General features: G+C 37.7%; 2 protein-coding genes across 2 annotated transcripts; one reads left to right on the top strand and one right to left on the bottom strand.

Moving 5' to 3' along the window:
* Window positions 1–33,179: 33,179 nt before the first annotated feature.
* On the top strand, window positions 33,180–34,255 carry LOC108655448 (uncharacterized). Its single transcript, XM_018107162.3, has 2 exons — window positions 33,180–33,786; window positions 33,871–34,255. Exons 1-2 carry the CDS (start codon window positions 33,382–33,384, stop codon window positions 34,123–34,125), a joined length of 660 nt encoding a protein of 219 aa, XP_017962651.1. The 5' UTR covers window positions 33,180–33,381; the 3' UTR covers window positions 34,126–34,255.
* Window positions 34,256–43,167: 8,912 nt separating this feature from the next.
* Myc (bHLH transcription factor Myc) lies at window positions 43,168–60,466 on the bottom strand. The gene is made up of 2 exons (XM_089263040.1): window positions 59,200–60,466; window positions 43,168–48,179 (listed from the first exon to the last, which is right to left on the bottom strand). The coding sequence occupies exons 1-2, from the start codon at window positions 60,380–60,382 to the stop codon at window positions 47,158–47,160; spliced, it is 2,205 nt and encodes a 734-aa protein (XP_089119166.1). The 5' UTR covers window positions 60,383–60,466; the 3' UTR covers window positions 43,168–47,157.
* Between the last annotated feature and the right edge of the window lie 11,623 nt (window positions 60,467–72,089).

The raw sequence follows: 72,089 nt of genomic DNA, 5'->3' as shown, positions 1-72,089 counted from the left end.
TTCCACAAATAAGTTCTCATAATATCGCCAACACTGCAGCGCAACCCAAGCTCAATGTATATACGTGTGTGTGTGCGTGTGCGTGTGTTTGTTTGTATGCGTGTGTGTGCGTGTGTATGTGCGAATTATTATTGAAATATCAGTTGCTCGAAGGGTTCAGGGGATCTCGTAGTCGAGCAGTCTCGACTAGAGCTTTCTTACTTGTTATTAATTGGTTTTATCTGTTTCTGTGAATTTTTTTGGGTTGTTTTGGGCCTGAGGAAATTGAAAGTTGCGTTCTGAATTTAATAAGCAACGCGCTATGCTTATAGCCATATTAATTGGCCCTTAAACATTGTTAACAATAAAATACTGTTGCCTACTCTTTGGGAGTAATTAGCTAATTGGATTGCTCATTTGATATTTGCAGTATTATAGGTATGGCACCATTGACCATATACTTAGCTCTTTCCAATATTTATGATATGAAATTTAATTGCTAAAATTGTTTTTAATCAAGTGAAAATAAGCAATATTATAGAAATCAACTAGCTTTACTTAATAACTTACAAATATATTGATTTTCAATACATGTCTATGTTAGGGATATAACGCAGGCTGGTGGAACGCTTTACAATTTATAAAAGTCATTTACTTTAAGCTCTGCTTAGGCAAAAATATCACTTTTCAACTATACTTGGGATCGAAAATACGATACAGACTCTGTGTATCTGTGGATAAGGAAAAAATCACATTAATTAAGGCCACAGAATCTACCCTCACTTGATGACATTTGTTTGTGGGCGTCCTCGTGTCTTCCTCGTGTGGCCAACAACTTTGGCAGTTTATTTAAAGCATGCGATTTCTGAACTCTCTTACAGTTAAGACTCTCGTTGGAATTTTGAACGAAGTTCAGTTCGTTAATTTGTTGTATTTTTTTATTTTTTTTTATACCCTGAACCCATTGAAAATGGGAAATCAGGGTATAATCTTTTTGTGTAAAAGTATGTAACAGGCAGAAGGAATCATCGCAGACCCCACAAAGTATATATATTCTTGATCAGCACGACGACCTGAGTCGATATAGCCCTGTCCGTCTGTCCGTCCGTTCGTCCGTCCGTCCGTCCGTCCGTATGAACGCCGAGATCTTAGAATATATAAAAGCTAGAGAGCTGAAATTTTGTGTGCATACTCGTGTATACCATACGCTTTATTTTTTCGATAACTCATCCGATAACTTTTTTATCGAGAATAATCGAAAAATTGAGTACTATAAGATGTAGAGACTTCAGATTTACTGTGTATATATATATGATGAATACAAACATTTTTTAATCAACAGATTTTGGATACCACGCCCCCTTCGCCCCCAATTTGTAAAAAACGTATTTAAAGTACTAGAGACTTGTGCTTTGGAATGTACACACATTTTGACCATATAATTACTCCCTGAAAATTTCATTAAGATCGTATGTTTACAAAAGAAGTTATTCACCAAGTAAATTCTCATACAATTGTCCACACTGCAGCGCAGCCCAAGCGCAGTCGCTGCTTACTGCGCAGTTAGCAGAGCGCGGGCGCATAAGGGTGGATGTATGTAAATGTATGTGTGCGTGCATAAAAGAAGTGCAGAATGATAAGAATATCAGCTTGGAGGGTTCAGGGTATCTCCTAGTCGAGCAGTCTCGACTAGAGTCTTTTTACTTGTTTTTGGCTGGTTTTCTCAATGCAAAGTGCTCTTCATTCACAGAAGTCCACACTTAGCTTCGCTCATGTTAAGCTTTATGTTAAGGTGGATGTTCAGGTTGGAGATTGGGGCCTTTCCCAGAGCCGGCATGCGGCAACCGGCAACAGTCGACCCGAACATCATCAGCAGCAGCAGCAGCAACAACATCAATATCAACGGCTCTTCGCATCAGCATTCGCCGTTGCCATCTTCGTATTATTTAGCGAATTAATAACCATAAAAATCTTAATGCCAGCGTTAAGAAACGAAATCTTAAGTTTGCCTGCTGAATTTCTTATGAAAAACGTTCGCGCAACCAGCAAACAGTGAACAACAGCAACAACAAACAGACCAACACAAAACAACTGAGAAGGTTGAAAGACGAACAAAAAATCAAAATAAATACAGCAAAAAAAAAAACAACGAAAAAGAGGAAGAAACAGCACAAGCAGTGGTTAAAAAAAAGAGATTAGCAGAAGAAGTGCCGCCATTTAAATTTATTTACTTACGAGTGTGAACTTTATGCCCATGGCGTTCGACTGACCCTCGGCCAACTGCTGAGCCCCCTCTCACGGCCATGGAGCGACGCCACAGTTGTCAATGCCAAATGTATGACGATCCCCAACCATGTCCGCGCTCCGAACCCAAAACCAAATTCAAACCCAAGCCCAAGTCGAAATCCCGGGCTGTTTCCTGTCCACACCGTGCGTGAGCTAAACCTTTTCTCACATCAGCAGCCAAGTGCAGTAACTCCATGTGTATATCTACAGAAAAGTCTCAGGTACACTAGAAATCGGCAACTATTGGCAGCAACCGAAAAACTTGAGCGCAAGCCATTAGGCAGAAGGCTTTAAGAGCAGAAAAAAAACTATATTCGTTTTTGAAAAGATTTCTGAAATATTTGTCAGGTAACAGTCTTCTTCAAACGGGCCAGGTCCGAAAACTCATACACAATTCGTTTCCAGCTCCCGATCTGAAGTATATGAAAACAACTTGGCTACTCCTCATGAGCATCAGCATCAGTATCGTCGTTTCGTAATTTGATTCCAGTTAAATCGAAATGAAATCTCGCTGCCCTAAAGAGCATAAAAAAAAACTGGCGCTCCTTTTGAACTACTTGATGACAGAGCCTTTAAGTCTTTTACTGACTTAGAGCCGCCTTTTCTCACAGTTTCGTAGTTGAGCATATGAATATATTTATATTTATTTATTATTCAATATTTTTACATCTTTTTATGAGATGGAATTCTGGACTTATGCTTATGCAAAATTTGACTCTCGAAATGACCTGATTTATATCCATGAAACATGCATGAAATTCGAATTTCATTAATTCTATCAGTTATTTTAATGACAAAAACAATTAGTAGCCATAAACCAGCCTATATTATTCGAGATTTTTCGAGATTTTTCGAGATTGAATACCAATGGAGTAAGGGCAATTTAGTCTTTTTCGCTGGCAAATTTGTAATTCAGACCATGTAATAAACCATATAAAGTCTTATAAACGAGTTGAATGTCTCTTGAATGACATATTATGTTGTTTCAAAACTCTTTCTTATTTTTGCAAACAGTGTGTTTCTTTGGATAGAGCAACAACTACAGATTAGTTTGATAGTTGATAATATTTTACTTGGATAAGCGTTTTGCTTTATAATTGCGGTGTGACTTAGTCGTGGTCCAATCAAATTTCAAATTGTATAAAATACTCATAAAACTGAATACCTTAACTACAAGAGAAAATCAAACTAAGATCTGCTTTATAAAGAATGAAATTCAATGAATTTCATTAAGATATTTTGTTTTTGGTACGACTAGAAATTATATTGGAAGTGTTCATTAAATCGATGTAATATTGATTGCATTAGGATAACAAAGTGAGGGATCTGATTCGATCTGAAATTCCTCAGCGAATAATTTGTTAAATGGAAACAAATTGTCGCCAATCAAAAATTAAGTATGCGAGCCTACATTCTATACGTACGCGGAGTTAATAGATTATTTTGTGATGGGCTCTACGAAAGAAACTTTAAGATGCAAACCGGCTTGTGCATTAGCCTCTGCACACATGGAGGCCTGCCTTAGGCACATACATTCGCCTGTTGAGCCACACCTACCTGGTGGACGCACGTGCTGCGATGTCTGCGATTGTGCAGTGCTTGGTCGATTCGGTTTTTGTCGATCGTTGTTGTTGCATTATATTGTTGTTGCCTGCAGAAAGATATTAAGTTGTCTTTTGTTGGGCTGTGGTGAGACAAATTATTTGTATACGAAATGTTTGGAGTGGCATTGATTTGACAACGCGCTATGCAAACGAAAAGAAGAATAAGAAGAAGAAGAAATAAACAAGGAAAATAAGACCCACTGCAAAAGTAACACACGCCCAACCGGATCGGACCAATACATACTTACATACATATATAAATGAGACGTATCTTTGTTGCTGAGCCAACTAATTAATGAAATCTATATCAATATCTAATCCGTGCGATCATTGTTTATTGTTCATTAGAATCAGCTGCGTGCTTCATGCAAATTACTTCTGAATACCCTGTACTAAGTTAGCTGTAGCGGAGTGTACTTCCAACTATCTGTACAACTTGGCATATTCTCAATATGTAGAGTATGGCAAGAATTAGCTTAACTCTATTATCTGTGCTTTCCTCTTTTTCTTCTGCTTGGGGCTTTTTAGAGGTGACCAGACGGAGGTGTGGGGTAGGTCGATACGCAAAATTATCTAATGAGTGTGAGATGTTGCGAACCAGCTTAATAAAGATTTGCCGACTGACAGGCATACGGACGGTCGGACGGACGGTCGGCTGCTTGGCTGGCAACCTGTTGCTTTGTATATGCTAAGCGTTTGCATTGATATTCCTTAATTTGCTTAATAATCACCGTCGCTGGTCGACTGGCCTGGCAACAGAAAACAGAAAACAGAGCCCAAGCAGCAGCAAATACCGAAATACCCAATATATGATATGAGAATTGGCCAAACAAGATGAAAACCTAAAAAGTTGCCACATTAATGCCAAAAACACCAATCGAAATGCGTCTCCGACCATATTATTTCATTCATTTTTTCTTTTTGTTATATTTGTTTATTTATTTATTTTATTTTTTGATTGGGGCTGCTGCGACTATCTCTGGGAGATTCTGCGCACAGCAATCCCATTGGCCACGCTTGACAATCAGCTCGATGTCAGAAAGTTGGCCGGCTTGGCTTAGCTTTGGCCCGGCCACTTTGGCCATGAACAATTTGTTTCCATTGCCGCAGCGCAGGGGCGTGCAGTACATAAGGGGAGGAAGCGGGGCAGTGTCAACAATCGGCCAACTAATTGTCGCAATACGCTGGCCACGTTCGTCTTTAGCCATGGCGAATCGCATCAAGACTGAAAAGAACCACTTTCAGGCATACATTCTACAATACTACATTGTACATAGCTACAGCCATCGAGCCGCACGTATATCAAGAGTGTTAAAAGCGATTTCCTTCCCGGCTGCCGCCTTTCCCGCCTGTTCCATATTTGATTGATTAATAGACCATTCGAGCAACGACCATTTTTTGGACCTTAACAGCCGCCAAAAGACTAAGAGACTAAATATATGTAAGTGTATATGCGCGTGTGCGTGTGTGTGCCACAGATATGTGCACCGCCGAGCCATCAAGTACTCTATGGACCACCTGAATATTATTTTATACAATTGAGTTTTTTTATACCAAATAATTTACTTTAACAAACCAGAAATCAACTGAAATAAATACTAAACTAAATACTAAATACTTGACTTCCAAATGCACTCATCTATTCATAACATATTTACAAACCGAAAATATATTAGCAATAATAATTGATTCTCGACTTGTTTCAGCAATAGATAGTTGTATTCACTTTAACACCTTGAATTAATACTCAAATGACTAAACCTTAATAGATTAAAGTCAATAGTTTTGTAGAACATTCAAATAGGGTTGGTGATCCCTTGATAAATATTTGATAGGCTTCTGAATATATGTATATAATCATATTTACTAAAGTTGATGGATCGTATACAAATTTCGGCAAACTTGTAAAGTAAGAACTTGCAACAAAACTTATAATATTCATAGTCAATTGTTAGTACCAAAAAATAATGAAATATTAACATACGTATATACCAATGGCATAGCAACTATCAATCGAACCTAATAAACGCTGCTGAATGATCATCTTACTTTCGGTTGCATGAGAACTTGATTATTGAGTATTCGCCATTGAATTGATTTGAATTTAAATTTGAAAAACGGATCGTTTTATATGTATTTGTGTTTCAATTCAAGATCTCATTCAATTAATTCACACCTTGTGCGCTCACTTTTGTAAAACTTGCAATATGAAATAGGGCAAGGGGAAATCGATTGGAATTTCATTAGGCGCATATATATATATATATTCCAATCGATTTCCCCTATATATATATATATATATATATATATATATATATATATTAGGCGCATGTATCTATATATATATATATATATATAGCTTTTCGTGGTAACTCTTTTATGTGAGCGGTTCTGTGTATAAGTGAATCTGTTTTTGTTGTTGACTGCGCTCTAAGTGGTTTTCTTCGAAGGATGCGCAGGAATCTCACTTCCAAGAACTGAGATCACCAGCAACAAAGCAATAACAAAAACGGCTCTCTTAATATGCTGTCAGAGGAAGCAAATGATGAAAAGGAAAGGAAACCCGCAGACGAAGAGCGAATTTTGAGTCAATGACTCCATTAAATGCGGTTTGCTGAATACATTATGAGTTTGCCAGGCATCGTTGGGCAACAGGTTGTGCCATGCGTCGCCCACTTACCACTTGCCACTTGCCACAGCCATAGCATGCAGCAAATGCCGAAATACCTTAAACCGGAAAGCAGTTTATTAACAGACAGCAAATGTATTAGTAAGCGAGTATCTCTCTCTGTCTCTTTCTCCCTCTCTCTTTCTCACTCTCTATTTCAGTTTGTCTTTTTCTCTGGCTCTCCCACTCTCTCTCTGTCTTTGTCCCTCGCAACTGCAACCCATTAACGACTGCAGCTAATACTGCTTCTAACAGGACTTGCACTGCAACCCATCGCAACTTTTCCTTTAGTGCAGAATGACACCTCGCCTCTATTATGTTAGAGAGCCACGCCCACTTTGGATCTGTTTCTTTATGGTCATGGGTCAATTTGATGTCGGTAAACTTGGTTCGGTGTGGGCTGCAGGCAGCCAAAACAATCAATGGAATTCCATCTGAAATTTAGAAATCATTTTATTTAACCAAAATGTAAATAAATAAATATTAATTCATGATTATTATAAATTCATTTTCTCTAACTGAAATATTTAGTATGTAAGCTCTTTCATAATAACAATTCTTCTTCCCCATAGAATTCTATTAAATAATTGAGCTGTGAATCATTTGCGGAGCCCATCTCACACACTCAGAGACACAAATTCATGTATGTATGTATGTATATGTAAAGAATACAATATAGTATATCAACTTTTATTCATTTTTATCATGCACAATTACTGCAATTGAAAGATGAGCTTTTGCTGATGGAATTCAACTGAAGGAGGGCGTAAGCGACTTTTAGATAACCTAATAAAGAACTCTACAGTTATTCTATTCATATCAGATCTGCTTTATGATATTTTAAAAAAAAAAAACGTTTGAGTGGTATTTCGTGTATCTTTGCATAGGTTCTCAGAACAAATTGAATTCTTGCCAGCAACAGAATTGAGTAACTATTCTAGTTAATACTACACTAACTAACCTGATGTCTCGGTGTACATAATTGTTTACAATAGGCGCCATAATTCACGTCTAGCCCGTTTGCTAATATAACAAATTAACGCTTAAGTTACTGACCCATGACCCATGCTCGCCTGTCGCGAGTCGCAACCTACCCAAAGCCAACAGGCACACATCTGTCCACATACAAGCACATACATACATATATAGGTAAGTATTTATTCAGTCTATCCGAGAAAAAAAAAGTAAGAAGGCTCTACTCAAGACTGCTCGACTAGGAGATACCCTGAACACTCCAATCTAATATTCTAATCATTCTGTACTTGTTTTATGCACAGACACATAGAAATACATCCGCACGCATGTATAAGAACGCGCTCTGCTAACTGCGCAGTAAGCAGCGACTGCGCTTGGGCTGCGCTGCAGTTTGGGCAATGTTATGAGAATTTATTTGTGGTTTAAATCTTTTGTAGACAGACAATCTTAATGAGACTTTCAGAGCGTAATTATATGGCGAAAATTTGTGTACATTTCAAAGCACAAATTGGGGGCGTGGTATTCAAAATCTGTAAATTACAAAATGTTTGTATTCATCATATATATATACACAGTAAATTTAAAGTCTCCAAGTCTAATAGCAATCAAATGAGGCTGAAAAACCATAATCAAATTTTTGATTATTCCCGATAAAAAGTTATCGGATGAGTTATCGAAAATATAAGACAAATTTGTACTGCGTATCGTATACACGAGTTTATATAACGTCTGAGATCGACGCACTCATACGGACGGACGGACAGACGGACAGGACTGTATCCACTCGTATCAGCTCGTCGTCCTGATCAAGAATATATATACTTTATGGGTCTGCCACGCCTCCTTTTGTCCGTTACATACATTTCAACAAAACCATTATACCCTGATTTCCCATTTTTAATGGGTTCAGGGTATAAAAAGTGAAATTACCAAGTGGGAAAACGGAACAAATTTTATGCAAAATTTACTGTGTCAACATTCGTTGTCGCTCTGTGTCTCTCGTTTGTATTTGTTTGTGTGTTTGGCGACACTGTGTGACTGGCTGGGGGTGGGGCTGGTGGGGGCAGACAGTGTTACGATTGCAGCATACACAGACAGTGAGAGCGTGTGTGAGAGAGACACTCACGGATACTAGAGCTGGGAGCTCCGTCGAGAGCTATATCGATAGTATCGGTTGAACTAATGAATGCGATAGATCGATGGAAAGTTTTCGATTTTGATGTATCGAACTTTTTGTGAGCGTGGTGGCATGTATCAGCAAGTTCAGCCGGATCAGAAAGAACGTTTAGCATATTAGGAAAGTAGGACCGAAGGTCGATTTTAAAGCCAACTATAGTCACCGCATTGGCATTTATGAACAAAATCCAATGGCTTATTAATTAATAGAAATATTTTTTAAATAGCATGTCAATATCCACTAAGTAAAGTTATCAAAATGATGCTATTATGATTCTCATAGATATATATAATCATGTTGAAGTTATATGTTTTTAACATATTTTTGTTTGCACGAAAATCTTTTGTTTTCTTTGTAAAGTTAAAAAATAACTTTAAAAACAAATTTAATGTGCGGCTTAAAAAATGTTTAAAGCCTTAAACCAATTAAAAAAAAAAAGGCTAAATAAATTACCGATGAAAATAACGATAATATCGATTGTGCTCTCCATTGAAGGATAGTGTTAATAATCGATAGTATCGATGGTTTTTTCCATCGCTGAAAAATCCATCGAGTGGTGCCAACAACGATGGATTCCCAACTCTAACGCAGACAACACGCGCCTGGCTTGGGTGCCATGCAAGTCATGGACATAGAAGGAAGCCGTGTTCTCCGTAGCCCGCGGGTTACACAACCACTCCCCCCACGTAAGCCGTCTCGATCGTTTTATTGTTGGTTCATTGAACGCCGAAATTTTTGAAGGTCATGAGTTTTGAGTTTTTGTTGTTGTATTTTTTTGCGCTTTCTGTTTAGCTTCTTCTGCACGTTGCTTTTGTGTTTATTGTTGTCGTTGTCGTCGTCGTTTTTGTTGTTGTCGCAGTTGTTGTTTCACGTTTTCCCTTTCTGGTAATATACATATGCATGTATGTATGTATGTATACTTGCCGGCGTACGGCTAGAGGTGTGTGTGAGTGTGTGTGATTGGGGTTGAGGCGGAGGGGTCTGAGAGGCGTCCAGAAGCTTAACATGCTTGCGTTAGCCTTAGCTGCGTAGCTACTCTACAATACGAAACACTCAAACACATCTGTATCTGTTTGTTTGCGAGTGTGAGTGTTTGTTCGAGTATCTTATTATCTGATCTGTGAAAGACTATATCTGTATCTGTATCACGTCTTAGCTCTGTCGACGCAATTTACGCACTTCTTTTTATTAATTTGATGTGTGTATACCCTGTACATGTAGCGGAGAATGGAGAACAAAAAATGAAAAGATTATGGAATACAGGCATACGCACTAAAGCACATGCCCTATATAAAGGTGTAACTATTTGCGTCAATTTGCATTGTTTTTCTTTTAGTGCAGTATATATCATAGCATGGAGTCCATTTTCGACTGATCCATGTTTTGTTGTCCGTATGAACACAGTTTATGTCGGCTATTGAAACCAGAGACTTGAAATTTGGAACTCCGATTTATAAATTGCTAAAATTTTCCCGATCCGCCCACCAGGGGCGTGGCAAATCGGAAAAACCATTGTCCGATGTACCAGAAATCATCAAATTCGGAATGTAGATCCGCGTCGACCACCCAAGATCATAGGCTATGGCGAATATATCTAGGCCAATTGGGGGCGTGGCAAATCAGATAAAACTGTATTTCCTAGAGTTTTAAAGCTTAAACTTTAAAATTTTGCACCTGAGCTAATGTTATGTATGATTCTATTAAGATTATTGAACAAATGTATGTCTATTCTGCTATATTTTGAGCAGTATTGATGCTAGAGACCTGAAATAAGATATATATACTCGGGCAGACCACCCAATATCAAAGAGCTGAGGCGTATGTCCGCCTACAGGGGGCGTGGCAAACCGCAAAATACAGATACAGATACAGATACAGATACAGATACAGATACAGATACAGATACAGATACAGATACAGATACAGATACAGATACAGATACAGATACAAATACAGATACAGATACAGATACAGATATAGATACAGATACAGATACAGATACAGATACAGATACAGATACAGATACAGATGGGTATAATGGCTTTCTTCATATGTATGTAACAGACATGGTGGGGCACCTCATATTCATATCCGTAAGTATGAACGCGTCGATCTCAGAAGATAAAGGAGCTAGGGAATTCAAATTTTTTTTTAAATGTTCCATATGTACATATAGCGCACATATCGAGTTTATTTTAAAAAATCGCTAACTGATCCCGTTATTTTGTTAAATACATGATCGAAAATGAGTTTTAAATTATATCTGCTACACCTTTGAAGCTAGAGTCGCCATAGACTCATAAGTACTTTATAGAACTTCGATTTGGGCTATTTCCCACCTCCCATTCTTATAAATCTACCCACTTACCAATCAATTTGTAAAAGGTGTATTTCAAATACAAGTTACTAGACTTGTGCTTTGGCAAATGCACGCATTTTAGTGTTATAATCACTATCTACAATTTTTATGAAGATAGTCTATCCACAAGGAAATTTATTAAACTATGAAGCTCCCAAGGTAAACCCACACTGCAGTGTGGGTGCGTATATGAATATGTTGTTTCTATTGTAAGCCTTCAGGGAATTTCGTAGTCGAATTTTATATCAAAATATGATATGCACCTAAATGATTGAAATTCTAGAATGCCGTAATAATATTATACAGTTACAGTCTTAAGCTATATTATTAAAACATCTTTATTTGAACTTTATCGTTCATTCGGCGTACAGGGTATATCTCAGTCGGCAGCTTTTATATTTACTGGCATTTTTCAGTCGCCGTTGTAGTTCTCAGAATCCGTCTATATGCGTGCGGTTTATTTTATATTTATGATTTTTTTTTTTTTTTTTTTTTTTTTTTTGGTTCAAGAATTTCAGCTTAGGCAGTCACACACACACACAGAGAGCGAAACACACACGCACATAGTGCGAGTTGAGCGGAGTGAATGGGACTCTTTGCTGGATGCCTGTTAAAATGGAAACTACTTGGACTTCGAGGCCCACTTGAAAAAACGGCATAAGTTTTGCCATTTTGCTGATTTAGCAGAAATCAACGAAACCTCAAATCATCGATCGAAAGACAAACTACCATGTGAAAGATCAGTTAATAGAGCTGATAAATGATAGATACAATTTTGGCAGCGGAACAACAATGGTGGAAATAATCGAGTGTAACCGGCTAAAAGATACTTAACACATAGATAATTAATTCAAAATCTCTTTCACGTATAAAGATGTGTGTTCATTAAGAATAAATACTAATTGATGTTGATCAGATAATTCATTACTCCTTCTTTAATAAACACAGGGTATAAAAAATCCCATAAAAAGAAACTTTACAACGCAGTCGATTCGCGCTATGAGCGGAGTTCAGAGTCAAGAAAATTTGAAGTGTATATACACATACATATGTATATATACATGTGTGTGTGTCTAATTATATGGTAATACAGGCATACGAATGTACATATAAATTACTCTTATTAGAGAGCGACGCCAACACTGTCATGCGATTGAGCGAGCGACCCTAGCATAGATATATTACGCCATCCCAACACTACGTATAAGTAATGTTAATGAGTTAGTCATGGTATATTGGCTAGGCCTATAGATTAAGCTGCACGAATTCAAAGAATTGCGAACATGGGTCAATATACTCGTATACTCGAATCTAACAAATTGAATATGCCAAAATCAATATATAATCAATCAAGTGTATGTATGTTAGTATACACATGGCACTCGAGTACCAACTCAATGCAGCCATTGATCTCATCTCGGCCTGTCTTTGAGGCAATTGAACGATAGGGGTGTACGCACACAGACAAAAACACGGACGCACACATTTTGCTGCCATATGCTTGTGTGTATGTTTGCATATGAACCAATTAAACAATCAACGATCGCTATACGCTGATTCGTCATCAACGAGATGAATCAATTTTTAACTTAAGCCTGACAAATTTGAAATATATCTAGATTTATGGCCGTCCAGCCTCTGCGTTTTTTTAGGTCTAACATTTCGATTGATGGAGCTAACATTGCCACTTGTTAATCAGAGATGATATGATACTTGTTTATGTGTTTTTATACTCTCACGAATTGCCTTTTAATCTAATAGATTATTTATTAATCTTATCAAAATCTTTATGTGCGCGAACAAGGTGATCTCTCGCTTTTTTTATTTATCTTTTAAAACCATGTTGATGGAAACCTGGTACAGATGATTCAATTTGTCAAAGTCAAAGCAGAACACTCTATCATACATCGCTTGCCTCAAAACCAGACCTCTAACTTTTAACGATCACTGCAGTCAATATATGTATTTAGCTATGTGATACCACCTACTGATGATCTATAAAAAAGCAATTTTTAGCTTGAAAAGAAACTAAACAAAATACATACAATAATCAGCCGGGCAAGTGCTCAGAAACGAAAAGGCATCAATTCATTGAAACCATAACTTCCATTTCTAATCACATTCTTTTTTGATTTCCATGAATAATTATATGAATTCGAAATGAAATAATGCCCATCATATGTGTACTTAGAATGTGGCCTGTGGCCCCAACATGTACGGCTCTATCTATTTAGGTCCAATCTCAATCGAGCTCAGTGCTCGGGTCCATTCATAAAAATTTGAAGCACGCACAAACACAACCAGACCCGTCTTCATATTGTGGATCATCTAAACCTCAAATCATTGTCATAATCGTCATCGCTTAGCTGAGCTTACGTAAATTGATCTGTCGCTGATAGCACATTATCAGGCAGGCACCCGTACGGCCTCATGGCTTCTGCTGTTAGCCAAAGAATTGTCCAGCTGCGCCTCAAACTTGGGCGACTCAGCAGCTATGCGTGCGGTCCCCATAAATCGCGCATGTTAACTATGTCTACCCCACGGCCACCCGCCATAGCCAGGCAACCAGCTAACAGCTCCCAGGTTTTCCAGTCTTCGCGTCGATCGCGCCCCTCAACATATTCATTCATCTCGCCAGCGATTATTTTGATTTCAATTTCGGATTTTAGCTGATCGTCCCCCGTCATCCGTCACCCGTTTCCCGTGTTTCATTACTTGTTGCTCATTGTCGGTTGTCAGTGGCGGCCTCTTAGCAACGACAAGCGTCGAAAAACTGCGGCAACTTGTTTCTTTTTATAATTTATACGCATTTTAGTTTGATTTGTGCGTTTGGCCTTCTTGAAGCGCACACACACTCAGAGGCACACACGCAACCACACGTGTTGGAAGCTTTTAATACCACGTAATTATTTATAGATGCGGAGGATAGTAACATTAACACATATAGTAAAACACCATGCAAATAAAGAAACAATCAATCACAATACTCACAATAATAATACCCTATACATGCTATAACGATACAAATGATTCTTTATATAAAAATATTTATTATTTATATATTCATTTATTTAAATTTCTTTTTTCTGAGTTGACTATTTTAAGGAATATAAAATTAAAATTGGTAAATAAAATAAAAAAAAACTCAATATTTATGTTTTAAATTTTTTTTTTTTTTTTTTTTAGAAATTAATAGTTTTGGATTATCTTACGAACTTTTTTTTTTTTTTTTAGAAATTATAGATTTGGATTATCTTACAAACTTTACACGGTAACTTTTTGATTAATCAAAAAAATAAATAAATATATATATATATATATATATATATATATATATATATATATATATATATATATATATATATATATATATATATATATATATATATATATATATATATATATATATATATGAGATTTGATAATTTTACTTTGATATTTATCATTTTATTTGTGTTATTTTGATCTAGATTCCTATTATCATCTTTAATTCTGAGTGTGAAATTCATACAGAGCGTTTTCGCAATTCTCCAGAGGATATCTATAAGTCAGGTGTTTTTTGGCCTTTGGTGTCCAATATTTGCTTATTATGAGTATTGCCTAACTCCGAGGTGATTTTCCATACCCAAACAGTTAATGTGCTTTTCCCTTTTATTCTCAATTTTTTGTTTACGATTCTCACTTTTACTTTGGTTTTTGATGTTTGAGCTGCGCTGGTCTGGGTTGCGTTTGTGTTTTGGGTCTTGGGATCTGGGTCTTGGATATTGTCTGGCCCTGCTTATTACCTTTTTTATTATTTTTTTTTTTTTTATTGAGGTTTTGAATGTTAGGTCAATGGGACAATTAAAATGAGAATAGTTATGACTAGAAGTGTGTAAATGCGTGTGTGTATGTTTAAGTATGTGTGTTGTCATACACACAGTCAAAAACTTGGCTGGCCCTCATAGAGTTGAGCTCTACAATTAAACGACGCTGGACAACGCATTGGAACGCGACTTGCTTTTGTATTGTATGCGCTCTGTTTTAATTCAGTTCAGTCAGTCAGTCAGTCAGTCAAACGGTCCTCCAATCATGTTCACAGCAGCGCATCAGAATTGTTGGTGTTGTGGGTGATTTCGTTTAATTATAAAACAACAACAAAAAATAATAAAAAAAAGACCAAATCTAGCGTCCACCACGACGTGCGTCGCTGCCTATGCGGATCATTAACTCGGCTGCGGCCTTTCGAAAGATTTGTTGTTCGTGGCGGCCCCGCATAGTAAACATTGACAGCAAACAGTTTACTGCTGCAGCCGATGCAGCAGTTTGTGGTTTCATTCAAATGAAAAACTCCATGCATATTCGAGAGCAGCTGCCATATGAAAACTTCAACAAAACACACAGAGACGCAGCCCAGTTGCAGCGAATAATTTGTCAATTGAATTTGACGTGCTCTTCTGTATGATTAACTTAACAATCAATATCGTCGAGAGAGCATTATGTATGCGTGGCTTCGTCTGGCTGAGTCTTGGATTTGGTGTTGGTCTTGGTCTTGCCGAATTCCATTCATTAAACTCGAAGCCAAGTCTGTGCTGGCAATTCAAATGCTTCAACATTTGCCAGTTTAGGAACGTTCGATGGCGTTATTTAAATGCTGCGCACGAGGCGCAGACGCAGTTTCCACTGACAATTTCAGGTACATTGGCCCCTCCCGAGCACAACGATGACGACGACGGCGACAGCGACAGCGTCGGATGCCAATTGAAAGGCCTACTTGCCATCTATGCTGCCTCAAATGGCCAACAACTTAATGCTGGGCCGGCAGTCGATCCGCATTTGGGGCTAGCTTTTTGGCCTTTCCGTTCTGCGTTTATTGTGTGTAGTTGGTGCCAAATTGCTTGCCCCCACAATAGTAGCACATCAGCTGTATTTGTGTGTGTGCACCCACAACAAACCACTGCGCATATGTACATATGTATGTATATGTATTATATGTATATATTTTGTGTATGGCCAAATAATTGGCCATTCCCAATGTGGGCGATGCAGAGCGGCGCCTATCATCTGAGCATGGTGTTAAACCCGGATGAATGTTAGAGTAGGCCGCATAGTTATACATGTACATACATATATTTACTTCCCATCATAAAAATTGTTTAATCGACTTTTGGGCAACTTTTGAGAACATTAAGCCAAGTTGTTAAATGAAAGCATAATCAGTTTTCAGTTATTTTAAACTGAAAATACATTTACTAAAATATATTTATTTGTACATTTAATTGAATTAAAACTGAGTTCCATATTTGAATTTTGTAATTCTTGCAAACTAAAGTGACTCATCATAGTACCTATTCTGGTTAAAAGTCTATCAAACAATAAATGTAATAGTTAAATAATTATTTTTAGAGATTGGTAAAAACTTTATCGTTTCATGCGCCTTCACTTCATAATTGGTTTATATAAATCAGAGTTCTTAATGATATTTGAGCTCCCCCAAATTGCGACAGTTGAACTTAGAAAGGGAATGAATTTCAGGGTGTCTGCAGGTAGGACACTTCTCAGCACCGTTGCTTGTTCGTGAATTACCGCTAATCAAGTGATGTAATACGAATGTATATATATATATATATATATATATATACAATTTGTTGGTTTTGAATGGGCCAAGATCGTAAATATTGTGACTGCTGATTATTGCGAACGGTCTGAAAGCCTAGCAGCGCTTACTTACCACATTTACTCTAACCATCTGTCCATTTTCATAATTATATTGACAGACATAGACGCAGATGTATTTGCCGTGGAGCAGTTATTGTTGTTGATTTTTTTTTTGAATGCGTTTCACACACACGATAGAATGTCGCCCAGAACTTGGCTAAAAGCTTGTTGGCGGTTTGTAACCATGTATGTAGATAATGCATAAACACATATGTGTGTATTCATATGCTAAAGTAAAATGACTTATTTTTATTGCGTCTTTGGAATGTGAGGTTTGTAAAAAAAAAGCGGCAGATAGCTAAGAAATGAAAAGCCGTGCTTGAAATTCCAAAGCCATGCGTGGAATGCAGTTGGCAAATGATCGGAAATACCTTAAAAGTCGACTGGTTCATATGAGTCCTCCGCGTCTCACGACTAGTTAAAATAAAACATATTTAGTTGATTAGCCGGCTGTTTTAGCTACCTAGACTTGACGATTCCAAATATAAATATAAAATTGAGTAATTCTATCAATTGCAAATTTATAATCATACTCTGAACCCATTCGAAAGTGGAAAATCAGGGCATAATGGTTTTGTTAAACGTATTTAACGGGCAGAAGGAGGCGAGACTGACCCCATAAAGTATATTTTGAAAAACCAGGCCCCAAATAAGATCACACAGTAGTTGTTATACTTTGTATTATGACTTATATTTTGATTTAAGCAGGGCACAGCACATCGATCTACACAGCTCAAGAATCGCAACAAGACAGATCGAGACGCAGCAACATTCAATTTGTGCTAGTCAAATTCGTCAGACACATAATGCTTCTAGACTAGCGTCGCGACAGTCAACATGACGATCGATGTTGCTTTTGCATGAAAATGAATTTCAGAATGTTGCAAACTATTGCTATACGTTGCAACATGAGTGTTTCTAAACATGGTGATGAAATTCAATATTCAACAGTATATATTATTGATTAAGGAGATGAGCTGAATCGAATTAGCCCCGTCTGTTCGTATGCTTAAACGAATCGATCTCAGAAGATTTCTGAGCTAGAGACTCCCTGTATATCACGCGCATATCGAGTGTTTTTCCAAAGAGCGATGACTACTCCCAATATTTGAATTATATCTCTAATATCTTTAGAGCTTGAGTTGCCAAATTTTAAATGATAATGTTTTATAAAGACGGTCCATCCACTAAAAAACTTATTATGCAATTAAGTAAGTATATATTTGCGCGAGCATGTATTGTTTCATGTGTGAGCGAAAAGGCGAAGAATTATGAAAAAAGAAGTTGCCCGAAGGGTTTAGTGTATCTCGTATGTCGTCTCGACTAGAGTTATAAGTTCCTGTTATTGTTCAATCAAATCTGAAGTTGGATTTAGCTGTGGCATTCAGAAATGCGTATGTACAGATGCCTGAGCCAATGGATGATCTATTTGGTTTTTTAAAACGAAGATACGTATATCAAACTTGTCGATAAGAAGCCATCAAAACAGTCGGGCTCGAATAGTTTGGTTTAATAGTGGACTAACTGTCGACACAACTCGCATACCCAATTGATCAACCGAGTTCATCAATAAAAGTCGAGTGATAGCTAAGCGAGTTAGTTAAATTAGTTGTCCAACTGAGTTATAAAGTACGATTGCGTATCTGGGAATTTCCCATAGCCAACAAATTCAAGGCTCAGAAACTCTCCACCCAAAAATACGCCGTAGTAAACTATATACATGTTTATAAAAACATGTAAGCTACTTATATAGTTTTTAATTAACAGTCAACAAAAAAACAATTAAGAACGTTGCAGTCGGGCGTTCCCAACTGCAGAATTCTTTTTCACATACCATCAGCGGTTGAGTAGTTCAGTTTTGAGATTTTGCCACGACCCTACTAGGCGTGGGATTGGGTTACGCTGCAGTGTTGGCAATAATATGAGAATTTATTTATTGAATAATTTAAATTCTAGACGTACGATCTTAATGAAACTTTCAGAACGTAATCATATTGTTTAAATGTATATCAAGTCTCTAGCATTTGAAATACGCCTTTTACAAATATGATGGTGAGGGGGTGGATATAGAAGTGAGAGGCAATTTTAAATTAAAACCGAAATTGTATAAATTGCATCTTAATATACATTTTAAATTTAAAGATTCTAGCTTTAAAGATGTGGGAGATATAATTTTATAACAGATCTTCGATAAAGTTTTTATCGATAAAAATATCGAAATGAGTTATCGTTTTTTAGTGATAAGCTCGATATGCGCGCGATATATACGGACATTTCAATACAAAATTGAAGTCTCTAGCTCTTATATCTTCTGAGATCGACGCGTTCAAGCATACGGACGGACGGACGGACAGACAGACGGACAGGGCTAAATGGACTCAGCTCGTCGTGCTGATCAAGAATATTTATACTTTGTGGGGTCTGCCACGCCTCCTTCTGCCTGTTACATACATTTTAACAAAACCATTATACCCTGATTTCCCATTTTCAATGGGTTCAGGGTATAATAATATAAACAATAGTGGAAAATTGCGTTCTAGTTGCTCCGGCTTTAAATGCGCTTTTCAATAATCATCTGCGTTCCGACTGTGCGGTAGACACCTGTTGACCCCCTAGGGCCTAAATGGTTTTTAAGCTACTAGCCGGTGAGTGCAGCAGCAGCCGGTTCTCGTGGTGACCGATGGTCAATTTCATGCGCTCGTACCTCTATTGTGGACACGCGCCGTTGACCGGGCCACGGGCCACGAGCCACGCATATTGAACAACTTCCGTTTCGTGTTTGAATCGACGGTCTACCACTGGGGGCCTTTATTACCGAGTTAACCTAATGCACATAACACTTTGGCTAATTACCAATAACCGGACACACATACACACAGGTGCACTCCCACTTACATAAGTATGTTATATGATAGACAATGATAAACAATGATTCATCGATCGATGCGCTTCTGCATAACGATTAGTCAATTAAGAGACATCAAGAGAGGGAAAAAGAGAGATAGAATTACTGAGAAGGTCGATTACATATGTACATATATCTGAATTTATTGAGATGTTCCATAAATGTTAAAGGACCTACCTGACCATATTAGACAACCCAAATTTTTAGCATTAGCAACTTCAACTTTAGCTTTTCCCTGCTCGAATTCAAACTGTGGAATAAACGCATTAAATACACATTTCATATTTTCATTTTTGTTTTCCTTTTTATTTAGTTTTCATTGTTTGTCATTCAATTTGAATAATTATATTAATAGTTAAAAGTGTAATGCGTCGTAAAGAATATCACTATAGAACATGATCATGATTATGATTATCAAATAATTTAAATTTAGTTTGAGGCTATTTATTAAATATTAAACATAATTTGCATAGTATTCTCTTCAGCTAATGGGCCTAAAGTAAAAATAACAATTTTAACTTTGTAGCACACTGTGATGAGTGTCTCGTTCGTACTAAGTATGATTTTATTATTGTTCCTTGCACTCATACATCGCTTATATAATCTTCAATGTCATTTACCATTCGGAGATAGATGTTCCTTAAAAGTTGGTTCTATGATTTTCTTTTGCATAATTATTCCAGTAATCAATACCAGAAATTCGATTGACCTGGTTGACTGCTGTTCTTCTATTTGTCATCTATATACTATGTGCGATTGCAAGATGGCAGAAATACCTACCTAAATTGATCGTTCGGTTATACGACTTTGCTCTGCTCTTGCTGTGACATTTTGTCAATGTCATGCCGCATAATTGTTCTCACTCATCCCATTCCACCTACCTGAACCATTTGTATTTTATTCCGAAACTCGTTCCCACACATATATGCACGTATGTATGCATGTATGTAAAACCATTCATCTGGTCGCAAAGTGAAGAGTTTAGCACATAGTTCCAAGAATCTTTGGTAAGTAGCCAGCTTTTCAGCTACCTGCCAATCCTTTGCCATTTCACGGTGTTCCGCTTTATCTGCATCATCGAGTGCCTGAGTGCCTGAAGTATCTTATCAACTGCCATTGCCAGTGTCAATTAACTGCTCCACTGCGATTTAGCTCCATTGAGCAAATAAAAAGCACACACACAGAGCGTGAACAAGACGAAACATAAATCTCTTCTTTCATTTATTTTCGGCAAAATATGTATCTTTCGCTGTCTTCCTGCTTCTAACTTACTCATCCGTTAGATGGCGCCTGTTGTTATCAGCGGGCGCGTACATGCCAGTGCCACCCTCTCAGTCCCCTGCTCTGGGCGAATGTGCCGTTTAGTTGAGCGTGCGTAATAGACGTCCACGGACAGAGGCATAAAACATTCATTTAATAGCAGAAAACGAAAACCCAAAAATAATATTAGTAAATTCGAAAGAAAAATTAATCCAGGAAACATATGAAACGAATACTAAACCAAACAAAAATTGTTGCAAAGAATTCAATGAAACTGCGATTTGAACATTTATAACGCCAATTTTACTGACCTTGCCGAAAGCTTAAATGTGTTCATACGTTATGAAGGTACTACACAACGGGCATGCTCTACTTTTGAAATGTTTTGACAACAACAGTCTATCTTTGCTTATATGTATATGTATATTTAAATATGTACATATAAAAATCTTTAAAATACACTTACATGTGTATGTAGTCTATGTGCTGATGTTCTTTATAAACTTTTGATCTACCTGGGTAAACGGCATTTGCTTATATAATTTAATAAATATTTTAATAAACTACATATTCTGATTTAGTCTTCAATCTATCGATTGATTCAACTGTGAATCTCACAATATTCATCTATCTATAAATACAGTTGGGAACTTGTAATAGCTTGAGGCTTTACTAAAGTCGTAACTGCTAGTCGATCACTCTTGAAATGGTTTTTTACGCAAATCGCTCAAAAGTTGCAGAGTCTGAAATTGAATTAGATAAGCAGAATACTACAATTTTCGAGATTTCGCTCAAGGAAGAGGGGGCACAAGGCGGCGCATAGATCGCTAACCGGGAATGGCCATGGACGTGGGGCGCTAAGGGACTAGTTTCTATACCCTGAACCTATTGAAAATGGGAAATCAGGGTATAATGGTTTTTGTTAAAAGTATGTAACGGGCAGAAGGAGGCGTGGCAGACCCCATAAAGTATATATATTCTTGATCAGGGCGACAAGCTGAGTCGATTTGGCCTTGTCCGTCTGTCTGTTCGTCCGTCCGTATGTATGAACGCGTCGATCTCAGAAGATATAAGAGCTAGAGACTTCAAATTTTTTTTACTATAGCGCGCGCATATCGAGTTTATCACTAAAAAACGATAACTCAATCCGATATTTTTTTAACGAAAAAAACCTTATCGAAAATCAGTTAAAAAATTATATGTTAAAATTTACCCCCCCGCCCCTAAATCCAGCCCAAAGCCCCCATATTTGTAAAAGTCGCACACACATACATTTAAACATTATGATTACGTTCTGAAAGTTTCATTACGATCGTACGTCTAGAAATTAAATTATTCAACAAATAAGTTCTCATTATATTGCCAACACTGCAGCGCAACCCAAGCGCAATCGCCTGTTATGCGTGTGTGTGTGTGTGTGTGTGTGTGCGTGCGTGTGTTTTTTTGTATGTGTGTGTTCGAATTATTATTGAAATATCAGTTGCTTGTAGGGTTCAGGGGATCTCGTAGTCGAGCAGTCTCGACTAGAGCTTTCTTACTTGTTTTTTATGCCCGAGCTGTATATGTATGCTATGTGTGTGAGTAAGCGTGGCTAGGTGTTTGATGTTGCCAAGGCGTCATTGTAGCGTCACATCGTCAGTGTTGCCTCGATGCGCCAGCGCCGAGCTTATCAAACACGGAAGCTTTGCTATACACACACACACACACACATACACATAAAACACACACACGAGCTCACACACGCTCACACGTACATGCGGAATACGTTAATGGTCGCGAAGCCGCTATTTGCTTTTTATACCCTGAACCCATTGAAAATGGGAAATCAGGGTATAATGGTTTTGTTAAAATGTATGTAACAGGCAGAAGGAGGCGTGGCAGACCCCACAAAGTATATATATTCTTGATCAGGGCGACGAGCTAGGTCGATTTAGCCCTGTCCGTCTGTCTGTCCGTCCGTCCGTCCGTCCGTCCGTCCGTCCGTCCGTCCGTCTGTCCGTATGTTTGAACGCGTCGATTTCAGAAGATACAAGAGCTAGAGACTTCAACTTTTTTTTAAAATGTCCGTATATATCACGCGGATATCGAGTTTATCACTAAAAAACGATAACTCATTCCGATACTTTTTTATCGATAAAAAACCTTATCGAAGATCACTAAAAAAATTTTATCTCCTACATCTTTCAAGCTAGAGTCTCCAAATTTAAAATGTATATTAAGACGCATGTCATACAATTTCGGTTTTTGTTAAAATTTACCCCCCACCCCCAAATCCACCCCCTCACCCTAATCTTTGTAAAAGTCGTATATCAAATACTAGAGACTTGTGCTTCGGTATACACATACATTTAAACAATATGAATACGTTCTGAAAGTTTCATTACGATCGTACGTCTAGAAATTAAATTATTCAACAAATAAGTTCTGATTATATTGCTACCACTGCAGCGCAACCCAAGCGCAATCGCCTGTATATGTGAGTGTGTGTGTGTGCGCGTATTTGTTTGCATGAGTGCGTGTGTGGGTACTAATTATTATTGAAATATCAGTTGCTTATAGGGTTCAGGGGATCTCGTAGTCGAGCAGTCTCGACTAGAGCTTTCTTACTTGTTATTTCTTATTATAATATTGCCTATGCCTTTATGTTTGATGATCTTGAAATCTTTCACAGATTCGACATGATGATGTATGTATGTATATGTTCACATAGAGATGACAGACTACATATTGTAGGGCTAAATGTAACGGAGCCATAGCTATCTGTCGAACAGATTGTTCTATGGAAAATCTTGTTTAAAGAAATCCTCATAATCAGATAAGATCAGATAGATATAAATATAATAGGCCTTATATATTTCTTTTTATTTTCTACTCAATAATATCAATAGGCATCATAGTGAAGAAACAACATTTGTCTCAAATATGTTTAGGGAAAAATTACAATTTGCATCATTTTCTATTGTAAATATGTACCTACATACATGTACATATGTATATCAAAGCTTCCCCAACACAGAAATTTCTAAATTTCTAGTTTTAAATTAATCAAACTGCCGTGCCACATGTAAATTAACGTTAATATGCATATAAAGTTAACTGTATGTTCACATGTATGAATATGTTTATCTGGGCAAACATGGCCGCTGATAGATACATTTGGTATATGTATCATTTTCGGATAACCTGTCGCAACAAGATAGTGTCTTTTGAAAAGTGGAGCACATACCTCAACTGCCAGAGATATAGTTAGCTACATGCACGAGGCCTACATGTGTGTGTGTGTGTGTGTCGCTAATGGGCCTATCTAACTGTTTAGAAAGTTATGACTAACGCAGTCGAGCCATAAATTAATTGCCTAAATTTTGCTGAGATGCTTGTTCAGATACGCACAAACATGGATTCTGCGTACTTTTTGCCCGAAAAATCAACGGGTTGATGGCTGTTCTTGTTGGTTTTCAGTTGTTTTTTTTTTTTTGTTTGGTTAACAAACTCAAGAATATATATACCATAAATCAGCCTATGTGAACTGAACTGCGGTGTATCTAATGCTCATAAATCAGATCTAAATTCGCATTTTAAAGCACTTTTTAAGTGATTACAATTACTTCATATAACTTATTCACATGATCTTAGGACACAATGAGTAAGATGAAGAAGAAGAAAAATGAATTCAAATATCCTCAAACTATGTGTATTAATATATATATATCTATTAGACTTTTGCATTCTTATGTTACAATGTCCATAAGTCTGACGTATCTTGTGGGAATACAATGCAATTACACTTTTAAATATCTATAAAGCTTACCGATATATATACGTATATCGAAACTCAGTTGAAGACTTTAAAGGTATTTTTAGTTCGCTGGCATTCCTTCACTAATTTCTTTCCCATAGCTTAGACGATCTCGATTCCCATTCTCCTATTCGGGCTGCGTGAATGTCGCCTCTTGTTCAGGCTGTTATTCCAAATGATTACTTTATAGCCTTTTAGTTTAGTTCTTCTTTATTAATAAGTGATTATCAAACCTAATTTCCAAAGTTTCTCCATGTTTTGTATATATTATAGTTTTGTTGGCAGCAACCCAAGCGGCTTAGCGCATTAATTTCGAAAGATTTATCAGCTGTGATAAGGTTCCGACGAAATACTTTTGATTTACCTAACTCCTTCTCAATCTTTGAAATTTGTCCGCAAAATTTATTTCGGGAATCTTAATAAAACTGAAATCGTTGAAACGCGTCAAGGGCAACAGTGAGAGGGCTTACTTTATTAGCATTTGATACACTTTCAGGAGAGTCTTATAAACTAGTAAAAAAGTGTGTGATGCGTTGCGTAATGAAAACTGTGACTCATGTCCGTAAAATATAGATAGATATGCCTGTATATAAATCCATCTCCCGTTCTCTCTCTGAGCACATCGACATCGTTGTTTATATCATCGATTCATACATATTTTACTACTATACTAGCCCTCTGGTAGTCTCACTACGAAAATCAGTTGCTTGGCTGAAACTTTAGAGTATCCCAAAGTCACCAACTCCAGTCAGACTCCCTCGCGTTTTCCCATATCAAATATATGTATGTATACTTGTGGCGTGATCTCTCGTACTGCGTATTTTGCAGATTGCGTATGCTCGACTATTGCAAAGCGGCTCGAGCATTGATAATTCGACGACTGTCAACAGACAGAAGAGAAGAGACAATAATGAGCTGAGTCGGCTTAGTTGATTCGGTGGCGCCTATCCGCGGCCACAGATCCATTGGCATATGCCTATCAAAGGATCATATTAACTGATCTGCAGCAAAACATCAAGTTATTAGATAACTTCCAATGCCCAACACACATTCTACATACATATAACGACATTTGAAATCTCTTTCCCAAGCTGCGCGTTTCTAATTCATAATGAATTCAGGTAGCACCTGGGCTGTCTGATTTTGGTCAATCTCAATCAATACTTGTTTATGAAATAAACAATCTGCTATTGCAGATGAAACTTGATTTTTATAATATATATTTTATTATAAATTTAATATAGTATATTTAATATAATAACTACTTGCGAAGACAAGCTCCGACTAAAGGCAATAGAAGTTGACAAAACTGTGCGGCAATACACAACAGCTCTTGAACTAAGGTGCCAAGTAAGAGCCTTTCTCAAGACGTACAACCGTTGTGTATATGCATGCCCACTAAGGCAGAGCCATATCTACCTGCAACTAGCGTATTTTCATTTCTTGGAGAAGCATTAAGCAGTCGATTGCACCCGGGAACAAAGCTCTTATTTGTTTTACGGCTAGGCATTTGTCATTGGTCCGAAATCTAACCACAGCAACCGCCACGAACAGGGAGAAACCATTAAATGTGTCAACGCATGCTCGTAAATTTGATGAATGTATCTCTGCATCGTACTATCTGTATCTGAACAGCTGGGAGCCTTTCGATAGATTGATTGATATATGACTGTATGCGCGTACAGCATTAGGCCAACTGTCGCACTCTACGTAGTCAAATGTCCGGCCGGAGAGCAACAGGCGGTAGCAAACTGTGCTGGCGTGTGTGGGCCAAAAAGTACATAGATGCGCCGGCTAATGAGGCTGGCAAATGGGTTTTTCATCTGTTTTGTTATTTTTATATAATAGGCACAAATCCAATAACAGTTGAAAGGTGATTTGCCATGCATCTGCCTGCCTCAGCTGGCTTTACAATATGATGCGAGGGCACAGTAGCCAAACAATTATGCACGGCAAAGCGAGCTCCCAGCTGGACGCGCGTATGTGAGTGCGTAGTATGTATCTTATAGATACATTAGAGGCAACGATTTGCTGCGCTATAAATACAATTCGTTTGCTATTTTCGCGCGTCTATACAAAACGGCATATATTTAGTGCTTCTGTCTGCCTGTATGTATGTTTGTATATATCTGCCGATTTACTTGTGTGCCATTTGCATATCTACATATATTCGCATCTGCGTATCTAAAATCTATATCTGTTTGATTTCGCATTTGTTGTGATTGTTGCGCTATTTCTGTATCCTCAGCCGATGCATATAAAGCCAAATGCGACAGCACAGACATTTGCATACGAGCGAACTTTTTTGTGTTTTTTCGAAAGTCAATTAGAGTCGACTTAAGTGTGCCCTACAGAAACCAACCCTCACACAGACGAGCTCCGTAAAAGTATTGATGAATCTGATATATACATAAATAATTTCAATGCCTAAGCGAACTCAGCACAAAAATATGCATTGATCAAAAAATACTTTAGAATATTTTCAAAGAAAATGTTGATAAATATATACATATATATACATACATATGTTTATCTCTAAGTATACTACAGTTTGTTTATTTATGATATCTTCGTATTTTAATACGCCCATTAAAAAATATATGCGAAAGGCGCAACAACAACGCGCGATTTGAGTAGAAGGCCTAAGGCCGGGTGAAACGTGGCGGAGCAAAAGGAAGTAAAAATCAAAAGGAATGAAACGTGCGTAGCTTTTTAGAAAATAGGTCAATCTATTTCGGGCTGCCCATAAAAATACAAAAAAGAAGAAGAAAAAAAAACAATAAAAATAATGAAAAACAGCAATCTCTTTCTTTCCTGTTTTACTATTCTGACTCCTCCCTCTCTCTCTCTCGCTCTCTCTCTCTCTCTCTCTCTCTCTCTCTCTCTCTCTCTCTCTCTCTTTCTCTTTTCTTTTGTGTATTTATTTAGTTTTTTGGCTCCTGAGTTTCGCGTTTTTTGGGCACCTTTCTTGTGGAAAATTTTTTGGCGCGCTGATCTCATGGCAGCATCGGAACATCTGAGCATATAAATAGCGTTGTTGCTAGGTCGCCGCCGCTGATGTATCCAAAATGTTTCTCATTCTTTCCAAACTGTCCCAGATGCAGCAGCCCACACTAAGCTAAGCTAAGGCAGGCGATGGCAAGCAACGTCAGCCCTGCTCAGCTCATAATCACGGAGCACACACTAACTCTTGCCCCGCTTTCACTCTCGTTCTATCGCTGCCTGGGTGAGCATTGGTTAATCCCACATCGAACCCAAACTCAACTGAAATTTAAATTGCGAAACGCTTTCAATTTGCTTCCACAACAAATCCAAAAAAAAATCATCTTTTATATCTTTTATTTGCATTTCTATCTAGCAATGATTTCGACTCATTTTCCGCATTAAATGCCCCTGGCTTTCTGTCGATATGATTAATGATTCGTTGAACCAATATCTATATGGCACAAATAATACCGGAAGAACAAACCTAATTGAATATTTGGAATTATATTCATACCGAAAAAGTCTAATTCCCAATTTCGATTAATCATTTAAAAAAATGTAATATTTTAGTGAATCTGAAATATCTTAAGACCGGTCATATAAACGCACTCTCCATTAATGAAGTCTATGCTAGTCCACTTTTGTCAGCGACTGAAGTTGCATACCTAACTTCATTGAACTTTTTTTAGGACAGCAATAATATATAATACATATGTACAATTATATAGACATTCTAGTTCGATATGTAATTTTAAATTATTTTTTAATTCAATTTTTACTTAAATTTTTAGCATCTGTGATGTTATCTGATTCAGTTGCAGAGCTTCCCATATGTTCTCATATACATATATATGTATGTATGTATGTTTAGGTACAAACATTAATAGGTAAACTTTGCATAGCAACAGAGAATTTGAAACTTGAGCATTGCTATATAATCGGAATATTTATTGCCTTCGCCGTTAGGCAAGTCATGTGAAAATTTTAAGGTATTACAACCATGTTACAAAAAGGCTTGAACAAGCTGTAACTTAAGAATCGGGTGCAACTGACTACATAATTCTTGTTCACTTATAAAGGTACATCCATAAAACATGTAGTTGTTCTTCATTTTATTATATAATAATATGAATATATATGTATGTACATAACTATATGAATATGAATTCAAATACCTGAGCTTCAAAAGCACCGTAAATATAAATGTAATGCAAATTATAATTACAAAACAATGCAGGCCTAAAACGAATATACTCCACTTGCTTTGCGAGCGAGTATGAAGAGAAAGCATAGACATAGTTGAACATCTTAAGTTGTTCCTGCTAATTGTTCCGCTTTTCACCAAATGTATATTTCATAAGTTTATACACATGCGCTTATACACATTATTGCGAAAGCGGAAGAAACATGTTTGCTCGAAATATGACCTAAGACATCGCTCAAATTCAGCCACTACTTTGACCTAGATACCTATACCTAATACCTAATCTTAAAAATCGAGTCAAGGGCTAACTGTGGTGATCTACAATTGCTACAATATGTATATGTATATGTATATGTATGTCGTATAATAACAATCAATTTAAACACATAACAAGAGCAAAGAAAATCTGGTATAACTTTTTATAACCTGAGCCCATTGAAAATGAGAAATCAGGGTATAATGGTTTTGTTAAAATGTATGTAACAGGTAAAAGGAGGCGTGGCGGGCCCCACAAAGCAAATATTTATTCTTGGTCAGGGCGATGAGCTGAGTCGTATGTATGAAAGCGTCGATCTCAGAAGATATAGGAGCTAGAGGAGCTTCAAATTTTTGATTCAAATGTCCGTATATATAGCGCGGATATCGATATCACTAAAAATCGATATCTCATCCCGTTATTTTGTTATCGATAAAAACCCCTTATCGAAAATCAGTTAATTGTATCTCCATCTTTATCTCCATCTCAACATCTTTGGAGCTAGAGTCTCCAAATTTTAAAGTATGTTAAGATGCATTTTATACTATCTTAACAAATAATAATATACGGATCTGAGTTCTGACACGGCACTTTCTGCCTGCCTAATGCATTCGCATAAAACCATTCAGCCCTGAATTCCCATATCCAATTTGTTAAGCGCATACAAAGCAAGTGAGTGCAAGTGCTGGATTTGAGGCTTCTAAATCTCGCACGGCCAAATTGTAATGTCCTGAATAGCTATTTACACTATCACCTAGATAAGGCTGCCCCGCACTGCATGATGGCTGAGTTTTTGTTTGAGTTTGGCTTTGTCTCCAGCTCAAGTTGACGAACTGCTGGCCACATGCACTGCAATTGGCCAAGTTGACTTATATTAATGTTCGAGCAAAACAATTGAAAACGAGCGATTGCACTCGCCGGCTTCCTTCAGTGCCCTGAGGCAGAGACAGGATATGCTTTCAAGGCGAATTCCACTTGTCATGCTGTCTACTCTGTGGGCTGACAAATGCTTCGTCACAATTGAAATAGAGTTTGACACAGACCATGATATATGTATGTACTCTGTACGTGTACATACACATGTTTACCCATACATATGCATTTGGACTCTGCCTGTCAACAGCACCTGTGACTCGTCCTGTTCCATTTATGCCACTCATGTGACAAATCGCAGCAGAAAGAACTCAAAGTAGAGCCGAGTCGACTGCAGTTAGATCCATTCCAACGTTTTTCCGATTTCTATTTAATTTTCCATCAATTCACTGTTGACTAATTTGTATCATTAGTCGCACTATTGTACCGATACTCCATTTGGTATCCTCAATTTATGAAAAAAAAAAAAAGCAAAAACCAAACAAACAATGCAAGTTTTTTGAGACAGTTATTTATTTGTGAGAGCACTCAGAGTCGTCTTTAAAGGAAAATACCGAGAGAACAATTGATGAATACTCTCCTCGGTAATCATCTCAGATCTCATTATCTATCTTTACCGCAAGAAAATCGAAATACCGAAACATATACATGTATGTACATGTGTTAATTAATTAAGTTCTATGTTGATGTTGATCGACTTTAAAAAGCAATTATTGTTGATTATAGAAAAAATAAAAGAGTATACTTAATGGGGATAACTTTGATTAAATTAATTTTAATGTATAATAAATAATATTAGAAAGAGACAAAAGTCGCTGTACTTTTTAGATATACCTCTCAAATTGCTACCAATATTTGAGAACCACTCTTAATCCAAAGTACTTGTTATGGACTGCCTTTTGTCTATAGCTTTTAAGGGAAATGTAAAATTATGTTCATTATTTTTTGTAATAGAATACTACAAAATATTTGATTGCTTTTAAAATATATACCAATTAATATAAACAAGCCAGGTTAACAATTCTACTAAACAGAAGCATATCATCCCTATGCACAGGCCTGCCCTCTCTTGCATCCTGTTGTTCTTTGTATATTTGATGTTATCTCCACTTTCTTGGATGCATTTATCAGAAGTTGCTGCTGCAATTGCTGCTGCAGTTGCAGTTGCAAGCAATTGCTTCTCTTCCAAGAAATAAAAAGAATGTTTGGCTGTGGCTTATCGCTTTTTGGGTTTTATGACCAGCAATTGTGAGGTGAAAGTGCCATAAAAAATGCATCCATAAAAATGCAACGCTGTAGCGTGAAACTGAATACGGAATACTACAGGATTTAAGATTGTAATGCAGCTACACTGCCAGAAAAATAAAGAACGTAATAGAAAATCGAAAGGTATAATATAATATTATTGTGCATAGCCAACTGTTCGCTCAATGTAAACACTGTGCTAAGGAGTCAGTAACTCAAACAAAAAATTCTAAATATTTTTAAAGTGTTATTAAACAAAGTTCATTTGTTACAGTTGAGCTTTTCGCTCCGTGCATATATGTTTTTATCTCTCATATATTCATATTCTTATCTTTTGCTTATATTAGGTTATTGATGTTTGTATGAGTAAATAAAAGAGAATTCAGTACGCTCTAGTTTTACTTACCCTACCATAGACACACTCTAGTTTTCCCTTAGTGTAGCTATGCTGCCAAAGGTCGCACAATTGTCTGCTTGCCGGCCATAAAACTTATGCACATAGAATGATATATTCAACTAGTCTTGTCTGCTATTGTCCAGAGAATATGCCGACATTTAACGAGCTCTGACATCTTGCTCAATGTCATTTGGCACCTACATAAGTACCTATCTGGCTGGCGCCTACCTGCGCTCGCGACCTCTGCACCTGTCCTACTCAGATCTCTACCCATACACACACATGCATTAAGTTATTCATCCGCTTCTTGCTGGTGCTGTGAATCAGCATCGCAATTATTGCACTATTATTACTATATGTACATATACATAGAGCCGAATATATAGAAATGCGCCTACTTTCTCACATGTGTGTGTAGAGTTAATTACACAAGTTGTTTGTGTTGTAGCTGCCGGGAAATTACCAAACGTATCGTAATGCGGTTGACTCATTTAATGCTCCCTCCGCTCTTCCTCGCTCCGCCGTTAGCCCCTACACCTCTGCCGCTTATCGTACCTGAGCCACTCAGGTGAGTTTCTTGTTTACACTCCCTCTGGCCAGCTAGCCCTTAGCACTTATATTTGCCCATTTGCATTGAGTTTTTGCTTCCGACGTTTTAAAGCTACTTCTCCTCCACTCAGTTATGTTTATTAACTTTTTCCTCCTCGAATTGTTATTGTTTGCTATCGACTGGATTCCAGTTATTTACAAAATGCGGGCTCCCTCGGATCTTATTAATTCGAGCATATCTTTTATTGAAAGCAAATCGAGAAGCAAACATATTACCATATGTATATATATATATATATATATATATTATCTCAGCACAATTTTAGCTGTAGCTAGCTCTATAATCTGCTTTATCTACAAAAGAACATATTTCGAGCTCATGTATCTTATTTAGGATTCTACATACTAAATTTGATACTTATCGCTTTTATAGTCCACTTATGCAAATCTCATGCGAAATATAAGGAGAAGATATTTGACCATGGTACTTAGACAAAATTGTATATAACATAATGTAAAACACAAAACAGAGATTTTGGTCAGATAAAGCTATCGAACTTATAGATCGACATGGTGCCATTAAATGAAATCTTAATCAACCAGACTTTTGTTAGCTATTCTCGGTTCGTAAAGTAAATTCCCTCTTCTATAAAGGCATTTGGTTGTAATAATAATGATGGTAGCATTAATCATTTTTCAGTCCTTATAATATGCGGTGGATATGCAAGTCGTGCTATTTTTATTTCTACCTCTTTTATAGGCTTCTCTCTATATTTTAAAGCCAGTAAAGTAATACTAATGAAATTTAGACAATTTAATTTCATTTCTATGTTCTGGCTAAAAAAAATAAAATAAAATAACAAGAATAGTTTCTTCGAGAAAAGTTATTCACATGGTGCTATTTTATATTCCGCAAGAGAAGTTTTCAATTTCAAGTCAAACAAAGCAACAGTTTCTCAGCAAGAAACATAAGAAATATTTTTGTTATATTTGTAAATTTGTTCACACTTGTTTACGAATGACAATTTGTAGGTATTTCATTTATTTATTTGACTGTAGTATTTGCTATAAATTATACGTGGAAAATTGCAATCTAAAAAAAAAAACAAATTGCTTGGACTTTGTATTTGTGCGCGGCTTAACGGGTTGTCTGCGTATGTGTATGCATGTCTCCAAACGCATCTGCACACATATATAGTGAGTGGAAAATGTTCAAAGTGCGAAAATTTCAATTTCACACGGGCGAAAGCCAATGTCGCTCCTTCTCCATATGGAACTTCTGCCCAAGCAGACGCTGGGAGCAGCTGTGGGAGCTCATCGACAGCTGTACGCCCTGCCGTTACGAGTTCTTCCCCTACATCTTCTGGTTGGTCCTGCTTATCAGCGTGACGGGAGCCTATCGAAGCCTCGGCGAATGCGTCCACATCTATTGCATCTCCAATCAATCACTGGACATGTGGCGACCCCGCAAGTTTTACGTAATCAACATGGACGTTCTGCGCATGAGCCGAATGGTAGGCGCCATTATCAACAGCTATGCCTGGCTGCTAATGATTTATGCGCTTATCAATGTGAGTATTATTCAAATATCTGACATCGTACAGACATACTGCCTACGCTCAGTCATATACTAATTCGTGCCTGATCCTATTTAGACTAAGCCAGATTTCATGATGCCATGGCTAATATTGAATACCATCATGCTGGGTCTGGACTTTTTGTTCTGGGTGTTAGAGGTGCTAACAGGGCGATTGACACTGCATTTGAGCTCTATTTTGTCCATGCTTTTATTGCTCTGCACCCTGGCTCTAGTCAACTGCGTCAAGACGGTGTTTCAGAATGCGATTAAATACAATATGGTGGAAACCCTAAGATTATTAGGGCCGGAATTGATATCACTCTTTTTTTAGGCCATGTCAGATTGGGAACAACTCAACTTCAACTTCAAAACGCAGCGCGAACCCCAAGTGGCAGCTCAGTACAAAGTACAAGCTGTAGCACCTTTTGGGTCTCATTAAATTGAATGGTTATCATTAAAAAGGTGGAGCACCTCCTAATTGTATCAAAAACTGAGTTTCCTCCCCACAGCTGCCTCAACTGGCCGCCTGGCCGGCTGGCCGGCTGCATTAAGCTCAATTAACCGGCACGCACACTGACTGCGCGACTGACTGACAGACTGACGGACTGACGTGCTGGTTGGCAACATCGTGCAGACCTTAATCAGTACCCGTGTGGCAGGTACAGCCTCAGTTTTAAGTATAGCTACAGCTGGGGCCCGTGCCTAGCAAACACCTTGCGAAAGCTAAACCAAACCCAACCAAACCTTCGCCCTACCCTCACTTAAGTAGCCTGTTTATATACAGATCTGCATCGAGGCACTTTAGCTTTTGCGTACGCCTTGTCCGTTAGAGCAAGTTTTTTCAAGTGAACCTATTCACTGATCACTGTAGATCATTAGCTTTCGATAAATAAATACTTCGGATGGTAAGATATTCGAATCATAAAGTGAAGTGTGAAGTGGGAACTCTTGCTATAGAGTAACATAGATGGCACTCAAAGATATTTTTCTTTCAAATATATTAATTTTGAAATTATTATACGTATTATATTGTACATATATTATTTATCTACTTCATATCTAAATTCTTCATTTAAGGGAATACAAAAGTCGCTGAGAGCTTTCCTTTTTGCTTTGCCTGGCGCTGGCGATTTTAGGAATTGCACCTGTTCTGCTCAAGCTGCAAGCTGCAGGCACCGAAATCTATACTCAATTAAAAATAAAAAGAAAATAATAAACAAAAAACAAGAAACAGAAAAATTGAAACACAGCCTGAACGCTTAACAAGAGGGTTAAAAACATACGAAAAGAGAAGAGCAAAAAGCCGCTGGGCCAGTTATGTGACAGTCGCAGATAGCCTCAAAATGCGGGGCAGTCGAGGACATTGCAGCCAAAGGTTACAGCTGGCTCCTCGAGTGCCGTCCGAAGCTGAAGTTGCCTTCTGATTCTGTTTCAGCTGAGATAAGCAATTTTACTGAGATAAGATCAATAGATTCAGCTCTATCTATATGATTGATAACAATTGGCAAAACTCAGGGAACTGCCACACCTTGACGGGGGACCATCCAAGTACAAGAATATTTTATAGAGATATAGATATAATCCACAATGCAAAACTAGGTAGATATCGCCTCTATTACTCTGAAAGATTTCGCTTCAGTACATATGTGCTGACTGACAAACAAACGATTGATTTAAGTGAATATACATATGTATATAAGCATTAACTAACTCGAGTTTAAGGCAAGAATCAAGCAATATTGCTCATCGGTATTGGTTAAATAAAATAAAATATCTTCGGGCTGCTTTTGATTGTGATCTTATAATGACATTGCGATAATGTATTTCGCATAGCAGATATATATTTATAATAAAGTTAGGTTAAACATTATTATTTAAAAAAAAAAAAAAAAAAAAAAAAAAAAAAAAAAAAAAAAAAACAATTTTTTGTTATAGTTCTAAAGTATGTCTATAAGTTGAATTTTTAAGTTATATAAAAAAAAAAAATAGCAGCTATTAATTTGTCCAAGAGTGTATATAAACACAAGGAATAAATTCCATCTTCATGAATATTTCTATTATTATAAATAATGATTCTATACAGTCTTACAAATACTGTCTTATAAAATATGAAACAACTAGTTTTCAAGTTTAATAGTTGATTTACTAAAACCTACATACTTATGTATAAGTTCTCCTTGAAAACTGAACAATTTTGTAAGTGTTGCATTAGAACTGTGGAAGGTACAATGCAAAGATTTTTCCAAGATATTACCAGACGAAGAGAACAAAACACTCGTCTCCCTGTCCATCCGGCCGTCTGTGCAGCCATCTATCCGTCAGTCCGTCAGATTGTGAAATAAAACGAAAGTGAAACGCCGAATGCGCTTTCGCATCAGGGACAATGCAATTTTTTGTGACTCGCCCTCTCTATGCAATTCTGTCAGGATGAATGACGGCCGTTGAAACTCTTCTTATGTTCTGGAGACTCCGCAGAGACTTCAGCTACCGGAAATTGACAAGACGTCGCACAGTGGGGACTTTGCTCATTTTGCTTTGCAAAAATCATAACTTTTGAACCAAACAAGATATTTCAAACATTTAAAAAGCATTCGACAGAGAATTCTTCAAGCTATAAATAAGTCAAAATACAGGGTGATGCGTTAACAGGGTGCTTCACAGTTTTACCTCAAACCTGAAAAATGTGATTTTTGTCCTAAAATGTATGTTTTTGTGTGAAAAACTACAAATTTTTTTGTTGAAATTGATTTTATTTAAATTATATGCAATAAATATAACGAAACAAATAAAAAAATAGAAAAAATAAATTTAAAAAAAATTTTTTTTTTTTTAATTTTCTGTTTTGTCGTTGGCATTTCTACCTGCATGCAGATTTGACCTTTTTTATGCCGACTTTGGGTTAGTTTTTTGCTATAGAAAACCTGGGGGCAGCAATAGTTTTATTTATATTAAAGAGGACATATTCAGAAACACGTGTGTATAAATCGATGCTCGGAACTCGGCGGAACTCAAAAGATATAGACTACTTTAAGTAAACAAAAATGGTCAAATTTAGAGGTTTAGTAAATTTAAACCAGCTCTGCAATGAAAAGTCGTATTAACTTAATTTTTTTTTATTCTATTAGTAATAATCCATTTTTTGAATCGCAACCAACACTGAAAAAATTGGTGAAAGATTTTTCCTACAATTCTATTGACAAGTGGGATATTTTTCACAAAAACTCGCTGCTTTTCACAACTTTGCCACTTTTCCAAATTTTGAAGGGCTATAACTACCCTTAAAATTGACCGATTTTCAAAAATCTTTCGGCTACAAACCTGTAGATCGATTTATTTTCATATGACATCAACTTTTTTAAAATCGCTTAAAGTACCTTTTTTGATTTTTGCCACGCTCTGCCGGCAGAGGGCCCACTGTGCGTCGGCCAGCGATGTATTGTGGGAATAGCGTAAGGGAAGGAAAATCAATAACAGGCTGATGAGAGCAAAGACTGGGGAATGATTTGGTAACCCAACGAGCTCCATTCGATTCGCAGATCTGCTGTAACTCGAGTTACAAACAGTCCAGAGTTATGGATTTGACGAGATGTTGCCAGGGATGTGATATATCTGTTATTAGAGCATATCTTGGGTATACAAAAGTACTTCCCTTTTTTGCATTGCTTTCCTACCTGCATTTAAAAAAAAAATACCCGTTAGTAAAAAAAAAAAACACTTGTTTGCGTTTGGCTTCGGTTTTCTTTTATTTAATTAACTCTTCTGCTCCTCTCTTATCTTGGAATTATGCATAAAGCCCTCTAAAGAAAACATTGCAAATCCAGCAACAATTTCGATACATACAATAGAGTGTGTTTTTTTAGATGATGGCAGAAAAGACCGCCTACAATTTGTTAGTTGCTATTAAATATATCAATTATTGTATATATGTCATTATTATACACATATTCATTTTTATATAGTGCTAAGTGGTAAGTGTACGTATTTAGATGTGTATGTAAATACTCTATATATAACTTATGGTAATACTTGAGGGATTGTTAAAGCATGGTTAAATATTTTATTATTTCTCGATTGGTAATATTTTTTTATATATACCTACATCATTTTCTTTTCTTTATCGAAAAATGTACAAAAGAACTTCATGTTGTTTCAGTTTTATTCATATATTTTTATGTTATATACAAATATATATATATATATATATATATATATATATATATCTTCTCATTAATATTTGCATATTTGCATATTGAAATTCCTGTGCCTGCTTATTCCTGTATGCATTTGCCTAAAATTTGTTATCATGTATACTAGTTAATTTTGTACTTTCGGCTTTACAGCGTTTCCGCCCAAAAACCCGAAAAACTCAGCCGAAAACTCGGTTAAAAATAGAAAAAGCAATTCGGAACACGCTGCTTCAACATTTCGTATAATATATTTTGTACTTTTGCATTGCCTTTAGTGTTTGGTGTATGAATCTGAGTGTATGTCTGTGTGTTTGTGCTAACTTGGTTAGTGGTCAAGGTCGGAGACTAGACAAAATCTTCAGTTCTGTGATCCCCTCAACCAACTGGAAATCAAATTTAGGTCATAAATTAAGCAAAAATGTATATTTGTGACAGCCAAAGTATCTGCACAAAGCAACGAATCTCGCTGAAGACAGAGGCGTTAAAATGTATGAATTTTAAAATGATATTCGCGCAGGGAATTAAGTGACATGAAATGAAATTAAATAAAAACCAGACGGCGATTCCATAAAACCAAAACGAGTCAAATAACAGATGAGACAAAGCGAAGCTAAATCAAATAAATGACTGCAGCGCTTCAGTGCTGAGCCAGTCACGGTGACTGTGTGTGAACGTGTCACAGCTACTGCTCGAATCGGAAAGTGAATCGACTCTCAAACTGTACCTGTATATGAGTGGTCATCGAATACAGTGCGATATCTCGGTATGCACCTGAATCAAAGGGCCTATCTCTATCTGCATTTGAAAATACATATGCATGAGTTTCAAGTTGATAAAGTGATTTCTTTTCCACATCGGAACTCTTTTATAAGAACATGAATTTTAATATGTAATGAATGCGTCTATGCATACATTTCAATGTCTATCCGAATTTAATCTTTTTACTGCAATTGTATATGATGTATCCAGATGTAAGCAATGGGATCTCTACTATATCGGCCCGCATCCAAATGGCAAACGGCATCCCTGGGGCTCATGTTGTCAAAGCAGTGAGCACTAGAAGTCGCCGGCAAATGAAACAGAACAGAGACAATAAAATTGAAACAAAACACAAACAACAAAAAACAAAAAATAAACAAAATACAAAAGCGCAACATGACCTTCACCCAATAAAGCGATCACTGATCGCGGTCAGAGGTACAAAAATTTGCAGTCAAACACAATTGCGCAATTTGGTGTCTGTCTGACTGCCTCTGTATGTGGGTGAGTGTGTGAGTTAGACTTTTGTTCTATCCATGTCAGTGTGCATGTGTATGCGTATGTGTGCATACTAATCGCAAAGATTGCCAATGCATTGGCAATGGGAGTTGAGTGTATACATTCATATACACATGCACCACTCTTTCAATAAAGTAGATCTTTAGGTATACCGTTAACTGGGAGCTTTTTTCGTAGTTCCCATTCACATCCAATTGATATATGTATATGACCGTATTTGGATGAAAAGGTCAGGCGCTTGCCTCGGACACGAACTCGAGTTATTTATATTGAAGCGAAGAGTTGAAGGTGTAAATTGAATACCGTCAAGCTCGAACCGATACTAATAGACACACATACATTACTCTCACCCAATCCATATAAAAGTATAATATACGAATGATATATATGTATATATACAAAAAAAAAAAAATAATGTGTCATTATGATGTCAACGCTTGTGTATCGCAGAATTCGCAGAATTGCTTCGCAAAATAATCTTGATTTGCAAAAATTGACTAAATTTTAGAACACCCAACCAGTGTGCAATAAGAGTTCGAATTGTCTCTCAATCCATTGATAAATCAACTGATCAATAATTAACCCAATCAAATAAATTCGATCAATCAAACAGTGGGAGAATCATTCAATCACTCATTCAGTTATACAGTCTATGTATGAGCTAGTTATTCAAGTATCAATCCGACAATTCAACAGTCATCAATCGACCAGTCAGTTCAGTCAGTTTAGTAATTCAATCAAGCTAAGCGTCAATCAATGAATCATTCAGTCAGCCAGCTGATCCATAAGCCAATCAGTCAGTCAAACGTTAATCAATCACTCAATAAACTACGCAATCATTCAGTTATATTAGTAAGTTAATTAGTTGGTCCAGTTTCGAATCAATTATGCTAGGTACAGGGTATGTTGTAGTCTATTACACTTGTTCCTTTCAACAGTTTTTTTTGGTGATATTTTACTTGATTTTTTCGCAATCCACTGACCCATCGTCTCATTTTGTATACCCTGAACCCATTGAAAATGGGAAATCAGAGTATAATGGTTTTGTTGAAACGTATGTAACAGGCAACAGGAGGCGTGACACACCCCACCGCCGAGCTGAGTCGATTTAGGCCTGTCTGAACGCGCCTATCTGAGAAGATATAAGATCTAGAGACTTGCAATTTTGTTTAAATGTATATATATTAAACGTATATATAGCGCGCATATAGACTTCATCTCTAAAAATCGATAACTTATCCCGTAATTTTTTAACGATTAAAAACATGATCGAAAATCGATTTTAAAATTATTTCTTCTTTATCTATATATTTTTGTTACAATTCACCCCGTCACTCCTATATACTTCCCCTGGCCCATCAATTTGTAAAAGGCGTAGAAACACTAGAAGCTTAGGCTTTGGTAAATTCACTCCTTTCCATGTTATAATCACGATCTGAAAGTTTCATGAAGATTGTCCATCGACAAGAAAAGTTAGGCATGTGCAAATAATTATTGAAACACCAGTTGATCGAAGGGTTCAGGGGATCTCGTAGTCGAGCAGTCTCGACTAGAGCCTTCTTACTTGTTTGATTATTATTTATTAAATTTGCCGGCAAAACAGTTTCCCCTGGCTGTTGTTACTGTTCGTTATTGTTGTTGGTGGCGATACTTGAAAAGTGAAAGCAGAAACAAAACTTTGATGGAATCAAATAATTCGAGTGGGCGTGGCATAATGCATATAGCATAGAGTGGGCTACTGTGTGTGTTGTACTTTGCTAGCCCGGGTCGTGCACGATACCACTTACTGCACTTGATTAGCTACGGCGACAGATCAAATTGCCTTCACACGGTGGCGAGGAGACAATAGCTAATGACCCCAAAGATGAGGGTAGAGGGGGCAAAGCGGCCTGCCAGAGAACAAAGTGAAAACTCAATTGGGTAGTGAATGTGAATCATACTTGAAATGACGGAATTCCGCTGATGTGGCCAGCAATTGGCTCTATATGTATACATACATACATACATATGTACATTCTATTCTGTCCCGATATATGAGTGCAGATACATCTGTATGAAGCACAGGCTAAGCTATCATTATATTTTTAGCAAGCTACTCACGAAGAGAGAACTTTGGCTCTTGCAGCTGTATCATATACATGGATGAATCATAGCATATCGAATATACATAGATGATATATGGGTATATTTCATATATGTATTTGAAATAAATAACCAGATGCCGAGCGAGTCATTTCTACAATTTAGGCATTCGTCAACTCAAATTAAGAATATCAGTATATATGTACATACATACATACATATATGATGGGCGGGAACTGGAATTTCGCATTTCATTGATTTGGTTCGTTTCGGCCACAGAATTCGCCAAAGAACGCAACAAACAAAGAAACAAAATTTAGTAAAAATTGATATAAATTACATCAAATGTAGCCGAACTTAATATTCAAATCAAAAATGCTGCGAGCTGTCGCCTTTTGACCCCTTTTTTTGTCTCCCTATTTATTTCTATCTCTGTCAACATTTCTCTCCCTCTCTCTGGGTCTCTCTCTCTCTCTCTCTGTCTCTCTCTGATTGACTGACAGTCAATCAGGGCGTTGAGTCTCCGTCAGTCAATCAGTGTCCCATCGGTACTATGCATCGATGAACCGAATCGCTTATTTACTCATTAAACAGTCAGTTAGTCAATCAATCAATCAATGTAGCCGCATCTCACTTTGTAATATTTAATTAACAAATACTCACTTTTAGTGAGGTAGTCAATCGTTCAAGTTGTTTTATTTATGAGCTCATCAATTTAATCAATTATTTGGTAACATGTTCGTCCCTTAAGCAATCATTGATTCATGCATCTGTCAGTAGCTTTCTAGTCGATCAGTCAATCCGTCAATCACTCAGTCATTTCTACAGTAACTTATCAGCTTATCAGGTAACACAAATAATAGTCTACCTTTGTTCGTTCTATGAACTCGGAGCTGTAAAAAAATTACTGTGAAAAAAATGAAAAGCTTGTAAAAACGATAAATAAAAGATAACAATATAATTGAATTTTTCTTGGTATGTTCAAATATTTATTATGTAATTTTATAAGCATAATTTTGAAAAAAAAAAAATAATAATAATAATAATTAAACATTTTTTGTTTGCTTTACATATACATGTATATATGGGGTATTATATATATACACATATGCATGTGCTTTATATACATTCATTAGATCGAAAAATCGCGTCTTTCAATTATTATAAGTAACTAAATAACGATTTAAAAGTATTAGATATAAGTTTATATAAGATAGCGTATATATCGAATATTTATAGTTCTTTTCTTTACATATACAGTAGGTTTAAATATTGTGTGTGTTTTAATTTTTATATGTAAAAAAAAACATATTTTGTATTTTCCAAATTAAAAGGATTGAACAATTTCCAAAAAAAAAAAAAAAAAAACTTATTTTTCTTTTAATTTTTTTTTTAGTTGTTTTTTTTTTCTTTTTTTTTTTTGGATTTCATTGGTTTTTTTTAGTTTATATATATATATATATATATATATATATATAGATATATATATATATATATAGATATTTTTTGTATATCAACAACTATGGGTATATATAAACATACATTAAACATGTATGTATATATATGTGTAAAAAATTGTAAAATAAAAAATAAACGTAAAAGTGTTCATGCAACATTTGCTTGTTGCAAGTTTTTATTTCTTTTTCATATATTTGCGAGGATTTAGAGGTTTTGGTTGTTGTTGTTTTTACTTTGTTGTGTTTCACTTGGTTTACAAAAAAAAAAAGTTTAATAAACTAAATTTGAATTGCAAAATGCATAGCTTATTTTTCCGTTTTTTTTTTTTTTTTTAAATCTTTAGTTTAACGAATAATAAATGAAATTGCTTTTATTCTTTTTTTTTTTTTTTTTTTTTTGTAACGTTTTTGCCATTTTTTTTTTTTGTAGTTTTCTTTTTGTTGGTTTATTTTGTCTGGTTTGTTTTATTGTTGCAGATAAATTTGTACGGTTTTCAAATTGTATTTAAGACTCTATTATTTGTATTTTCCTATACATTTATATATGTATATATATTTACTATAGGAAACTAAGTGCATTCGTATTGATTGGCTGTGTCTATGTATAAGTGTGGTTCTGTGTGTGGGTTTACATGTATGTATGTGTATGTGTGTTGAGTTTGTGTTTGTGTTTGTTTATGATAAATTGTACAATAGTCTTTTGCTTATCTTGTAATTTGTATTTTGTATTTAGGATTTTACTGGTATTTTTTATCTACTGTATTTTGTATTTCTTTTCATTCATTAACTGCATTTTTCTGGATAGTTCATCTGATTCTAGTGTAAATTTTATGAAAATATTGGTATTGATTTCCTTTTTATTTTGGTTTTTTTTTTTACGTTTTCTTTTTTTTTTTTTTTTTTTTTGCTTTTTTGTCACTAGTATTTAACGAGATTTCTATTTACATTAGTTTTTTTTTAACAACAACAAAAAAGTACTTTTTTTAGATTTACATTTTGGGGTTTTTTTTAATTTTTTTTGTATTTTTCGTTCTTTTTTTTTTTTATATATAAAAATTGGTTTGATGTTTTTCCATAAATTGCTTAAACACCTGAATAGCATTTAACATATATATATTTAACAATTTTTTTCTTTGTTTTTCTTTTCTTTATATTTTTAAATATCGCGTTAAATGAAGTGTATAAGATACATATATTATATATTTTGTATGTATAAAATATATATGTAAAAAAAAAATATATATTTATTTATGTTTTAGGGAGCAGCAGTGCTAGATTATAGTTTTCCCGTTATCTTTCATCTTTACTTTTACTTTCATCAAAACACTTGTAAAAAAAAATTTACTCTTATGTTTTCTATTATGTTTCAAATGTTTCTTGTCTAATTACTTGTAAGAACAAACGCGTTTGCAAGCCTTGGGGATAACTTAAGAAAATATTATATAAATTATCAAATTGTCTCAGCAATTCTACTCTTCCTTTTCTTCTTCATTTAATAACCCGAAATTAAAAATTTGAAACTAAGCATAGGTTAGGAACCCAGCGACACTCAGGTAAAATATCAAGTATCAAAGCAAAACTAAAATTTTATAATATATATATATATATATATATATATATATATATAGTTATTATAGAAAGATATAATTTATTGTGAATCCATGAGCGCTATTTGCCTAGAAGTTCGTTGAAACGTCGTTATAAATGTATCATAGTTATAGTTCATATTAGTTGTACTAGCTTCCTAGTAGTTTATAGTTAGTATGTGTTTCTTTTCTTCGTTTTCTTCTTTCCTCTTCCTTCCTTTTTGTATAGTTTTTATCATTATTTAATTATGTATAGTAAAAAAAACCAAAACTAAACCTAAATAACAGTTTTGCATCATGTTTTGTAAGTTTTATTTTGTTTGTTTTTGTTTTTGTTTTTGTTTTTGACTTCAATTGAATAGTTTAGATTATGTATATGCATATATAGGTTTATACATGACAAAACTTGCTTTGTTTTTGTTTATGTTTTGTTTTTGTTTTTGTTTTTTTTTTTTTTTTTAATATATGTACATACATACATATACACATCTCTTATTAGCAAAAAATCGACAGTTGAACAGCTGACAAAGCTCGCTCGGCTTTAAAAAACCTTCGCAAACTGAGCAGCCAATGTTTTCTTCTTCTTTTCACAATTTTCCCTCTCTTCCTTGTGGTTGCAGTATATATTTCTAAGAAAATAATCTATTGCTCCTGCCTATCATCATATCATGTTCTTGTTGTTGATTCTATTTTTTTAAATTGATATTTCTATCTCATGCTCTCCTATTACTACTCTTAACTTTTCGTTTCGTTCACTCTTGTATTATTATTACTTTGCGCATTTCATATGCATAGCTAGAAATTTGTTAAGATCTTTAGTTGTCCTAAGCATATTCTTAAAGCATGTCAGGACGACAACAACAAAATCGAGAAATTGAATTAATTTCAATCATTTCTAAAGTTGCATACATAAATGTTCGCATCGTATTTCATATATGTATTTACATATCTATAGTTTTTCATTTCGAAAAATTTATTGTATGTTCAGGAAAAAAAAAAAAAAAAAAAAAAAAAAAAAAATTTGATAAACCGTAATGTGTTTTCTATTTAGGCAGTAAGAAATGGTTTAAGCGCATTTTGCGTATGTCTAGGAAAGCTATCGATCGATTTGTAACGTTTTTTTGAGACGCTGTCGTCGTTCTGCTAGCTAATATAATTATATATATATATGTTTTTGCAAATAAAAAAAATTATAAATATGGGCTATACGTCTAATTGTATAAAAAGATATATATTAGATATATATATATTCATATATATTTATATATATGCTTGTATGTATAACGCATATGCTTCCGCATATATATTTGTTTATAGTAACTTTCTATATAACTTAATGTTTATAGATTGGTTTTCCTTTATTTGTATTGTAATTCTTATTATTCTTCTTCTTTTTATTAAAAGATTTTTTTTCTTTGAATTTCAACTTTTGGCGCCGCTTCAAAATTTGCGCTCTTCCTTTCGTCTAATTTCATTAACCTTGCTGTTTGCAGTTTGTTTTGACTCTTATATTCGCGTTCTCTCACGCTTTCTCTGCGTCTCCTTCCCTAAATTTGCTTTCAGTGAGGCATATCTCCTCTCCCTTCCGCTCGCTTCCCTTCTCTTTCGCTCCTACGTGTTGTTGTTGTTGTTGTTTGCTTTTAGTGGCTCATTCGTTGCAACTTTGTCTGTTTTTCGTTTCCGTTTCCATTTTTTTGTTTTCTTTTCTCGTTACGTTCTACATTTTTTTGTTTTTTGTTTTCTCCGTTTGTTTGGTTTTGTCCTTCTCACTTTTCGCTTTTATTGTTATTCATTTCTTGGTTAAGTAAATAGAAACTAAATTCCTAAGCATCTAATATATATATATATATATATATATATATATATAGCTCTATATGCATTCATACAAAAAATATGTAAATATACAAAATAAAAATGTTAAAGAAAACTAGGAGAAAAGAGAATATGAAGTTGTTTTCTTTCCATTCGAAATTCCCCTTTCATAGTTCTACGTTCGATATAAACTTTATAGTTTTTGCTTCCAACTTGCATTTTGTTTCACTTCAAAATCAAATCAAAAATATCACATGAAAGAAATCCAATTTAAATCACTATGTTACAGTTATATAAGAAAATATATATATGTATATATATATATATAGCATGTATAACATACGTATATAGCATATATAGCATAAAGCCAACGCAGAAAGCTTAAAAAAGGATGTTTATATATATATATATATATATATATAATTGTTAATCTATACTATTCGACGATCGTTTGTTATTATTTATAGCATCCGAAGCAATAGATAAAGTCGATAAGACTATCTGGCTGCCTCGTCATCATCATTATGGTTATGGTAATTATTATCATGGTTATCTGTTGTTATCTCTTATCAATATCGAGACATTGTTCGATCGATCGCTCGTATGCTCTACTGACTAATACTAAAATCTGATATTGAAGTTCAAAAAATGCTTATTTGGGCCTACGTCAAAGTACACTTAAAAAAAACAGTAGTCAGCTTGCGACTACTCTCTCTCTCCCCCTCTCTCTCTCTCTCCCTCTCTCTCTCTCTCTCTCTCTCTCTCTCTCTCTCTCTCTCTCTCTCTCTCTCTCTCTCTCTTTCTATCGGTCTATCGATAATTACCGCTTAACATGGATTGCTTGCAAACACGTTCTTCACTTGTAGTCCTATCTTACCCGCACTTGCTTGCATTCCTCTTTCTCTCTCTCTCTCTCCCCTCATCAGCCCTCTTTCTTTCTCTTACTCTTTTAGGGCTATCATCATTCAGCGGCATTCTTACTCAGACTCATGCGCAGGCGCGCCAACAGCTCCTGCTGCTGCTTGAGCTTAGCCTTCAACAGCTGACGTTTGACGTTCAGGTCCCGCTCCTCGCTGGTCAGCTGCTCGCAGAGCCTGGCCGCCTCCCTCAGGATGTTCACCTTGGGCGCACGCTCCTTGTCCCTAATATTGGGTATTTGCGTCTTGAGTGCCTCGAACAGATTCTTGAGTCCGATGCGACGCTGACGCTCCATATCGTTATGCAGATTACGCTTCTCAATCGTATCCGCCTCGTCGACGCTCAGATGGCGTTTCAGCGCGTTGCTGTTGATGCTGCTGATGCTGTGGATGTGGATGTGGGTGTGGCTGTGGCTGTGACTGCTGCTGTTGCTGCTGCTGCTACTGCTGCTGCTGCTGCTACTGCTGCTGCTGCTGCTGCTACTGCTGCTGCTGCTGCTGACGTTGCTGACGTTGCTGTTGCTGCTGCTGGTGATGGTGCCAATGCTGGTGCAGTTGCTGCCATTCGACAAGACGCTGCGGACGTCCTTGGCATCGAAGCCGTTTGAGCTGAACTTCCCACGCTTCCGCGGGCGCTGCTTGGCGAGCATATAGGAACGTGCCTGACGCTTGGACGCCGCCAGCAAGAACTCGTTGCAGTCGGGCATGTAGAAGCGCTTGCGGTTCTTCTTGCCGAGCGGCGCCACGCCAATGACGCAGGGCGGACTTAGGCAGTCGCTGCTGCTGCTGCTCTCGGGCGAGTAGGTGGCTACCCCTGCGCCTGCGCCTGCGCCCTGGAAGGGCGTGCTCGAGGGCGACGGGTAGCGAGAGTTGGCCACAGACTTAACGGGACTGCTGCTGGCCGGCGTATAGGGCAGCTCATAGCGCCTGGACGAGCGATGAACCACGATGCGATTGTCGCTCGAGATTTTGTTGGCCACCTTCGTCTGGAGGACGCGACGATCGCGGTCCGAGGGATTCGTCGGCAGCTTCTTGTCGTTAAGCGAGACAACGTCGATTTCCTCATCTGTGACGAAAGGGAGAAACGAGAATGGAAAACAAAATGAGTTAGTCACCAAGGCACCAAGGCAAGGAGTCTAAATATACATTAATTCTATGGTAGGGTTTATGGCTTATGGTTTATGGTTTATCGCTTAAGGCTCATGGCTTAAATATAATTTGGTTTATTCTACCAGTTGGCTAACGTTAGTTGTGCTCGCGCATTTCTGTCTCCAATCCGTCAATCAATAAAGCCAATTCATAATTTATTATACATACATATGTACATATGTAGATAAGCGTATGTATGCGCTTAGCTCGTGTCGTGTTTCCTAAGAAAGCCCTGCAAATGTCTAGCGAATGTCAACGAGAGTTCAATGACTACAGCATAGAAACATGATGATGCCATTGTGTGCGTGCTGTGAGTGTGGGTGGGCGAGTGGGGCTGGTTGGCTGGCTGACTGGCTGGCTGACTGGCTGGCTGACTGGCTGGCTGAATGGCTGGTTGGGGCATGCGCTAGGCCCCACGCAAAGCGGATTAGTGTGTCAGCGTTGCGAGACAAGTGGCCTGACGCCACTTGCAACAGTATCAGAATTCAGGAAGTAATAGATTTGCGCACAGACAGTGGGCAACAGGCGACCGAGGGGGCGAGAAGGCGATAGCAACCCCCAACTCTATCGGCTCCTTGACGCCAGGCGATGCACAACAGAAAACTCACTTTGGCAAAAGTATTGAAACAGCCATAAAATATAACAGTAAATAAATAAAAGTTATCGCTAATAAAGAACGACAGAGCTGGCGGGGGCGAACGATACGACTCTTTCCTCTCGGCCTCGATCCCTGCCCCCACCCCAAACCATGCGGATTTCAGCTTCCGTTGCTAATTTGGCTCTTCCGCTGGAGCGTGCGCGCGCGTTTATTGAACCAACCGAAGCGAAGAAGAGTCGCCGTCGCCGTCGCAGTCGCATGTATTTTAAACTAAGAAACTCTTTGCCTTAGCTTATCAACAGTTACTCTAATCCGTCTGCCTCATTGCCAAATATGCACAAACATACATACATACATACATACAACGCATATTTGCACATATGCTGATTGTAAATATGGTGTGTGTGTATTTGGCCTCTTGCCTTGGCAACTGTGCAAACAAGTCGAGAGACAGAGGGGAAGACGTGATGCAGAAGAGACCACAAAGAAGTTGGAGACTGCAAGCAAAAAGCATAAAACCAACAACAGCTACATCATCAAGCTCCAAAGTTCAAGCAACAACAACTACAACAGCAAATCTTCGAGATCCACGTTCAATATTTCAAGTCCAAGTCCAAGTGCATCGAGCGAGTGAACGAGCGACCGCAACGAACGAAATCGAAACCACGCAAAGCAGAAGCGAGAACGGGAAGGAACTGGGCTGGCGAGGGACAAGGGCGAGAGGCAAGGGCAAGGGCAGCCAAGCGTTGCCATAGTGGGCAACCACCTTTGGCAACATGTTGCATGAGTCAATGGTGGCCGAGCGTTGGCATTATCAATGCAACAGCAAAAATCTTATCCAACCACCAAACACGAAAGTGAACATCATCATCATCATCATCATCATCATCATCATCATCACCAGCAGCAGCAGCAGAAGTCTGCTGGCTAGACAAGCAGCAGACCTTACCGGAGACCCCAGCAAGAATGTTGCCCAGCGGCCATTTTATTTTCTTTCTTTTTGGAGCCTGGAATGCGACTGCAGCAACAATGTCGCTCCCCATGTTGCTGACACAGCAAAAACCAGAAAGCAAAAAGAAAAAATGTTGCTGTGCATTTCTTTTGCTGTTCTTGTCTCGCAGTAGTCTCATGCGGACAGCGCGAAGAGGCCGCACGCAGACGACGCGACGCGACGCGAATGCGATGCGATGCGACGAGACGCGAATGCGATGCGATGCGACGAGACGTTGAGCTATGAATGATTTGCATTTTGAGAACAAGCCCACAGCGCGGGGCAACAACAGCAATAAAAGCATTTTGAAAAAAAAAAAAAAAAAAAAAAAAAAAAAAACTTTAAGGCATTTCAAATGTTGCGCAAATCGATCAGCGCGGAGAATGCGACTAATTCACCACTGTCAGGGAGATTTCCTCAAATATAATTTATACGAACTGCAATGCGCAAGCAAACCAAGAAAGAAACAAGAAAGAAAGCTCTAGTCGAGACTGCTCGACTACGAGATCCCCTGAACCCTAAAAGCAACTTATATTTCAATAATAATTAGCAAACACACACGCACACACACACACACGCATACATACAAACTCACGCGCACACACACTCACATATACAGGCGATTGCGCTTGGGTTGCGCTGCAGTGTTGGCAATATAATCAGAACTTATTTGTTGAATAATTTAATTTCTAGACGTACGATCGTAATGAAACTTTCAGAACGTAATCATAATGTTTAAATGTATGTGTATACCGAAGCTCAAGTCTCTAGTATTTGATATACGACTTCTACAAAGATGAGGGTGAGGGGGTGGATTTAGGGGTGGGGGGTAAATTTTAACAAAAACCGAAATTGTATAAAATACATCTTTATATACATTTTAAATTTGGAGACTCTAGCTTGAAAGATGTAGGAGATATAATTTTTTAGCTAATCTTTGATAAGGTTTTTTATCGATAAAAAAAATATCGGAATGAGTTATCGTTTTTTAGTGATAAACTCGATCTGCGCGTGATATATACGGACATTTTAAAAAAAAGTTGAAGTCTCTAGCTCTTATATCTTCTGAAATCGACGCGTTCATACATACGGACGGACGGACGGACGGACGGACGGACGGACGGACGGACGGACGGACGGACAGACAGACGGACAGGGCCAAATCGACTCAGCTTGTCGCCCCGATCAAGAATATATATACTTTGTGGGGTCTGCCACGCCTCCTTCTGCCTGTTAGATACTTTTAACAAAACCATTATACCCTGATTTCCCATTTTCAATGGGTTCAGGGTATAAAAAAAGAACAATTATAATAATGAGCAGACGGCGAGGGCTGCCAACGCACACATATACAAACAGATTTACAAAGTAAATACATACGTATATAAGTATGTATGTATGTATACTTAAAAGCTCAGTCACAGCTTTACTGTCGCTGCGCTGCTGACGTCGCCGGCAGCAGCAGAAGAAAACAAAACAAACTCGAAAAACCTGTTTGCAGCGATAGCCGGACAGCTTGCCAACTTTTGTTGCTAAGCGAGCCAAGATCAGATCAAGTCACAGCCTAGCTGAAGTAGTAATAGTAATAGGATTAGTAGTAGTAGTAGTAGTAGTAATAGTAATAGTAATAATAATAATAAAGCACAATTGCCAGCCCAAGGCATGGAGGAAACAGCTTGTTGTTGCTACCGGCGTAGTTAATTACAATTGCAAATAAAGTGCACACACAGACAGCAGCAGATACGGACACAAGCACACACACACAGACACAGACACAAACACAGGCACACGATACGAGCACGACTTGTAAGTTGCGCAACTTTTATGCAGCTATTTGCTGCCGTCGTCTGTGGGCGTCATACGAAGAGCTATAGCAACTGCGGCACAGACACTCGCGCACACACACAAACACACACAGTCAGTGAGATTCATTCACTCACTCACTCACACTGACCCGCAGCCGCAACCACCAAATCTCTTGCCCTACAAAATTTGCATATTGCGAAAAGGGACAGCGAATGACAAGTGCATTGTTCAACTTACGAGGATGCAAGATGAAGCGGTAAAAAAAAGAAAACAAAACAGTGTCGGCTGGTAACAAAGAGAGCGCAGCAGAGAGCGAGTAGAGTTCAATACACACACATATATATATATATATATACACACACACACACACACACACACACACACACACACACACACACACACACACACACACACACACACACACACACACACACACACACACACACACACACACACACACACACACACACACACACACACACACACACACACACACACGTGCATGCATATATGCAAATCTGAAGCGCCCCAAGCAACCAGACGTACATATGTATGTATGTACATATGTACATAAATGTTAATTGAGGCGCAGCAGACAGGCGGAGCGCCGCGATGTTAGCGTCAGCGTCAGTATCGACGTCATTGCTGCCCTCGGCTATGACACCCGTTATTCTTGATAATGCGCACAGATAAAGAGCAGATAGAAAGATAGAGGAAAGGCTGTCGCTGTGGGAGATAGATCCCACACACACACACACACACTCTCTCTCTCTTTTCGCTCTCTTCCTACCTCTCTCTCTCTCTCTCTCTGCCGTCAGCAATGCAAAAAGAACGAAACAAATGCTTTAAAATTGAGTAATGTAAACACAACTGTGTGCGAGGCAAAAATGAAATTAAAATGAAGTATAAAAATAAAAATGGCATATGATGTAATTCTCACATGAGGAATTTCAAGCCTATAAAAGACGAAGGCAGCAAAATCAAATAAGTAAGACGAAAAGCATAGTGGTACAAAGCATCTTATCTAAGCTCGAAATTGTTGCCTGCGCTGACCCACTGTGCACGCACACACACTTGCATGCATACACACACGTATAAATAAATAAATAGACAACTATTCGCTTAGCTAACGACAAATTGCCAACGCCCACGCACCGGGGCAGAGGGGTGTGGCTGTTCATTGCTATTGTTATTGTTGGCTTGTAAATTGTTGAAAACCATTTCTTATGCTCAACTGTTATGCTGCTGTCTCTTTCACTCTCTTCTGTTCTTGGATCTTCTTCCAATTATTTCAATTCATAAAAGAAATCAACACCAAAAACAGGAAGAAGCTTTTACATGCGTATTCATTATAAATGTTGATTACACACACGAGCGTTCCCACGCTCGCACAGTAGCACCAAGCCAATTGCGCATACATATATACATATGTATACACGCACAAACACTAGGATCAGGAGGATCCCGTTCCATCAGCATACATACATATGTATGTATGTCTTTATGTATGTTGCCAACATGTGTTGGCAACATGTCGAGGCAACAAAGAAGCCTTCAATTTGCGGTTTCCAATAGGAAACAGAAGACAAAAAAAAAACAAAACAAATTGCAGCTGCAGCCTTAAAAATAATAAATTTTATTGCATCTAACCTATTCAGCCGCTGCGCAGTCGCCGTCGCTACTGCGGCTGCTTCCCACGACTCGTTGATTGCAATTACCCATTGCTGCGCGCAACTTGTTGCCGCAACACTTGGAATCTGTAATGCCACGCCCTCTTCTCACTGAAGAAGAAGAAGAAGCAGCAGCATTATGAGTCATGCTCGCCAAACCCTTTTCAAATGACAAATGTCGCCAAAAATAAAAACGCAATAACAATAAAAAAAGAAGTCGTTAAGAGCAGGCAGAGACGTCGTCCACTGACAATGCCGCAATGCGCCAGCTTCTAACATAAATGTTTCAATATCAACACATACACATACACCTACATACACACACATCACATAAATTATTAAAATTACAACGAAACGCGTCTGGAAACATCTCAGGCAGCAACATTTCAGGCAACATTTCAGCAGCAGCATTCCTCCTCTTCTGTTCTTGTTTTTTTTGGCAACATTCTATTCACATGCATACATACAGTATATATACATGTGTATTTGTGTGTGTGTGTGTGTGTGTGTGTGCATGTATGAGGCTGCGTCGCCAGTTAAGGCAACAACACAAACATCCGACCAAAAAGGGAGGCTCGTTGGCGTCGGCATCATTTAAAAAAAAAAAAAAGAGAAATATAATAATAATAATAAAACATAAAATAATAATACAAGTCGAACCTACTCGACTAGGAGATACCCTGAACCCTCCGTTTCTCAATGAAACACATCTTCATGAAACATTCAAAATGTAATCATAGGATTAAAATGTGTTTACATACCAAAGCACTTTAAAACACTTTAAAAGTTGCATATTGGAGGCAAAAATTACAAAATCGGACCGGACTATATCGACTGAGCTCGTCGCCCTGACCAAGAATATATGTATATACTTTATGATTCGTCCTTCTGCCTGCTACATACATATTCACAAAAACATTATACCCTGATTTCCCATATTCAATGGGTTCAGGGTATAAAAAGCAGCGACACATCAACAGAGCGAGTGTAAAGAGCAGCGCAATAGCAGCCGGCAGTCCCCGCCACTGTCGCCATCAACGTCGACCTTGAGCATAGAAATTTATTGCTTCACGTGTACGCGAATAAGCGGCATAATGAATGCGTGCGTGAGCGAGACGCACGAGCCGAAAGCGCCAGGGCAAACGAGACGCACACAAAAAAGACCACAGTCAGGGGGAGGGCGGTTGGGCGGTTAGTCGGGTACGTGTACGTGTATGTGTGTGAGTGCGAACGAAAAAGACGCGCCTAGCAACAACGCGCGACGTAAGAAGCACGAACATTGCCGAAATACGAAATAACAGAAGACAACAGTTTTGTTAGTCGACGACGCCACAGCCTTTGGACCATTGTTAGAGCTTTTATGTTGTTGCTGGGTGGTGTGTGTGTGTGTGTGTGTGTTTTTTTTTTTTTTTGTTTTTTTTTTTTCGGTGGTTTGGTGGGTCGGTCGCATGTTATAACTGGGCTGTAAACTGCGCCCGAGCCAGACGCATAAATTTGCTGCCCCAGCGAAAGTAAAATAGCAACAAAACAAATTTCGCCAAATAGGCAGAAAAGTAAATGAAAATGTGTATAAATATGGTAAAAGGAATTTCGAATGACATTTTGCCGCACGCACACGCACACACAGATCTACAGCCCTTGGGCAGCTCCCCCCGCCTTAAGCGTTGTCTGCACACATCACGCATCGCCGCACTATTTCTGGTTAGTTTTATTTAATTGTTAATTCAAATAGCAACAACAACAACACTTAGGCTTATTCCCATAAACTTTTGCGTTCCTGTTTCGTTTTGGTTTCTACGCACTATTTTATGATTATTCGACCTTCGCTCAGTTCATTAACATTTTGTTTTTTGTGTTTCGAATTGGTTTCGGTACTCGAAATAACACGCGCAACAACAACAGTTCGTTTAGTTGTTTTTGTTCTACGCACAAATCAAAAGGTGCGAAAATGCCAATAAAGCAATAGCAACAATAACAGCTGGCCGCCAAAGCAGCGGCAGCAGCAGCAGCAGCATCAAGCAGAGCAACCCACACACACATACATATGTACATGCCAATGAATAACAATATCAATTATAACAGCTACATAAACATATGTATGTACATATGTGCGTAGCAAAGTTTCTCTCGTTTAACTATATGCTGCAAACATAGTGCGCGCCGTGACGAAGACGAAGACGAAGACAAAGACGAATATGAAGATGAAGACGAAGTTGAAGCTCAAGACGAAAAACGGTGCAGAACAAATCATATGAATTCGCTCGCCCGCTTTTCTTCCCAAATTTATAGGGTGAATATTTTCATTTACGTTTTTACGTTTCAATTTTAAAAATAAACTTTGCTCAATCAGCTGATCATCATCTGATGAGAAATCCATTGCGACTAACATAAAAACAGCGCAACCAATTCTTCTCGCACTATGCAACTCGCAACGCAAACAGTTGGTCTTTAGCTTCGTCTTCATCTTCGTCAAGGCGCGGACTATGCTTGCAGCCTTACAATTCGTTGCTTCCGCTTCGTTTTGGCGCCTCTCTCACAATCACTTTCGCTTTTCAGAGTGCCATCTCCGTCTTTCAAATTGCTAATGAACTGTCACGCGCACACAAACACACACGCACACTATCTGCAGCACGCACCTGTTGTAGTTGCCGCTGCGCTGATTTAATTTTTCTCCCTTTTGTTGCTATGGGTTTCGCGTTCTTTATGAATGTTATACTTATGACAAATTATTCATACGCACACACATACACACATACACACATACACACATACACATATACACATATACACACACACACACACACACACACACACACACACACACACACACACACACACACACACACACACACACACACACACACACACACACACACACACACACACACACACACACACACACACACGTTACGTTTTCAATTATCAGCGCCGCCCAACAGCTGCTATCAGTGACAACAACAACAATCTGATACCGGCTTTCGCACATTGCGCGTTTTCTGTGTATCATCATCTCACACGCTTTGCTTTTCGCAATCGCATTTGAAAAGTCGAGTACCAACAGCAAAAAGTTCATATTAAAAAAAAAAAAAAAAAGAATTATAATAAAAATAAAATAAATAGTTTATTGTGTGGGCGTTTTATGCTAATAGTAAAAAAAAAGCGCGCACACACACATGTATGCATGATTATTTACATTTGTGTATGAAAATAGACGATAGCTGCGAATTTTGCGCGCCTGGTAACAAGGCAATTGTGGGTGTTGCTTCTGTTATATATGTATGTGTATATAACAGAATTTATTGTGTCATATCAATTATAACTGAAACTGTTTCTATTTCTCTTAGTCGCACACGAAACACCCTCGAAAAGAAAACACGACACAAACCCGATGTGCAAATGCACTGTTCAAACTGATATGCTCTGCCTTAACCAGCTGCGCTGCGCCGCGGCGTCTGCATTTGTGAATCGCTCGCTAATCGACAGACAATGCGTCAAGCAGCGCAGCAGCAGTCGCGGAACTGGCTGCGAGTGTGAGTGCACTCGGCGCAAGCAGTGAGCGTGCGAGTGTGAGTAAGCGAGAACGAGAGCGGGAGAGAGAGCGAAGAGCCCACATGTGCATTTTACCGGCAACGTCGATGACGACGCTGACGCCAACGCTGACGCCAACGCCGACAGGCAGCAACGTGCGACGGTTGCTGTTTGGCTTTGCGCTTTTATGCATGTTTTGTTTTGCTTTTGTATTCGTGTTTTATTGACAAAAAAAAAAAAAAAAATAAATAATGAGAGCAAACCGGGAGACATGATTGAAAGCCTCTCCATCAAAGGCGCATATCTGGCGACTGGCCATGTTGAGAGAATTGGTATCACCCTCCACCTCAGCCTGGAAAACTTCGGTGTGTGGTGTAGACTTGCTCAAACTGCAGAAGCTGCAGGAGCTTCATATAAAAATGCCTTCCATCACATATGCACAGGTAATGGAACTTATAAAGGGTTTGCCCCACTTGGGGATTTTGAATATGCGCGAATGTCAACTTCTAACTTTAAAAGCAAAAGAATATATATGTATATACATATGTATATATTATGTATTCAGTTGCCTACCACTGTAAACATAACAAAAACAATTTATTTTATTTCAAAGCACATTATGTGCCAAAATACTTATACTTAATCATATCATTATACTAAACAAAAGTTGTATAAAAAAAAAAACAAGTGAGAAAGCTCTATTCGATACTGCTCGACTACGAGATACCCTGACGGACGGACAGACAGACGGACAGGGCTATATCGACTCAGCTCGTCGCACTGATCAAGAATATATATACTTTGTGGGGTCTGCCACGCCTCCTTCTGCCTGTTACATACATTTCAACAGAACCGTTATACCCTGATTTCCCATTTTCAATGGGTTCAGGGTATAAAAACGAACGATAACAATAATAACAATTGCGGAGGTCTGAGCAAAAGTAAGACGCAAGGAGGAGAGATTCCGACCCACATGAGCTACCATGACTATCTGTGCCCTGTGCGTGTGTGTGTGTGTGCACGCGAGTGCAGTTTGTGAATGAAAGCTTTACGCGCCAAATTGCATTTGTATTTGTGCCAGCCGTAGTAATACTAATAGTAGTAGTAGTAGTAGTAGTAGTAGTAGTAGTAGTAGTAGTAGTAGTAGTAGTATTAGTAGTAGTAGTAGTAGTAGTAGTAGTAGTAGTATTAGTAGTAGTAGTAGTATTAGTAGTAGTAGTAGTAGTAGTAGTAGTAGTAGTATTAGTAGTAGTAGTAGTAGTAGTAGTAGTAGTAATACTAATAGTAGTAGTAGTAGTAGTAGTAGTAGTAGTAGTAGTAGTAGTAGTATTAGTAGTAGTATTAGTAGTAGTATTAGTATTAGTAGTAGTAGTAGTAGTAGTAGTAGCAGTAGTACTACTAGTAGTAATAGTAGAGAGAAATAGTAGATTGGCGAGGGCAGCTCAATGCGTTTACGGGAAATGGTATGAAGCAACGAGATAGAATGGCCAGAAGACATTGAACCCCAAAACTACGGCCGGGCGCAGGGTGTGGCGCTGCTGACGCCACGTGGCTTTTGGCATGTGGCATGAGCGCAGACATCCTTGAGCCGTGGGTTGTTGCCCAACGACAGGCGGATGGGTGGACAGACCGACAGACAGAGTGAGAGAGTAAGAGAGAAACAGCTTTTTTTGGGCGTAGCACAAACTGCGCAAGATGGCGGCATTTGGGGATGCTTCTCAACAAATGTGCGAGAGGATGACGCCATGGCCACACACACACACACACAGACACATAATGAGCAATGAAAAGCACGCGTGGCAACAGGGGGGGTGTGTTGGGGGTGAAGGAGGCATTGGGTGGGGGTTGTTCACTGTTATGCGTAGGCTACAAGGCGCCAGCGAAATGTGCAAATAATGGGGATGGGGTCGGTGGGGGCGGGGAGGGGGGCTATTTGGGAGCTCGAGTGCGCTGGGAAAGGAAAATCAATGAAAGCTCTGCCCAAAACTTGACAACGATGCCCATCGAGTGGGCGTGTAAGCGTATGGGCGTGTGTGCTACCAGCAGCAAAAAGTTTACTACGTTTGCTGTTGACGTAGGCGATCGATTTTTGGGCGCGTCATCAGTCACCCACGCACAGCACGGCACACACTAGTTGAATGCCTTTGGGCGGGGCGGGGCGAAGCGAAACGGGACGAGATTGAGAGATGCACGATGCGGGGGGATATTCATGAATCGAATCAATCAGAAAATGCACCAGGACGCTTAGATATTGGGAGAGGGCGAAAGGGGTGGATCGAGGGGCTATTGACCTATAAACTCTTATAATTATCCTAGGTATAACAGAGGGGCGCACAACACTCACCAGAGTCTGAGGGCGTGTCCAGGTTGGCCTCCACCTCGTTGCAGCGCGTGTAGCTGTGGTCGCTGATGTGGCGCATGGAGCAATCGCCGTAGTCCGAGTCGGAGTCCGAGCTGGTGGCCGTCGTGGCCGGGGGGGACAGGGTTGCGGCAGCTGCCGCGGCCGCCTCCGCTGCCGAGCGGCCCGACTGCTGCGCCTGCTGGTTGAGCACCTCCAGCACGTCCGTGATGATGGGCGGATCGTTCGGGATGCGGTAGGGCAGGTCGATGCGCTCCTTGCTCGTGTTCTGCAGCTCCCGGCTCAGGTGGTCGATGATGTTCTCGTCGGAGCTGCTCGTCAGTGAAATATTGTTGCTGCCCATCACACAGGCGCGCAGGTCCACGTTGTGCTTGAACACCTCCGGCATGGGGTCGTCATCCGGCAGGCTGTTGCTGCTTGTTATCAAACAGCTGTAGCGCTGCTGCTGCAGCTTCTGATGCAGCTTCTGTTGCTGTTGCTGTTGCTGCTGCTGCTGCTGCTGCTGCTGCAGCTTGTGCTGCGTGTTGCTCTTGCGCAGCAGCGAGCCGCCTGGCGGAATATACGGCTCGATAGTGGGTTCCCGCTGCGTCGCCCGGCTGGGTATCTGAATCGTGTGCGTTGCTGTCGTCGCCGCAGCGGACTTACTGCTGCCGCCAGTTGACCTGCAACTGTTCATCCTCATTCTCTTGCTGCTGTGGCTGTTGCTGTTGTGGGGGCAGTTCTCGCTGTTGCTGTCGTTGTCGTGCTCCTGGTCGAGATCGTGATCCAGGCCGAGCTGCTGGTGCTGCTCCTCCCCGAGCTGATCCTCATCCTCCAGCTCCTGCTTGATGCACAGCGCGCCCCCGCTGACGAAGGCTGGCGGCACGGCGCTGCTCTCACTGTAGCTGGACGCGGCCGAGAGGTTGTTGCCGCCGCTGCTGCTGGCGCCGTGTGTGCCGGAGCTGCCGAAGGTGGACCACATGCAGTCGCCGTTGCGAATCTCCGGCTTGAAGTCTATGTCGTCGAACAGCGAGGAGCTGTTCAGGTGCGAGTGCTCGGCGGCGATCCTCTCCACGTCGTTCTGTATGCTGGGCAGCCTGTAGTTGATGTTGAGTTCCATCAGGTCGCTGAAATCCATGTCCAAGTCGAAATCGCTGCTGATGCAAATGCCGCTGGTAACGGTCGTCATTTTGGCCACCTTCTCTTTCCCCTTTATTCACAAATTACGTCCTGACTTTGGGGTGAGCGGGGGTAAGGTGTGCCTGCTCTATTATAGAACAGTAGCACTGTAGCACAGTATCCAGCTGCAAAAACTGTGTGAAGCGAAAGAGAGAGGGAGAGAGGGAAAGAAAGAGAGAGAGAGAGGGAAGAGCAGGCCATGAATAATTGTATTCAATTTCAAAACATTTGGCTAATATTGGAAAATGTATTCAATGTAAATCCATAGACTTCCTACAAGAGCTGGATATACTATTACCAACAGTGTCTTATATTGTTTATCACAGCATCATTAATTGCGTTGTTTTTATATGTATATATTTTTAAGTATGTAAATATTGTAGAACTATTAATCTTTTATAAAATTAATTTTTTTATCATATAAAAAAAATATGTTATATATTTGTATTTGTTTCCCGTTGTAAAAAATATTGTTTTTGAATTTATATATATTTTTTTCTTTTAAGTGAGTATCAAAATATTATTTTTAAGACTTTCACGTTCTGCCTTAATCCCGTCGATCTAACTTAAATTCTTTGAATTCCTAGTCCTAGCTAGTTTTTTTTCCTTTTCACTGAGCTTTCTCATGCGACATTCTTAGGAAAAGGCAAACGCATAAAAGTAGGTATCACACTTACGACGCACGCAGCCATCTTGTAAAAAGTGAAGAAGAGAAGTAAGAAAATAAAAAGTTTGACAGCAAAATTTAACATCCTAAGAATGATGTAAGATCCGAAGTGTAGTAGCTCAAAGCAACAGCAACTACAGCTGCTACTGCTGCCGACGTCAGCAGCAGTTCAAAAAAGTTATCAGAGCAACATTGCGCACTGGCACTGGCTCTTAATTATAAAAAAAAAAAATTGTTTGATTTGATTTGATTTGCGATTCAAATCGCTTGGCAACTCGCGCGAACTCTGTTGATTTGCCTCGCAGACAGTCAGACACACAACACACACAACACACACACACACAGGCGGGCGCGCGCGCAAGTACACACACTTGCGCAAATACGAAAAGACAGTTAAACCGATGACAGACATCATTCTGATGCATTTACCTCTCTGTCTATCCCGAGTAGCTAATTCCGTTCACTCTGCCCACACTCGCACAACGATAGCGGTAAAAGAAATTAAAGTAACACGTCGCACTCTCTTACTTGTCCGCAGAACGAAAGGATGTGGCAAAACGAAAAGTGTCGGCATAGTTGTCACATACATATGTAAGTGTATGCGTTTGTGCGTGAGTCTGACAGCTCTTGTTTATTTTCACTAAACTAATACTCGAAAAATTGCACTCAGCTTACCTCTGCTACACGTATGTATGTGCGGATGTCCGTCCAATAGTAGATGCAATGAAAATGTAATCCAATTCGTTAATTGTTGTATCTTCTTTTTAACAATATGCTTGATTGAACAAGCTAAATATGATTGAACTAAACACACGCAAAAACTTGTAACTGTGTGAATAGTGAAGACTCACTGCTAGCAGGAACAAAAAAAAAATAGAAGAAAAATCACAATAAAAACTTGTACGTCGATTCGCGCGTCTTTGAGTAATTTGCAATTCCTTTTAATTTCGTTTCATGGAACTTCTTTAAAATTCATTTACGATGATTTATTGCTCTCCTTCGGCTTCCTTTTCAGCTTTCGCACAACTCACACCACGCACGAACACACTCGGCGCTAACCAATTGTCTAGTCGTTGTAACGGTATTTGACGAGCTTCGCGGCTTCACTTCACGTTCACTTTTACTCGACGAAACGGAAGTTTTTCTCAAGATGACTGCGGCGGCTGCTGCCCTGCCGTGATTGTTGTAAATTTGATGTCTAGAAAATTTCGCTTATTTTTAGCAATGTCAGTTTTCCAAAAAAAAAATTGGATTTTTTTATCTGAATCACTTGGTTTCTTTTTTTTTGGTACTCTTTATTTGATTTAAGTAAGTCCCCGATATACTTTTTGTGGTTTCAGCTTATTTTTGGTAAACATTTATTATATTATTATTTGTTGTTTGCTGTTGTCGTCTAATGCTTTGCCTAATCATTGCAGAATAATTCTTAGTATTTTGTTTCATTAAATTACTTATATATTTTTTTGTTGAGCGGGAAAGTCAAAAACCTACAAAGACGAAGAGCCAACTGCGCGTAACACGTGCAACCGATCCGACGTCTGAAATAAGAGTGTCGTTGCTGAAATATACAACCTATGCCGCACATTCATTCTGCTGGCTGCGGCGGCGGGGTCTCTCGCTTTCTTTGCTACTCAATATAATATACATACATACATATGTATGTATATTCTCTGTTTATTTTTGTTTTGCTGGCTCTGCCGGCCGGTGAGAGCGCGCAACTGAGCAAACGAGTGTGTGAGTGAGCAAGCCAGTAAGTGAGTGAGCGAGCGAGTGAGTCAGATGGCGAGCGAGCGAGTGAATGAGCATTTGAGTAAGTGAGTGAGTTTTTTCGTGAGTGAATGCAAGTGCACGACCAGCTCAGGTTTGTTTACAAATGAAAAGTATACAAAATAAAAATTAGGTGCAAATATTCTGCATTCTCTTCATGTAAAATTACGCATATATATATATATATATATATATATATATATATATATATATATATATATATATATATATATATATATATATATATATATATATAGACATACATACATACATATGTATACATATTTATCTTAATACCATGTCTGATCACAAGTTGCGTATGTATGGATGTACATAGGCTTTTACACATGTACATACATACATACGCACACACTTTCATATAGAATGATGCGAGCACACACACACACACACACACGCACTGTATCCATGTGCATGTAATTCAAGCTCCTTTTGTTTTCTGACTCTCCCCGCGCTTTACTACGTTCATATGTATGTATGTACATAAATATGTAGTTGATTGAACCTCTGAACTTCTGAGACCAAAGACAAAAAAGCTAAAGCAAACAGCAGCAGAAAAGGAAAACAAAACAAAAGGAAAAAGTAACAACAAAGTTCTGAGGCATTCGAGGTTGAGGTAGGCTTCCTATCTAATTAAATTGCGCTCAAGCAAATGAAGATAAATAAACAGAGTAAGAAGAAGGTGCGCTTCTTCTAGGCGGAATATGAATCTATAAATGATGTACATACATATGTACATATGTATGTATTTATGTATGTATATGAAAAAATTTGATATTTGTAATTCATTTGTATATGTATTAAATTTAAATTTCTAGAAAACATGTTCTAGCACACACACACACACACACACACACACACACACACACACACACACACACACACACACACACACACACACACACACACACACACACACACACACACACACACACACACGTCATCATATCATAGAATCAGCTGTGATAAAATCTTTAAAGTGGGCGTGGCAATTTGATTGCAGCTATCATATGCAGAGTGCAAACATTTTGCTGCAAACAAAAACTTTGCAATAACTTTACAATAATATAATTAATTATTATATAATTGTATAATAATTACCAAATATGATATCGCGAGAAAATGATTTAATCAGCAATATAATAATTTTAAATAATAAATTCTTTTTAAAATTATAAAATAAAAGTAAAATTATTTTTTATTGAATTATATAATTAATTATTATATAATAATTACCAAATGTGATATCGCGAGAAAACGATTGAATTAGCAATATAATAAATTTAAATAAAAAATTCAGTTTCAAATTCTAAAATAAAAATAAAATTATTTTTTATTGAATTTTTTAATTAATTATTATATAATTATATACACACAAATAAGTTACGACGCGCTCTTAATTCAACGGAAGCGATAATAGCTGAGCCCAACAGTTATTATATTTATACTCATTCACGAAGTGAATTAGTATATTGGTTTTGTGCAATGTCCGTCTTGCTGTCCGTCCGTCTGTCCGTCCGTCCGTCTGTCCGTATGAACGCAGTTCATTTCGCCGCTATTGAAGCTAGAGACTTGAAATTTGGAACACATACTCGTGTATAACTCCGATTTATAAAGTGCTAAAATTTTCCCGATCCGCCCACTAGGGGCGTGGCAAATCGGAAAATGCATTTTCCGATATACCAGAAATCATGTTAGTTGAAGAGCTAGAAAGTTGAAATTTGGTATGTAGATCCGCGTTGACCCCCCAAATCCAAAAAGCTATGATGGATATATCTACGCCCATTAGGGGCGTGGCAAATCAGATAAAACTGTACCTCCTAAAGTTCTAAAGCTAGAACGTTGAAATTTCGCATGTGAGCTAATGCTATAATTCTATGACTGATGAAAAAATTTTATGTCTACGCCTAATAGGGGCGTGGCAAATCGGACGTGAAGATATAGTAATTTTTCAAATTTGGCTATATTTTAGGCACTATTGATGCTAGAGACTTGAAATTTGGTATATATACGCGAGTTGACCTCCCAAGTCCAACAAGCTATAGTGGATATATGTCCGCCCAAAGGGAGCGTGGCAAACCGCAAAACTTTATATCTCCTACAGTTTAAGAGCTAGAAGCTTCAAATTTGGATAGTTGAGTTACTGGTAACCTCCTCTATCGATGCCCCAAAAACAATTGTTACGCCTATTTGTGGGCGTGGCATATCGAAAAATACCCTGTAATTTTCACATTTTTTGAGCGTAAGCATTCAAATTTTGCATTTACGTTACCCTTAGCTCTTTCTAAGATCTGGCCAAAAATGAGGTGTCTACGGCCACTAGGGGCGTGGCAATCGGCATTTGTAGTATCAAATTGCGACATTTATATGCTTGAGCTATCTATGTATGTATGTACATGTATATACAAATAGGCATAATAGGCATTTTTATAAAATTTAAAAATAAAATTTAAATATTTAAAAAATATAAAAAATATAAAAGATGCTAAAATAACAAAATTTGCAATTTACAAAAAAGAGTTTTCCGCGGGATTTGAGCTCGCACCCAAGCCATGTTTATCAAATGTGCATACATATACATGCATATATGCGTACATACATATATGAGGGCTATTTAAGAAGAACCTCCGCCGCTGTAACACAACTTGCGACGCCTCTATCACCCACGCTATCGTTTTGCTCGACAATCCGGTAGCTAAAATACAATAAGCTAATAACAGAGCGTCATCTGACAAAACTACAATAACAGCTAGAAAATCCAGAAATCAATCGCAATTCTTAGAATGCAAACGCTTAAGAATCTGCAATAGGTGTCGATCAATATAATAATTATCGATTACTCGATAAAATTACCAAAAGCTACAATATAATCAAAAAGCATAATTGTTTTGTACTACATTTTTTTAAAGCCAAATTAAATTTGAAATAAGAATAAATGACCCTTTGTAAACATAGCATCATGTATACGGACTGTGAATGAGTATTCCGCAGTCGGTAGCGCCCGACTGCAACGTTCTTACTTGTTTTATTTTATTTTATAAAATTTATTTTTTATAATTTATTATTGCAAACATTAATTTAAAAATGATTAAAAAATAAATATGGTAAAATGAATATAAAGTTTTATTTTGATTAATAACCGCAGTAATTAATTTTATAAATTAAAGAATTTTAAATACAGAATTTTATCAAAATTGCTAAACAGCGACTCTCGATTTTTGTGCCGACAAAATATAAACAACAATAAACACACACGCACACAAACTAGATACAAAGCAGATATTGAACAGCTTTGTTGCCAGATGCACGAACTCAACGAAAGGAAAATACATACATACATACATCAACTTGTTTTTATGCATTAATAACTTAGACATTTACATCCAAAGTCAAAAAAATTAATTTTTTTTCAGTGTGCCAACTCATTCTTGACAGACTGTACACTTGCTCGCAGAACTCTGCGTACACTGGCAACTGGGAGTCGCATAAGCACGAGCTCTGCCAGCTGCGCAGTTGGCTACGGCTGCGCTTGGGCTTCAATATTATAGGCCTATACCATGGGAATTTACATGCATATGTATGTATGTATGTATACTTATTGAAATAATCGCCCTGTACTGAGACAATCTGATATATGATATGTTATAATACATATACATACATACATATGTATATATTTGGTTTTTTCTTCTTCTTCTTTTTTTCAATTTTGTGGCTAAGGGGGCGTGGTTTATGTACTTTTATTGATTTGAGGAAACTAGTCTAATTTCGCAATATTCCCAATCTGGGAACATCTTCATACATACATACATATACATATATGCAAATGCATAAAATGCTATCCATTCTGAACAGGATATGTACACACATACATACATACATGTATGTATGTATGTACATAACAATACTAACCTAACTCAATTAATCTCATACATACATACATACATACATACATACATACATATGTATGTACATATTTGGTCAAATTAATATTTATGTACATACATACATATGCATGTATTTCAAATGAAATGGGCAATCAGAGTATAATGGTTCTGCTAAAAATATATGTATGTATAACAGGCGGAAGGGGAATCATCGCAAGATCCATAAAGTACATACATGCATACATACATATGTATGTATATTTGTTCTTGATCAGGGCGACGAACTGAGAAGATCTCAGAAGATACATACATACATATGTATGTATGTATAAAAGCTAGAGGCTTGAACTTTTCCTGGGTCCGTGTCAAGCAGTCTCGAGCTTTCTTAATTTTTCAATAATAATAAAGGCTATTTATTTAATTGAATAAAGCCTATTAGATAAAGCTGTGGTGGATGCAGTACATTAACATATCTACATACCTATTTACATATGTACATATATGGATAGTATACATACAGCTAAGATATACATATGTACATACATACATATGTATGTATTATCCTTTTTGAATATGTCTTTAATCAAAGACTTTACTTGAATTTCTTGGCAACTTTTTGTCTCAACTATTTTTCCCATTTTTTTGTTCACTTTTTTATTCTTTTATTAACAAGATTATATGTACATACATATGTATGTATGTATGTATGTAGTCCAATATGTGTTTTCCGGCGACTCGTCTCGCTTCCTTGTTCGCTCGATTCGGCGGAGCTCCATCATGGCCGCGATGGTGCTCATTAGTTTCCAGGCTGCCATCGATTCCAGCCTGGTGCTGACCATGGTGTCTGCTCTAATGGAGTGGCCCACTGCCGCACCAAGGAAATGGGGTGTGTGTTAGTGCGCGCCAGTGTGATGAGTGTGTGTGTGTGCTCGCGTGAGCTCGCCTTGCATTGATTTGTCCGTTATTTTGCTCAATAATCCGTTTTCGCATGCGATTTATTTCGTTTTCGTTTTCGATTTCGTTTTTGTTGATTTTGCATTTTACACTTTACATTTTACTTTTGTTGCCGTTGCCGTTGCCGTTGCGGTTGGCCCTTTGGCTCTTCTAGTTCTATGATACTCGCTGCTGCGCGTACGTTACGTGTTACGTACACGTACACACACACACGCATACACGAACGTACATACATGGGTATGTGTGTGTGTATTTACATATGCAGCGGATGGGCCACAAAGCAAGAGAATAGGCGCAGCAGCAGCAGCGGCGGCAGCGCAGAAGCTTTCTTCAGGTTGTCGCGCATTTTTGCCCATGTATGTAAACTGTATACCCATTGAATATGACAAGTCTGGGTATAATTGTTTCGCGCAAATGTTCAGTCAATGTTGGCAGATCCTGATCTAGGAATATGCAAATTTTTCGATAAGTATGTACATACATACATACATATGTACATATGTATATCGAAATTCTGTATGGAAATTCAGTTTTCAAAATTTATCTCGTACATACATACACACATACATATGAACATCTCCGTAGATTGAGAGTCTAAAACAACCATAATGTTGACCATTCTCAGCTGCTCATTGGAGAATATTTTATTCAATAAATCCTCGTGTAATTTTTGATTCTTCCTCGGAATTCGTGTCATTTAACACAGCCGCACAGGCTACAGGGAATCATCTGGTGGTCGGATTGCGTCGAGATTTCTTTCTAGTAGTTCTTGTTGTTGTTGTATTTCACTTTTGTGTGCTTTGTCGTTTTGTTCTTGTTGTCGGCGCTGCTGCTGCTGCTGCTGCTGCGATTACACTTGCATGCCTACATACATAAATACATACATACATATGTATGTACGTATGCATATGTATGTATGTACATTTGTACGTGTGTATTCAAAATACTGTCGCTGTTGGTATTTTGTGCAATTATTTGCGCGTGTTTAATTTTTCGCTCGTTCTGCTTGTTGTTGTTGTTGTTGTTGTTGTTGTTGTTGCTGTTGCCATTTGGCATAGTAGAAAATGCTACGCCATTGCGCGAAAGCCAACTGCGTAAATAAAGGCAACAAGTGTGGCTGGCAGCGCAGTCGGCGTCACAGTTGTTAGTTGTTGTGTTTATGTTAGTAATGGTTAAACGCTAAAAATTATCTAATTCAAATGCAAATTCGACCAAGAAGCAACAACAACAACCAGAACAGCAACAAAAACAAAACTCATTAATATATGTAGGAAAATTAATTGCTAATATTGTCTCTATCTTTCTTCTCTTTTTAAACTTGCCATTTGTAACAACGCATCGATAGCATTCTATATATGTATATATATATATATATATATATATATATATATATATATATATATATATATATATATATATATATATATATATATATGTGTGTGTGTGTGTGTGTGTGAGAGAGAGAGAGAGAGAGAGAGAGAGAGAGAGAGGGTGTGTGTGTGTAACTTACGAAATCGCTTTTAACCCAAAGGCGCCACCAGACACAACACGTACATACATACATACATACATATGTACATACATATGTATGTGCATATTCTGCTACGAAATTACTACTCTCTCTCTATCTTTCCATACCCCTTTCTTTGTCTCGCTCGTGCTCTCCTTCTCTCCGCTTAGCTAGCTGCATATTTAAAGACTAACACGTGTGATTACATTGTAGTGGGGCATGCAGGGCGGGCACACAACACGCTGTTACCGTTTAGAGTTGATAAGATGGCGTCGTTGTTGCTATTGTTGTTGTTGTTGTTGTTGCTGTTGCTGTTACAGTTTTTGTTTGGCAGGTGTTGATGTAATTGCAATTTTAATGCGTCGCAGCAACAACTGCAATGGAAACCACAAAATCTGTTGAGCCATTTACATACATACATAAATACATATGTACATAGATACATAGATACATACATACATAACTGATTGAAGATCAAAGCAAGTCCAAAGTGTAACAGCTGGAATCCAACATTTTAGAGAGTAAAAAGTATTTCTGTTATTTAACAAACATTAAATTCTTAAGCTTTCGTAAGTTTTTATTTTATAAAAAAGAAAAGAAAAACAAAAATCACAACTGTAGCTCTGCACCTATGTAACTGTAAATAATTAAAGTTCTTTTCACATTACAAAATCTAAAAAGGTTGCTCTCAAAATTCAATTGTTATCAAAATCCGTAAACATGTATGTATGTACATATGTACATATATGTATGTTTGTAAGTACATACATATGTATGTACATATGTATGATTAAATGCAATTGTCCACTTGCCACACTTAAGCGTTTATGGCATTTACTTTAGCAACTTTGTAGTATACTGCGTCGTTTCCGAATTCCTAAATGGAAACGCAAAAAGCAATGAAAAAGTAACAGAAATTGCGAACGTGAAAATATTGACAGTAAAAAATGAAATATGAAACAAGATTATCTTGAAAAAATGAAAAGAAATAAATAAATAATAGAAAAAAGGATTATAAATATAATATTACCATTCATATTAAAAGAAACTTTTTTTTTAATTGAGTTATTTAATTATTTGTTTATTTATATTTATAATATTACAAAATAAATTAAAAAGAATAGAAACAAGAAATAAACATCATTATTTATACATACATATGTATGTATGTTTGTAATATTTAAATTAAAATAATGTTTTAAATTATTATATTCAACATTTCTCTTACATATATGTACATATGTATTCATTTTCATCGGCAAGGGAGTGCGGCAGTCGGTGTGACGTTTCCCTGTGCCCTTGCCACCCACACAGTTGGGCTTGCATCAAATAATGTAATGCTATTAAGCTATTCAGCTAAAGCTTTCGAAAGCTATCACTTTTTTTCACAGGAGGCGCGGGCAAGTGGCGCAAAAGCTTTTTTGCGTCCAATTTCATAATTTTGCGAATACAAACTGCGATCCGATTGATTTATTAATTTTAATTAAACAAAAAAAAGTTTTATAAACATTTAAAAAAATAGGCTGTGCCATATTGTATGTACATATGTATGTACATACATACATATGTAATTAAGTAAACAATTAAAGTCCACTTGCCCTTCGAAATGCATTTGCTTATCAATAGAAAATGAGTTTACATACATACATACATATGTAGGTGCTCTGCCTTCGGACAGCGGCGAGGACAATTGGAAATGCAGACGTAAATTTCGCAAGGATTTACGCACAAGTGCAAAAACAAAAGGCGAAACACAAAGGAGGGTATGAAGAAGAACAGCAACAACTACAAGATCAACAATAATATGACTAACGCAAGTAACCAGAGAGAAAGAGCAGCAGCAGCAGCAGAAGCAGCAGAAACAGCAACAGCAGCAGCTGCAAAAATAACAATACGCAAAGGAGGCAGCGACAAAGACAATGCCGAAACGCCAGTACAGTCGCGGCTCATGCACACACGTAACAGACATTGGCGTAGCCGGCCGGCCGGCAGACCAGACCGGCGTGTAGTAAAAGAAGACAACAAATGCAATAAGCTTAATAATAACGGAATGAACGAGTATTCACTTACTGGCACACATGCGCACACGAAAGCGCGCGCGCAAACACATACATACACACCATTATTTGTTTGCTAAAAAATGCACTCAAAACAAACGAAAAGCTTTGTAGCTGTTCAGTCGCAATTCACGCTGCCGCTGACACTGTCGCTGGCACCGCTACCGCCGCCGTCTCTAATTCTTGTTTGCGTTCTCTCAGCTTTTTTTTCACAATTCGCCATAGTATATGTATGTATGTATGTATGTACGTACATACAATACATATGGTATATTATGTATTCAAACGTATTTATATGTAGGTATATGATGCACTTTAATATACATACATATATCTGTGTGTATGTATGTACATATTTGCATGCATGCGTTGAATTTCACCAGCAAATGAAAAGCGAACAAATTCACTAATTATAGAACTTATGTATGTATATGTATGTGTGTATGTATGTAGGCGATTCAGTTTGATGTCACGAGCGTAACTACTCAAAGCTGCGTGAGAGCGAGTGTAAAAACGAAAGGCCAACACACCACAGTGTGGTGAGCCGAATCACTCAATGAGTAGTTGAGAACTGAGCCCTTTGTTGTGGAGAGTGAGTGAGTGGCAAAGCTGAGCGCGTCTGTCGCTTGGCAACATGTTGAGGCAACATGCAGACAAGCCCGTACGTACGTACAGCGCAACACACAAGTATCGACAGTTAGTTACCTACCTAAAGCGCTTTCTATTTAGGCAGCCTAAGTGGACGGCGCAACTAGGGCGTGGCACCGGCACATTGTTGACTCTTTTGTTATTCATTTTGAATTTTGCACTAGTCAAGGACATTGCCGTTGCCCTTTAACGCAAGGAAAGTCTGCAGC

Source organism: Drosophila navojoa, chromosome X (assembly GCF_054131105.1).
Source record: "Drosophila navojoa isolate 15081-1374.11 chromosome X, UAZ_NAV_1.0, whole genome shotgun sequence".
Classification (NCBI taxonomy): Eukaryota; Metazoa; Arthropoda; class Insecta; order Diptera; family Drosophilidae; genus Drosophila; species Drosophila navojoa.
Note: the sequence above shows the minus strand (reverse complement) of the source record. Positions and strands in the feature narration are given on the sequence as shown.

Excerpts from the sequence above, each read along its gene's own strand:
- Myc (XM_089263040.1), bottom strand. The coding sequence starts at position 60,382 with ATGACGACCGTTACCAGCGGCATTTGCATCAGCAGCGATTTCGACTTG. Across the intron at positions 48,180-59,199 it reads GGACACGCCCTCAGACTCTG|ATGAGGAAATCGACGTTGTC; the intron begins GTGAGTGTTGTG and ends CTTTCGTCACAG.
- LOC108655448 (XM_018107162.3), top strand. The coding sequence starts at position 33,382 with ATGTCTCCAAACGCATCTGCACACATATATAGTGAGTGGAAAATGTTC. Across the intron at positions 33,787-33,870 it reads TGATTTATGCGCTTATCAAT|ACTAAGCCAGATTTCATGAT; the intron begins GTGAGTATTATT and ends GATCCTATTTAG.